Source organism: Pinus tabuliformis, chromosome 8, assembly GCF_031772625.1.
Source record: "Pinus tabuliformis cultivar Carrire ecotype Pingquan chromosome 8, CPIR1, whole genome shotgun sequence".
NCBI classification, from domain to species: Eukaryota; Viridiplantae; Streptophyta; class Pinopsida; order Pinales; family Pinaceae; genus Pinus; species Pinus tabuliformis.
In genome coordinates this window covers 99,853,172-99,925,260 of record NC_142294.1, presented here as the reverse complement: position 1 = coordinate 99,925,260, position 72,089 = coordinate 99,853,172, and the positions used below count along the sequence as shown (strand labels likewise).

General features: G+C 37.9%; 1 protein-coding gene and 1 pseudogene across 1 annotated transcript; both read left to right on the top strand.

The window, feature by feature from the left end:
• Positions 1-33,955: 33,955 nt before the first annotated feature.
• Positions 33,956-61,488, top strand: LOC149234317 (uncharacterized). Its single transcript, XM_089368228.1, is given in 4 exon segments — positions 33,956-34,085; positions 34,143-34,455; positions 58,769-59,702; positions 61,345-61,488. Coding segments are annotated over 4 exon segments (1,521 nt in total).
• A 195-nt stretch (positions 61,489-61,683) lies between these two features.
• LOC149234316 (uncharacterized) lies at positions 61,684-65,166 on the top strand (annotated as a pseudogene).
• The last annotated feature ends 6,923 nt before the right edge of the window (positions 65,167-72,089 follow it).

Sequence of the window (72,089 nt, the reverse complement as noted above, 5' to 3'; positions counted from 1 at the left end):
AAATGAGTCATTTCAAATTTTCCTATGGGAAATATACCTTATGGTATGAATTTATTTCACTTTACTTTTCTAGTGTCCTTGAAAGAATAAATTTAGTATGTGATTTGTATTTGCATAATTACCTGACTCCCATGAGTTCAAATTGGAACCCAAACCATTACATTGGGGTTATCGATTTGAGAGCATTCCAATCATTGTTGGAGAATGAATTGAAAAGATCTCATGAGATGGAATTATACAAAGCAAAGGAATTTACTACACTTATGTGAGTTAGAGCATAACCAACTCCATCAAATAAATTCTTAAAGAACATGGAAGAAAAATATATGATATGAAAATTAAAAGAGTTATACTGAGATTACATAATGAGATAATTGAAGATTTTACAAGCTTCAAGAACAATTATGAAATGACAGCCTTGAATGCATGTTACCAAATATGAGATGAATTAGATGACACCTTGAAAGCAAAAGAACCCCATTCACTTACGAATCTTCATGTAGCATTGTGGTAAAAACACAACCCCCCATTATTCACGTAATTCTCATTACGAGGACATTTTAATTGAATGGTTGGTCATATTACTATTTGATTTTGAGAGTTTGGATTACTTATATGAGTTCGATCTGTTCTTATCTTCCTATCATAACTCGATTGATCTCATTTGGACATTTGGTTTGTAAATGGTGCTTAATTGTCGATTGGATATTTTTCACTACCTTGGCCTAATGATATGTATATAACGTCTTTTACCTTTTTGTTTTATAGGTTTTATTTCTTTATTTTTACTTTTAATTGTAAAATATTTATTTAATTCATTACATAGCACTCGAGACCAAGACCAAGTATTATATTACACAGTAGCTTTTAGATTATGAATTGGCTTATTGATAAAAGAGGAGAAAGACCTATTGAAAAGAATGCATTTATCAAATCTAATATCAGAGCTTTGATATCAAAGGGATTCATTTGAAATCCTCGATATTCAAAGTCTAATCCATAAAGTGGCCTGTTTCAATAATCAAATGAATATATTAAGTGGCCATATAACTTTCGGAACTATATAATAAAGTGACTGTCTGAGGACCCACATTCCACATCATTGTTTTTGCTCCCGCATATTAGAGGTAGTGCATATTGGAGATTTTCTTTTGAGACACATTTAAAAACTCTGATAACACCATTCTCTGATACTCCGATATGATGTTTCCCATTGATATGCCGATACAAAATATCCATCGGATCTCTGATACAACACTCTCTTCGATCTCCAATTTCCAATAGTGATATAACCTCCTGCTCTGATCTCCGATAATCTCTCCATCACCGATATTCCAATTTGCCACCCTCCAACTTTTGATATTTGACAGGCTCCGATATCCGGACCCGATATGCGTATTAACGATGGTCTAATCGGAACATCACATCTGCCCCTTACATCAGAACTTTTTATATGGTAACAGTCATAAAACCTCCGATATCTTAAATCTTCCGATACACACCTCCGCCTGCCACCTGTTAGCTTTACGAAACCAACATAGTTATTTAAACAAACTAATTCAAATCTTGGTTCCACACACATATCATAATTTTTGTTAATGATCACACTATGTAAATCTCCGATAAAGCTAAACTTCTGATTGTCAATATATTTCTGGATCCGATGGGCATATAAACCACATATTAATATTTATATCACATCCATTATATATTGGAATTTCTACGGTGTAGCCATTGTTAAAACCTCTGATGTCCATCTCCCGATATCAGTTAATGCTTGCCACTTGTCACTTCTAGGGACCGTTGTCATATTAATTGAAAAAGTTGCTTGATTTTTCTGTTGGTTTTGGGCATAACTAGAGTTTGTTTACAAAGTTTGTTTTACACCAACACTAATTTTGTTTTCTGTTATAACAAAGATTTCCGATTAAGGCTAGTATTGAAACAGATCCAGTCTATCACCAATGAAATTCCTCCAGATGGTAAAGGGATATTGTAATAGAAGAAATATGTTGAATCGATTGTTCCTCGCATGTAATTTCACCTATTGGTTCGAAACAAGCAGGAGACAAGCGAGATCATTCTTATATGTGCAAAACCAAACCGAGCAATCTGTTCCACTGTGCTCATCTGCATTTTGGCCAGAATTTCAATTAGAGCCATCTATGCTATAATTAACTCCGTTGTTGAGAGATTTGGGAAATTGTTATTATTTCTAAATCATGTGTACATACTCATCACGGGGTTGAGTTATGAGGGGATTCGAATCATGGAAAAATGTCTTCTCTACTCTACAATCCAGGATTCTAAAATCACTACTGTAATAGGGATTTAGGGTTGTAGAGGAGAGGAGAGTTTAATCTCAAATCTGAGGAATAGAGAGATTTATCTTTTACATGTCCGAATTGTGTATGCTGAGAAGAGATTGCACAATTACAACTCTTGTTTCATTAGCAGAGTTTATGAGTTGTAGAGGAATTTGGAGATCAGAGCAAGGGATTTGGACTTAATAAATTGGTATTCAAGATACTATTATTTTAATGCTAATTTCATTTTATTATAGCAGAGACTTTTGATTTTCAGTCATATTTGTGCACTATTGTCTATGTGAGTGATTTATTGCAATTATTTGTTGTTTATCTCTTCTCTTATGTGTTGAACTTTGATTTCTGAGTAACTACTTACTCAGATATCAACCTTTTAATTCTGTCTTAACAAACAGTAATATTATGTGAACTATTTCCTTGTATTATTGTTTAATCATTCGAGTTGTTGGATTACTAATCATCATCATTTTTGTGAACTACTTCCTAAATGTTGTTGATTAATAATTCTAGTTAAAGGATCTCTGAACAAGATATGTTTGGTAATCATAATATCAACTAATTGAACTACTTCGTTAACTTGATATTCACTATAAGCCAGACATATTTAAATCTCAATTCAATTAGTTATCTTGCTCTCAGTTGGGTTAGATCTACATCTTCCTAATCGAGATAGCTTTAGGTTTTCTATCCTTTTGCTTGTATTATAGTGTTAGTTTATATTTAGATTAATTAATACATTCCTAGAAGTCCTCTTATCAAAGAGGCAAACTTTAGTTGTGGCTTGGCTAAGCCCCAGATCAACTTAAGGATCACTTTCTTGCCTGATCAACAAGAGGGTTGATCTGATGTCTCTTCTCTATTTGTAGATGAAAGTCATACTTTAAGCCAATGGAGATAGAAAGAAGGTAATTGGACCTAGTTTAACCAGTCAGAACTACCATTTCAACGGAAAATGAGCTGCTCTAAGTTCCAATCTGGGTGGTCTCCCTTATAATGTTGTAGGCAAAGATTTTCCAACCTTCAACATTTTTGGCACTAGGAGGGCCAATGAATTGTTTTCTTTGAATATATTTTTTAATTTAATATGGCCCCATGTAAAATACTTCCTCGGAGTTTCTTTATTGGAACTCATCCAAAAACCATTGTAGTAAAGGCAGTCAAGATCCTGTCTTAGGTAAAATAGAATGGTAAGACATCTGATTTTAATCATCTCCTTTAATTTATCTTAAATTGCAATAATTTCAATATTGACAAAGATATTATTTGTAGAATTTTACTCTAACTTTGACAGGAAAAGCCAAAGGCTGGTGCTTGTCACTTCCAGTTGCCTCTGTACATAGTTGGCATGAATTTTCGAAGATTTTCCTTTACGCATTTAAAGAATATGATTGCGAAAAGGTGTGCGATCAGTTAGAATAATTGCGTAGGATGAAAGATGAGATATTGAATATGTTTTATGTTAGATTTAAATTAATTTTAATGCAATTTCAATCCAAAGATTTTCCTCCTCAATTCCAATTGATTTGATGGTTTAGGCATTTAGTGTCTCTTAAATTCTGTGATAACTATAAAAAACTAGAAAGTATATCTTTTATTGATAGTGACACACTTGCTCAAAATGACAATTTCGATTCTTTGAAAATTGAAATTACAAATGATAATGCCAGAAATGCTCCAAATTTACATAACACTAGTCAAGTATAGTTTCAACAAAATGCACAATCTTTTAACTGCAATCTGCAACAACTAAATAAAAAACAATTAAATCAACCAGAGAATGTTGGCAACACATAGTCTACTGCTGAAATTAATTCACAATCTACTAATAATAAATTGTAAATGATAGAGCAACTCAACAACAATTTGCAAATCGATCAAATACATGAAGAATCTAAATTGTCTATTTTGGAAAATCAGAAATAATCTATGCATAGAGAAACATTAAGGTATATATCTTCAACTTCTTATTTATCTTTCTACCTTGGTATCTTTAACAATATTAGTTTAATTCATAATCAATCAACGGTTCCGTTGAATATAGATTTAATATTAGAAAAAAAGGATCTAATTGTAATAATGAATTATTAATTTCTGATATTGGTAGAAAAAATATAATCGATGATTTAATCAATAATCCTAAAGATTCTCTTAATTCGGTATAAAATCACTTGCCTGGTTCTAATTTATTTAATTCAGAGGAAAATAACACTTATGAAGTTACTTATGATGATGACTTGGAAAATGAAAATGCTCAACCTCTTTTCTCTTCGGAAATGATTTTTTCTGATTCCTTAGGTGAATCTATTTTTGAAGATAAAGAGAATTTTAATCAAGGATTTATTCTGGTTCATTCTAATTTTCAAATATTCAATCATCCTATTAATTTTGGTATTCAAGAACTTATCCCAATTTTTTATTTCTATGATGATGAAATGCCATTTTTGGATCATAAGCTTGAGATCTTCCCATTCCCGCAAAAGAAAACAAACAATGAGTTTAATTTTATAATTTCTATTGATTCTTGTAGAAAATAAATATTCGCAAATGAATCCTAACCATGTTGTACCATTACTTGTAACATTAATGTAAACTTGAATCCACTCCATTTTGAGTTCCCTCGGTTTGAATTTATTTTTCTTTTGAATCTCATTTTTGAATTTCTGAGCACATTGTATTGGTATTTTGAACATTCAAACGCTAGACACTCATCAGGTGCATTAATAAGCATATATGAGAATAAATTCAAGAGTTTCAGGCAAGGACATCGACTACTTTTTATTTTGAAATTTTATTTGTTCATGCTTGACCAATTTATTTTTGATTTTCAAATAAGTTCATCATAAATTCTGGCACCTAAGAGTGCACCATTTTATTCTGATAAGCAATGTAACACTTATATAAACCTTTTAAATTTTCATCCATTCTTTATTGATCCATTTGAAAAATATCTGGAAGTTCAAGTGCTAAGGAATATTTCTGACTTTGCTAGTATTTGACAAACTTCAATAATTAAAAATGTATCATTCAAGCTTGTCATGATGTTTCCTCTTCCTTAGAAATTCTTTTAATCATTCACTAAAATATAGGCTATTTTTTATGATATTGTAAACATTTGGTTGGAAGAATTTCAAGGTAAGAATTTTGTAAATAAATTTATTTCGCTAAATTTGTTAATTGTGCATAATAGGTTGGAATTTTCTTTTTATAATTTAGTTTCATTTTCACTCCAGTTGTTTGACCTATACATAGATGCAGGAATTAAAATGATAAAATGGTTACATTGGAAGTATGACTATACTTAGCCACATTTCCTTCCATTCAGTTAGCAATATGAATAGATTAATTTAGATTAGATTCCTTTTATATTTGTATTTATTTTATTATTTCAGATTTTTAATAAGAAAGTAATGAATTTGAGTTTTTCTTGGCATCCCCTTTCATGTTCTGGCAAAGTGGCTTAGAACATATCAAAGTTCTTATATAGTCATCATAAACACTTGTGAATCACTTGATTGTCTTGTTTTTGCAAAACTTCGTCACATTGACAAAAAATATTTTTAATCATACATGAATAAATTTTAAGGAATCAATATGGCTTCAAAATCTTTGATTCATGATTATTTCTAAAAAGCTCATTATCACCACTTTTCCCTTCAATGTAAGTTTGAAGTGGATGCAATTTGAAAGTTAATTACTTAGAATTTTAGACTAAATAAGTAGTTGATTTTGAACATATTAGAAAATTGAGAAATCCATGGGAGAACTTCAAGATTCATGAGGTAAACTTACAATCAAAATTATTCCAGGTATATATTAACAAGTTCATCTTCATCTGTTGTTTGATTTTCATTTTTTCATAAGTTTATTTCTTATTTTTGTTTTGTTTCATTTTGCAGGTCTTCATTGGCTTGATTTTGGAGACTTGAGGTTTTTGGGAGAAGTAGTAATGATCCTCATTAAATCAGTTAAACTGGGAAGTTTCAGAACCTTTAATCTATTTTCTTAAAGCATTTCTTTTATTATAAAATGGTTAAGATGATTTTATGCAGGAATTTTCTTTGGAATAAGAAAATTTGTAGCAGACAAAGACTTCTCATTAGCTTATTATCTCTCAACATTGTTATTCACCCTTTACATTTTGAGACCTTCATTTCTTATAACTGTGCAAGATAAAATTTATTAAGATCTCAACATAGAATGAATTTTCACATGCTTATCTTGTTTTACTCTTATGTTGAGACTTTTGTATAATTAGTCTTGTTGGGTTGGTTTTTTAATTTAATTTGGGCTTGTCTTTTAGCTTCTCCTTTCCTCATTTTTGACATGATTGGAGTTTTTGTTTTCTTCTTTCATTTTAGTCTAGATTTCTTTTATTTTTTCCATTTCTTATGGTTTGATTTTGGTGACTCTGCCATGATTCATGTGGAAGGTATTTTCTTCACCCAACAATGGTTGGCATACATGAGAAATCTTTACTCTGTCTATTTCAGTGAATTTCATTTATGATTAAATGTATATATTTATGGAACCATAAATCCCTCTAGCTTTAAATATTTTTTTTATGGAGGAACACACATCCTTTCTAAGTAATAGGGTTTACCTTTTCAAGGAAAGAACTGACCTGAGTTTAACTCAGTGGATCCCTCCAATGCCTCCCCTTTATAAAAGCTTCTGATTAATAGTCACGGGAAAATAATTTGGCGTCAACATTATGAAAGTATTGTATCCATTAACATAAGTCTCTATTACCATCCCATCTCTTTCACTCAGATACATCATAAAATAAATCTTGCAAATGCACTTATCAAAAGGGTGATAAAAAAGAGGAAGCATAGTAAATACAAGTAAACCTGTCAGGGCTATGGACGCTCGCTAACAAAAGGGGCTAGGTTTGTATGGCATAAAAGACAACTTCGTCGGGGTACTGTTTAGGCTCGCTGGTAGTGAAGCGATGCCAAAGACCATTCATAACAATGGATATAGGCATTATAAAAAGAACTCCTATCTCTACCTTCTTCTATTTCTCACAAGAGGTAATTTTAAAACAAAAGTTTCCCAAATTTTGGATCCATGACTTTTACTCAAGTCTTCTTTTGAGTACTTATCTTTTCAACTCAAATTTATTAATATATTTATGTGGGACCCATGGAAATGTTTTACTGTTAGACGGTTTTGTGAAATCCATTATTTTTAACCTTAAAGTAAATTAAAGTTCATTATCTTTAACCAGAGATAACTGTTCCTTCCCAGTGTGTCACCATTGTTGTGGTAAAAACAAAACCCCCCCATTATTCACTTAATTCTCATTACGGGAACCCTTTAATTGAATGATTGGTCATATTACTATTTGATTTTGAGAGTTTGGATTGCTTATATGAGTTTGATATGTTCTTATCTTCCTATCATAATTTGATTGATCTCATTTGGACATTTGGTTTATAAATGGCGCCAAATTGTCTATTGGATAATTTTCACTGCCTTGGTCTAATGATATGTATATGATGTATTTTACCTTTTTGTTTTATAGGTTTTATTTCTTTATTTTTACTTGTATTTGTAAAATATTTATTTAATTCATTACATATCCCTCGAGACCAAGACCAAGTATTATATTCCAAAGTGGCTTTTATATTATGAATTGGCTTATTGATAAAAGCAGAGAAAGACCTATTGAAAAGAATGCATTTATCAAATATAATATCAGAGCTTTGATATCAGAGGAATTCATTGGAAACCCTTGATATTCAATCCATAAACTGGCCCTTTTCAATAATCAAATGTATATATTAAGTGGCAATATAACTTCTGGAACTATATAATAAATTGACTGTCTGAGGACCCACATTCCACATCATTTTTCCGCTCCTACATATTGGAGGTAATGCATATTAGAGATTTCCTTTCGAGACACATTTAAAAAAATCTGTTAACACCGTTTTTCGATACTCCGATATGGTGTTTCTCGCCGATATGCCGATACAATATAACCCTCCGATCTCTGATACAACACTCTCTCCGATCTTTGACCTCTGATAGCGATATAACCTTCCACTCTGATCTTCGATAATCTCTCTATCGCTGATATTATAATTTGCCACCCTCTGACTTCCGATATCTGCTAGGCTCTAATATTCGGACCCGATATGTGTATTAACGATGGTCTAATCAGAAAATCACATCTGCCCCTTACATTAGAACTTTTTATATGGTAACAATCATAAAATCTCCGGTATCTTAAATCTTTCGATATACACCTCCTCCTGCCACCTGTTAGCTTTATGGACCTGATGTAGTTTTTTTTTTGCATGTGGTTCACGAGCACCCTGGTCAGTGAGTGATCGCTACGTCCACGGAAAAATCTGGGCGATAGCTAGGCTAAATCACCCCTCGGCCTACTGCAAGACCTGATCCCAAGGGCTTCGGGTGGATTCGACCCTGTGACCTCCCGATGGCGAGGCACGGTTTTTGACCAACTGAGCTAACCCTTGGAGCTTATGGACCTGATGTAGTTATTTAAACCAATTAATTAAATCCTGGTTCTGCACACATCGTAATTTTTTTTAATGATTGCATTATGTAAATCTCCGATAAAGCTAAACTTCTGATTGTCAATATATTTTTGGATCTGATGGACATATAAACCACATCTTAATATTTATATTGCGTCCATTATATATTGGAATTTATATGGTGTAGCCATTGTTAAAACCTCCGATGTCTATCTCCTGATATCGGTTAATTCTTTCCACTTGTAACTTCTAGGGACCGCTGTCACATTAATTGAAAATTCTGCTTGATTTTTCTATTGGTTTTGGACATAATTAGAGTTTGTTTACAAAGTTAGTTTTACGTCATTGCTAATTATGTTTTATGTTATAACAAAGATTTCCAATTAAGAGCACTATTGAAACAAATCCAGTCTATCACCAATGAAATTCCTCCAGATGGTAAAGGGATATTGTAATTGAAGAAATCTGTTGAATTGGTTGTTCCTCGCATGCAATTTAACCCACCGGTTCGAAACAAGTGGGAGACAAGTAGGATCATCCTTATCTACACAAACCAAACTGAGAAATCCATTCCACTGTGCTCATCTACATTTTGGCTAGAATTCCAATTAAATCCATCTATGTTATAATTAACTCTGCTGTTAAGAGGTTTGAGGAATTTTTTATTATTTCTAAATCATGTGTAAATACTCATCACAGGGCTGAGTTATGAGGGGATTCGAATCATGGAAAAAGGCCTTCTCTACTATGCAATTCAGGATTCTAAAAGCACTACTTTTATGAAACCAGCTCACAGAATAGAAGAAGAGATAGATCAATGGCTTCAAAATAAGCCTCTTCAAGGGGGAAACCTCCTTTACATTACACAAAAGAACAATTCTTGGATGATACAAATGACAAGGCCTCCTTTCTATATATAGGAGTCTAAGGGGTCCCAATATAATCAAAACCTACATAACAATAATATTGTAGGGGAATAACAATAACAATAGTGGGCTTCTATGGGGCACAATAATAACAACATTGAGACTACATGGGCACAACAATACAATAAGGGGGTTGCACTAATAACAATAAGGGGTTACACTAGTAGTATAGAGACCTAAAATGCCACTCTCCTCCAAAAAAGTGTTGTCCTAAATGCTTGATTAGTCATGGATGATTCTGTATAAAATTATCATCCTCCCATGTTGAGTCTTCAACATGTAAGTTCTTCCACTTGATGAGATACTCTGAAATTGATCGATTTCATAATTGTTGGGTTCTTGATTCCATGACGACTTCAGGTTCCAATATGATTTTTCCTTCCTTGTCAAGTTCTGGTAATATTGTTTGCACTGGGATCTTGTCACCTATAACCTTCCTTAAGCATGAAATATGGAGAACTGGGTGCAGTTGGGAAGATGTAAGAAGCTCCAATTTGTATGCCATAGTACTAATCTTTTGCAACACCTTGTAAGGACCATAGTACTTTGGTGATAATTTTTTATCCTTCTTAGCTTGCTTGATGGACATTTGTTTGTATGGTTGTAGTTGTAAAAATACCCAGTCGCCTACATCAAAATTTCTTTTGCTGTGATGTTGATATGCCTATTGTTTCCTTCAATTTTGCACCAAAAGTGAGGTTATCCTTTGAGAGTTGGAGAAATTGTTGTCAATGCTCTAATACCAAATGTTATGAAACCAACTCACAAAATAGAAGAAGAGATAGATCAACGACTTCAAAATAAGCTTACTTAAGGGGGCAACCTCCTTTACTTTACACAAATGAACAATTCTTGGATGATACAAATGACAAGACCTCCTTTCTTTATATAGGAGTCTAAGGGGTCCCAATATAATCAAAGCCTACATAACACTAATATTGTAGGGGCACAACAATAACAATAGTGGACTTCTATGAGGCACAATAATAACAACATGGGGAATACATGGGCACAACAATATAATAAGGGGGTTTCACTAAAAATAATTAGGGGCTACACTAGTAGTATATGGACCTAACTATTGTAATAAGGATTTAGGACTGTAGAGGAGAGGAGATCTTAATCTCATATCTAAGGAATATAGAGATTTATCTTTTACATATTTGAACTGTGTATGTTGATAAGAGCTTGCACTATTGCAACTCTTGTTTCATTAGCATAGTTTATGAGGTTTAGAGGACTTTGGAGATCAGAGCAAGGGATTTGGAATTAATAAATTGGTATTCAAGATACTATTATTTTAATACTAATTTCATTTTATAATAGTAGAGACTTGTGATTTTCAGTCATATTTGTGCACTAGTGTCTATGTGAGTGATTTATTGCAATTATCTGCTGTTATCTCTACTCTTATGTGATGAACTTTGATTTATGAGTAACTACTTACTCAGAGATCATCCTTTTAATTCTATCTTAATAAACAATAATATTATGTGAACTATTTCCTTGTATTATTGTTTAATCATTCAAGTTGTTGGATTACTAATCATCATCATTTTTGTGAACTACTTCCTAAATGTTGTTGATTAATAATTTTGGTTAAAGGATCTTTGAACAAGATATGTTTGGTAATCATAATATCAACTAATTGAACTACTTCGTTAACTTGATATTCACTATAAGACAGACATATTTAAATCTCAATTCAATTAGTTATCTTGCTCTCGGTTGGGTTAGATCTACATCTTCCTAATCGAGATAGCTTTAGGTTTTCTATCCTTTTTCTTGTATTCTAGTGTTAGTTTATATTTAGATTAATTAATACATTCTTAGAAGTCCTCTTATCAAAGAGGCAAACTTTAGTTGTGGCTTGGTTGAGCCCTAGATTAGCTTAAGGATCACTTTCTTGCACGATTAATAAGAGGGCTTATCTGATGTCTCTTCTTTATTGGTAGATGAAAGTCATACTTGAAGTCAATGGAGATAGTGAGAAGGTAACTAGAACTAGTTTAACCAGTTAGAACCACCATTTCAATGGAAAATGAGCTGCTCTAAGTTCCAGACTGGGTAGTCTCCCTTATAATGTTGTAGGCAAAGATGTTTGAGCCTTTAACATGTAGCAATATGCAAAATCAAGCTATATGTGTAGACATTGAGAACCAACAAACTAGAATGGATTGTTTTAAAATTTAAATATCCTTTAACACTGCACCCCGTTCCAGATTATAGAGGAATTTTTGTGGTCAACAAGGAAAGTGAAAGATGAAAATGAGAATTAATTGAAATATTGGTAGGATTTTATTCATCGGAAACCAACACATAAATAGTTCCATATAACTTTCAGGTTAATGTATGAAGAACAACGTACTAAGGTTATCTCTTCTGTTCTTATTTTAATTAGTTGCACAAGAGATGTGCAAAGGATTAAGTTGGGAAGTAATGATGATGAATGAATTTGTCACTCATAATCACCTCGTTTACCATCATTTTTCTTATAAAAATCACTTGTTTTGTCCATTTTCATCCATTCCTACCTCATTATTCATCATAATTATAGTGTTTGGATTTGATGGTAATGAAAAATTCTTTTTATAATAAGAACAATTTTCTATGCTCTAGTGAATGTTGGTTGGTTATGACATGACACCTTTTAAGGTTTCACTTGTGAGAAAAACGACTATAGGATTTTTCATTAGCAATCATGAAACTAAATAGACCTCAACTGAACACATCTCTAGGACGTAACCCACAATGAGTTATTTTCTCTAAAACATTACAGTCCATACCATTTGTACAACCATACTACGAAGATTATATGCAGCAGGGGATATTTTCAAGAACGAAAACCATTAATGATGATTTCTTTGTCAACAACAATGGCTTTTCTTGTTGTAATTATTCACTTTTCATTTTTGTCATTTACTTTTTAATTGCCAACTCAAACTTCCTATTTTGTCTTAACCCACTTGAGACCATTATCAACCCCACAAGGCTTGAAATCAAGCTGAAATAAGGGAATCAAATGAAAGTAGTTAAATCAATTTCTATTTTTGGATATGTTTTGTGATACCTAACTGCGATAATTGAAAGTGGTTGCCTCTTTTATTCTTGGTAAGAACCATTGGAAAGTGCCTAGCAATTGTTTCAGTTTTTATATAAAAAACTTTGAGAACCAAAATTAGGGTGTTCAATGTTTTTGGATTATGTTGTTATTTTTTGTTAATATAAATCACTTGTTAACATGTAAACCACCACCAATAGACTGTAAAACAAGGGCCACTCTATAATCTTGGCGACTATTTTTTCTTACTGGTATGCATTTATACATTTTCTTGTCCTTTAATTTTTACTGCACATATTTTCTAGTGCACATTGTTGCTCAGTGTATATTTGGATATATTTCATCTATTTTTTTAGCATACAAATTAATTCTATGTAAATATCTTTGTCTCATAACATTTTTTATTTTTAGCATAATACTATGTTTTCTCTTTTTTTCCAAGGAAAAAGGTGCAATTTTCATTAATATATTAAGAAAATTACATGTTGTATCTTTAGCATGTATGAGATGTAGTCACTTGAGAACAGAACAATCATTGTTCAATTACATATTTACAGATAACATCATAATTGCATAGAGTAAATAACAGTAATAACATAATCCAACAATGTCAAAAAAACTGAGTGAAAACAAAAAGAAAAAAACCATGGAATGGTCGAGAGGATCATTCCGAGAATTTCCCATCCATCTTAATGAATGGACGATGGAAATACTGAAAAAAGGCACCATCTCTGAATTCCTGTATTATCCATTGTTGCTTGTTCAATTGCACGGCCTCTTTGGAAAGACGATCAATGATCTCATTCCTTTCCCTGTATATGTGAGAGCATACAATAAAATCAAAATGTGATTTTAGAGTGATGACATCATCTAGTGAATCCATGAGTGTGTGCAAGTGACAATGATATACATCGTTGATCCAATTTATAACAAGTTGTGAATCCCCAAAGATCTGAATCCTGTGACAATTTTGTTCTAGTGCAAAAAGGAGAAGGTGTCTTAAACTGTTTAGCTCAGCAAAATTATTTGTTCCCCTTCCTAACCCCACTTTGATTCTGAAAGATAGGTGCTCATTGATGTGGAGGACATCGCCCCCCACCCACAACCCACAGCCTGGGCCGAGCCATCAAAATAACCCCAAGGGGAGATTTTATCAATAATTTCGGGAGTGATGACCCGAGGAGGTTGACTGACGGGATCGTCTGGTATCAGGTTGAAGATGGCAACAGAATTGTTACAGGTGACTGACCAGTTGATCTGAGCATTTTGGAAGATAAGGCGTTCCTGTTTAACCAAATGCCCCAACTAACTATCAGGGGAAGATTCCTGGCTTTTTGGGAGGGTGCCTCAGACCACCAACGAAGCCATGCTTCCTCAATATTTTGTCCATCCCATTTGATCTTCATGTTGAGGGTAGTAGTAATTGCAGACCAAAAATGTGTTGTAATAGGACAATGGAGGAAGAGATGGTCCATATCCTCTGCGTCGGATTTGCATAAGCAACATCTGGAGGGACCGTGGAAAGCCCGCTTGATGAGGTTAATTTCTGTTGGAGCTTTGTTCGAGAGGATACACCACATGAACAACCTTGACTTCTGGGGGGATTTTAGTTTCCAAAGGTGGCGCCACCACCAACAGTTTATTCCAAAATCCTGGGCATTCATAAGAGCCACATATCCATCTTTTGGGGATTACTGCCCGTGAGGGGCAGTGGCCCAGATGATCTCATCCTCCTTCTTTATTATCCTAATATTGGATTCCTCCAGAGCCCTAATGAAGTGATGCTAGACTCTGCGCCATTTATCTGGGATACCCAAAACCTTGTAATTTAGCCATCGCTAAGGAGCCCATTGGCTATTTCCAACCTCGGCAATTTGGGCAATCTGAGAGATACCGGTCCCAGAAAGAAAATGTCTCAGAGTTCTCAGGAGTATGTGAGCATTACCGCATTCGGTCCAAGCATCAATGCCTAATCTCACCTGCTCACCATTACCAATTTTCCATGCTAATCCATCCTTGATTATACTTAAAGATTGGGAGATGGCCTTCCAGATGATGGATGCTCTAGGTAAAGGTTGACTGGGTCTGCGAATCCATTCCATTATTGATAGGGGATGGATGTACTTAAAGTAGACTACCTCTTTCCATAGGCTTTCAGATTTGATTATTTTCCAGCCCATCTTTGCCGCTAGTGCCTTTGCAAAGATCTAGAGATCTTTTATTCCCCATCCACCCTGTTTTTTTGGCTTTCCAATCCTGTCCCAGTGGACCCAGGCAAAAGTCCTCCCCACATTTTGACCCCTCCATAGGAATCTACAACAAATCTGTTGAATCATGTTGAGAATGCCTTTAGGGATCCATGCAAGAGTCATCCAGTAAACCGGAATGGCCTCGAGCACCGATTTTATCAGAGTGAGCCTGCCTGCTCTAGAGAGCCAACATTGCTGCTAGATGTTTATTCTGCTTTCAATTTTTGCAATAAGCCAGGCCCAGTCGGCGATGCGATACCCATTTGGCTTCAGCCTGAACCCTAGGTATTTTAGGCCATAGTCTAGCTCTTGTCTGACAAAGGCGAAATGTTGAGACACATACCTTTCCTCATTTTGAAGACAAGACACAAAAATGATGGTGGATTTGTCATAGTTTGGCACCATACCTGTAGCTTTACAAAAGAGAGATAGAATGTTCTTGAAACAATAGGAATCACAGAAAGAACCATTTAAAAAAATAAGAACATCGTCTACAAACAAAAGATGAGAGAGAGATGTCATGTTCGATATCCGGACTCCCCCCAGAGCTCCCACCGCACGAGTGTTTTTTATCAGTCTGCTTAAGCCTTCCATGATCAACAGAAAAAGTAGGGGGGATAGAGGGCATCCCTGTCTCAGCCCCCATTCAACATGAAAAAACCAGAAGTCGCCCCATTGATGAGAATACTATAGGAAGCAGAAGAGAAACAACACATGATCCAGGATATGAAGGAGTGGGGGAAACCAATATGAGTGAGAATGAGCTGCAGGTAGGACCAACTAGCCCGATCAAAGGCTTTGGAAAGATCTATCTTAAGGATAATGGACTTTTTATTTTGTTTCTTGATCGAGTGGAGGCCTTCCTGGGTGGTCCCAATGGCTTCATGGATCTGACGGTGACTGAGGAAAGAAAACTGCTCCTTGGATATCATCTTGGATAAGATTGGTTTAACACGAATGGCAATGGTTTTGGATATAATTTTGTAGATGTAATTGTAGAGGGAAATTGGTTGATAATCGTCAAAGGTGAGGGGTTTGTCATCTTTAGGGATGAGGGCCAGGAAGGTCGAGTTAAAACTATCATGCATTTTACCTGTAATTCTGCATTACTCAATAGCCAATAGTAGATCCAGCCCAATTAGCTCTATGAAGGTGTTGTAGAATTCCATAGGCCACTCGTCAGGCCTCAAGCTTTTGTCCTTGTTGAAACATTTCAGCATTGCTTCCAATTCCCCCAGCGAAACAGGCTCGATTATGGCCTCCACCTCTTTCGGCTCAACAAATCTAGGGAGTACCTCAACAATGCGGAGAATCTCAGGGAGGGTGGCACCCCTAGGAGCCTTGTAAATATGTGAAAAATGATGCATTCCCATATCAGCTAGTTGATTGAAAGTGCTAGCCTCCCTACCTGAATGATCTTGCAACTCCCAAATAGTATTGATAGACTTTCTCCCTCGAGCATATTGTTGAAAGAACTTGGATTTTTCATCACCCGCTTTTATCCAAATCGCTCTGCTCTTTAAGCACCATGTCTCCTCTTTCTGTCTCAAAAGTCTGATCTTCTCTGTTTCTAGTTTGATTAGTTGTTCCTTTGATTCAGTAGATGCATAACTAGAAAGCCCTGTGGCTTCCAAATGTTTGAGGTCCCCTTCAATCCTTCGAAGATCGGCCTCATCCTTTTGCTGTTTGTTCCTTGCCCAACTGATGGTTTTTTATTTTAAACAGGCCAAGTTATTTGCAATTACTTTGGCCGGGGAGGAAAGGCCATCCAGGCTACAGTGAGTCCAAGTGTCTCTGACAGTTTTGTGGAATTCAGCTTCAGAGAGCCAGGTCGAGTTGAACTTGAAAGGCATCTGGGGTTTATGATTGTCATCCTGCATCTCCAAGAAGATCGAGGAATGATCAGATAGTCCACCTGATCCCACCCACTGGCGAATGTAGATCAATCTGGTTAATAATGGGGCCTTAATAAGAAAATGATCCAGCTGCCTGGCTAAATCATCTTCCCCAGTTATTCTATTCCTCCAGGGTGGCATAATCTTTTCCATTTCATTGTTTAGGAGGTCATGGGAATCCATCAAGACTTCAAAAAAGGTCGTTAGGGGGTCGGTCTGGGCCCTGTTTCCCTAGGATTCCGCAAGCCCTAAAGAGAAGTTTAGGTCCCCACCAATAATCAAATTTTCTGATTGCATGAAGTTAGCATCCAAGAGTCTTTCCCAGAATGTCTCCCTGTTATGGCAGGGCCCATAAATGTTGATGAGCTTGAGGGGGAGATTGAAATTAGAAGAGATGATGTCTGCACCCAGGTAACCCTCACCACCCCAAATGTTTTCCAGTCTTATCGATATTTTTTTAAAACCCAGGGCACAACCACTTGAACGCCCTTGAACATCCAAGAAATGAAAGACCCAATCCGAAAGAAATTTCATGAGCACTTTGTTTACCAGGCTCCCTTCCCCTAGGGTTTCTTGCAGAAAAATGACATCTAATCTCTCCAAGTTGCATAACCTCTTTAGCACCAGTTTTTTCTTCGGGCTAGCCAAACCCTTGCAGTTGAAGGAGAGGCACTTCATGGGGTAACCTTTGTAGGGTTTCCCTTTGCTCTAAGGACCCAGTCAATGGGGGTTTGAATGCTCGAAGCCACCTCGATGCCAACCCTCTTGATGGCTTTAGATAAATGGGATTGTCTGCCCCTTGGGGCCTTCAAGGGTATGGAAGGGAGGGGATCCTCATCTAGGTCGAAAGAAGAGGTCTGAGTGATAGGTAAGGATCGAAAGTTGTAGCGGTGAGAACCACTAGAGTTCAGGCTACCTCTAGGAGCCAAAGGAGGTGGGATTGGAATAATGGAGGGCTTTGAATTGAGGGGCGGGGGAGGAGATGATATCACAGGAAAAATTGGGGAACACAACTTTATAACCCCAAAAACCGAACTAGATAATAACATATATGCAGATGTAATACCAAATAACATAAATTCATTTGAAAACAAAAAAGGGGGAGGATGAGTACCCGAGAAAGTGGATTCTCTAGCCCAAGATTTGGTGAAAGGTGGTGCTTAGGTCTCGGAGTCTGGTCGTGAAGGTGACATCCCTTAATCATCTCGACTTGGCATTGAAACACCAGGAAGGTATGCTTGTGAAGGAAAATCCACCTCCGATGTTTGGGTGCTTGTCGAAACCAGTGACCTTGGAGGATCTGGTTGTTTTCCAGAAAGCAGGGGGCAGTCTTTATATAAATATCCCAACTTGTGACACTGCCTGCAGCAAAAGGGGATGCCTTCATAGTCGAGAATCTGCCACTTGGTGGTCTCACCCATTTGTAATTGATAGCTCTCCACCAGTCCTTCCCTGGTGTCTAAGTGCACCAGAATTCTTGCAATGGCCATGCAACCAGTGTCCTGGTAAGCCCTGTCATGATCCAGATACACCCCCATGTTGTCTCCAATGCACCGAAAGATGTCCTCCACCTAGAATTGGAGTGGAAGGCCAGGGAGGCGAACCCATATCAGACTTGCTCCCATGTTTTCCTTCTTAGGATCAAATAGCGGTGGCCAACGTTTTAAAAGGACTGGTGTCATTTTGATGTGCCAATACTGCCTTAGGACCCAATCCACCGGTTCTAGCTGCTAAAAGATGAGCGCAAACCACCCCCTTGACAATGTGATGATTGTCGGTAGTTGCACCATTAGGTTCCCCCAAACCTTCGTAGTCCATTTCCTAAGGCAAGCTAGGGTGTAATTCCTGCCATGGACCGTGCCCACCAACACTGTGCTCTCCATTAGAGTAGCTTGAGCCATGCTTATCCTAGCCCTGAACACAAGGAGCCAACCACGTTCCCTGACTTTTGAAAGATTTGATTTTTTTCCTCCCCCAGTTCTTTTTTGCAAGTTTGTGGGTGCTCCCTCTACCTGAGGGTTTTCGTCTGAGTCCGAGGACCTATTTTCTTCAGGCCTCGTTTCTTGTTTAGAGATACCATCGAAGAAACCTGAGGAATGAGCTATGGCAAAGACCAGGTGTGAAAGGCCTTCAGGAGCAGTTCTAAGAGAGCTGTAGTGAGGAGGCAAAGTGCCCCACACTTCCAGAGCCATTCCATAAAACCCTGCCGTCGATATGCTCGTGCAGGCTTGAAGAATATCTGTACTCGGCTGAGCATGTGACCAGGACTGGAGCTCCGATGGTGATGGGATGGAAAGGAAAGGAGAGTCGGAGCCCTCACCCAGACATAATAACACATCCGATACTGCTGCGGCCAGTTGCGAGTAGCCCAAACCCTGGAGGGAAACCTCCATATCTTCCATTAAAGTCAAGAGTTCAGCCACCTACACAGCCGATGGAAGGGTATGTTTCTGGTTCCTTCCCCACTCTTGACATGTGTTTTCCTTCTACCCAGATATCTGTTGGGGCCAAGGTGTTGGAGGAGTAGTCAAGCTGCTCCTCATCCATTCATAAACCCAACGCCATTGAAGAGTAGGAAGTTGTTCCAAGAAAACTGGGCAAAGCTCCCGGCAGACGCTTTCCCCTATTGAAAAAATTTCAAGGCTCTTGGAGACTGGCTGTTGATAACCCTTTTTTCACCACAGCATCAAAAAACCCTTAATCGTCGCGAAAATCTCAAACAGCAAGACCCCAGAAAAAACCGTGGCCGTTCACGACCTTTGACAGTGAAACCAAGTAAGACTTTAAGGAGGAGATTAATGGTTAAAAAAGTCTTACCAAACTAAAGGCAAGGAATTGCCGCATCCCAGATTCGTGAGAAGGAGGAAAAAACAAAAGGAGTCTTAAGGAGAAGGGACATATACTCTCTGCTGTAGTGTGCTTTGGGCTAACATTGGAGAAACCGCTGTGGCTACCTCTGACTGTGGCTCGTGATCTGCAGGAACCTGCAAAACCTAGTGTTGACAAGGTTAATCCTCTCTATGGACTGAGGTGATCCCTCTAGCCCAATGAGTGGGTCTAGCAACTAAAGGGACAATCAACTAGACATCTTCCTATATTATGATTGAAAAATAGAACAAGAGAGAAGGCCTACCTTGCTCTGATGCTAATCCGATTTCCTTTGTTGAGATCCTCAAACTTCTTGTATCATGAACTCGTTCCTACTTCTTTCACTGGTTATGTACCTACACAAGTATCCAAGAGACAACAAAACATACCGAGACAAATAGTGAATCCAATAATAATCTATTTAGCTGATCAAGGAATGCCAAACAAATACATACAAGAACATATATATTAGGAAGATGAACTAACAGTTGTATTATTATTTAAATAATAAAGGCGAAGCTTGCAACCATAGCCCTGATGTTGAAAGGATGTCCTTGAGTGGTAATCCAAGTCCAAGCCAAGAAACTCTCCAACAATCCTCCAAGTCTAATGAATAACCTCTAAGCACAAGCTCAGCATAGGGGCACAAATGGACATAAATCAACCATTTGGGAATGGTAGAGGGAAAATTTATAGGCTGGGAGAGGGAGTTAGACCTCCTATAAAGATAGATTTAGGCCCACATCTTAAGTATGTAGCTCATAGGAATGAGACCAAGAGGTCAAATTAGGAGGATTCGACCTCATCTGTGCGAAACCAACTCCAGCTCGCCGCTCTGGAAGCTTCTAGATCACACAACTTCTCATCCTCTTTGGGAAAAATTCCTTTTTGAGAGCATCGCGGGTATGAGAGAGAACATAGTGATGCCATTGCTGGCTTAATAAGGTGCAACATGTGATCATCGCGGTTTTGAGCTTCATAAGGGCGATGATTCTCATTTTAGGGTTTCATGAGCTATTTCTTCAAGGAAAGCTCTAGATATTTTCTAGGCAAAGTTAAAGGAGGGATTTGAGTTGTACACATTGATGAGTATATTGTATAATGATCATGTTTTGGGAACTTCAGGGTATGTCACAAGGGAGTGTAGGAGGTGTGACAAAATACTGTGTAACAAATTCCCCCTAAAGCATGAAGGTAGAACGAGGAGTGATGGCTGAAATGCTTTACGAGCTTTTCGCAAGGACGAAGACACACACTGTCAAGAGATCCACAAATAAAGGATGCATATACATATACATATTTGAGATTAAGATATGAATCCACGACATGGACGTAGCCATCCAAATGATGAAGACTATATAAAAAGATCCATGGTATGGGCGCAACCATCCAGATAACAAGGATCAGTGTAAATATTAAGTCTCACGGTATGGTCACTGTTAGGGTCCTATAATTTTTATAATATTGCTTGATTATAGCTGATGATTATTATTTTTGGATATTGTAAATAATATTCCATATTGTAAATTATTTTCAAGAAAGGTAAAAACCTTAAGAAAAATAAAAAAATATGCTTGCAAGACGAAATGCAACATTAGAGGATAATTAAGCATGTTTAGATTAAATTAATCACATCATTTTAATGTGATTAAATAAAACTGTAATAAAGGCCTTGGTACTATAGTTTGATTTTATTATAAGGTTGAAAAATGACAAAAAGGGATTTTTTCACATGGGGTTAAACAATTGCAACTTTCCCGCATCCACGTCATTCATCTGTCTCATGATCAGTTGAAACTATGCTTTTTCCTATATGCCACATTGAATTCAAACATTGTTTCCAAACCAATGAAGACGAATTTTTAGAAACTGAAATAGGTTTTTTCTGCCAACATCCTCATGTACAAAAACCTCTCTCAGTTTTCTAACAGCTATTATGGTTTGGGATATACAGATGAAGCTTTGCAGACATATTTTCCCAAATTTTCCTGTTTAGTCATACTTTTGCAGAACATATTGTGGCCAATAAGAGATGACTCTTGAGAAAATGGAGGAGGTTTGTGTTCCTAATATGCCAAAGTACAATAAACTACTTCATATTTTACACAAATATTACAGAATGAGAGATACATTTACATCTTTACAACCTATTTTTTAGACTGTGCAAAGTCCTGTTTCAGCCACCGTTTTGCAGAGAATATTGGGAATAGCTGGAGTTGAATTTTTGGAATCTGAGAGAGGTTTATCTCAAAAAATTATTTATCTATAATAACCTCTCTCACGTTTTATAGGTCTGGCTTGGATTGAGATATAAAAAGGGATGACTGGACCCTATTTTGCAGGATTTCGGGAGGAAAATGTTCAAAGACAGTTAGCCACCTCATCAACTAAGAGTTGCAATCAAATTCGAATTTCTCTTCTTTGTCAACATAAATCCATAATGATAGTTCCAAGTAGATACATTAGTTTTGAATTTCCCACATTTCATTTCTATTTGTGTAAAACAATTTAGGATATTTGTAAAAAGATCTTGAGATTTTTATCAAGATATTTTAGTTTAGAATTTGTATAAATACTTCATAATTTGAAGTAATAGGGGTTGGGATTTGTAATGAGAAAGACTACCATTCATTGTAAAGTTGTTCACTGAGTTCAAGTGACCTTTTGTAGTAACACAAGACAAGTTGTTTCAAGATTCATGTGTCATATCTATTGGTGAAGTGCATCTACTGTTCTTTGTTTATTTTCTCTATCTATCATGCTTATGTATTCTCTATTTTGAATTAATCAACAAAAGCTGTGATAAATAGGATTCGTTAACTAGAGCACCCTATTTTGGCTATTCTTAATTCGACATGTTTTCCTCTGATATCAAGTTAAATAATTCTTAATTTCTCTTTAGCTTCAATTGAATCTATTTCCATTCTTCTACTTCATTTCATTTAAATATAAAAGATCTAATAGTATGCCTAGCTTGCCCTATTTCACTTAAGCTTGATACTTCTGCAAATTGATCACCCCAAGATCTTTTGACTCCATTGCCCAATGGCCTTCCCTTTGCTGTTCCAACTAAACCAATTCAAAAACCAAACTCTGAGCCCAATAACTAGCCTGAAATTCCCAATAAAAAAAGCTAAATCTCATAGAGAGATCCCTCTCTGAGTTTAGGAAGGCTAGATCCTAAACTTGAAAGTGGTTTTGATATTGCCTCTGTGGTTTTTTCTTCAGCCTTGAAATTATGGAACGCTAACATAGTGGAAAACATACTGGGGACGACATTTTATCTTTGTCAGAAAAGTGTATCAAGTTCCATATCTAATTGTTGATGGTGAAAAGTGATTAGGCACAAGAAGGCTAAATTATTCACCTAGCGACTCCAAGTTTCAAGAATACGAAGCTCAAGGCTTGCAGGCGAATCCCTTATCAAAGAATCCATAATTTTAAAGCATTTATGGTGACCCCATTACATTGTTGATTGTTTTAAATATGAGTTCAAGAATACAACACATGTATGCTCTTATGGATAGATCAAGAATTCCAGGTTTTCCAAATCCCATCATGCCCAACAGTGATTGGTTAACGTATCTTCCATTGTTTAAAGATAAAAAAGGAGATGATGATGATGTACATCTATTGAGGTTTCATATGCACATCCATAAGCTTAAAATCAAATTTCATGAATATTGTCTTATGAAAAATTTTATGGCAACTTTGGAGGAAAAGGCTAGCTCTTGGTATGAAAATTTGCCTGCTGTTAGTATATGTTTGTTAAAGCATTTTCATATTATTTTTTGTGAGAAATACAGAGGGGATTATCCATATTTGTTGCTGATTCAAAACTGCTATGATCATTTTGAAAGTTTTATTCAATATCTAGAAGATTACTATGATGATGATCAGTTCACAAATGATGAAATACTATAGGCTTTAGATAGAAATCCTTTTCAACATTATGAACAAAAAGTAGAAGTCTTGCTTGAATTGTCTTCCCCTCAGGAAGAAACCAAGGATGTATGTTGTCTATATGTTCATGAAGATTCCCCACAGGAAATAATTCTTGTAGCATTACTACAAACTAATCAGCCAAAGGTAAATGAAGAAATTCAACAGCCTAAACCTGATCAAGAAGAGGATAACAGTGAAAATCAGTAGGATATTTCAGATACCATGGATGAACACATTAACACTGTGGTTGTGTGAAATTCAGAAGATCAAATTAAAGAAAAAATTCCTTGTACTAATCAACAAGTAAAGGTAATTGAGCATATTGTTGAACATTCACTTGTTGATTTACAACAGTCTTGTGATCCGAAAGAAGAACCAGCAGAGCTTAATCCTCTTGATCCACAAGAACATTTTCAACAAGTAGTGTTTTCTTCAGTGATTAAAGACCAATCAGATTTACATGATGAAGATCTTATGTTGCATGTTTTCCATGATCCTTTGGTCAGTTTATTGCATTCATTGGTGAAGGGAGAATTTTCCAGATTCATCAATGCAACTATTGGATCCAGTGGAAAAGTTGAGTTGCCATTTTCTGAATTTATTTTTCCACCTAAAGAAGTAGAATGAAAACTTCAGTTAAGTATCCATTTTCTTGAATGGTTGCACTGGATGTTTGTTATCACTTGATATGGTAGTCATTTTATCAAATTAAAGTAGGTAGCAGAGTGAAAATAAGCTCAATACCTTGAGCATTTGTGTTTTTCAAAGCATTCTTTCCAATTTCAGTTTCAGATTGCAGTACGACTTTTAGTTCAGTGTATATTTCAGATTTCAGTGTGAAGAATGGTTTTGATTTCAGTTTGAGAGTTCAATAGCATAGATTTTATGGCAAAACAGGTTGTAGGTTTTGGGATCAGCCCAATGGATCAGGCTACTAGTCTACGGTGTTCTTGACACTTCACTAGGAAGTGCCATCCCTAGCTGGAGCCACTATTAGGGTCCTATAATTTTTATAGGATTGCTTGATTATAGTTGATGATTATTATATTTTGGATATTGTAAATAATATTCCATATTGTAAATTATTTCCAAAAAAGGTCAAAACCTTAAGAAAAATAAAAAATATGCTTGCAAGATGAAATGCAACATTAGAGGATAATTAAGTATGTTTAGATTAAATTAATCACATCATTTAAATGTGATTAAATAAAACTGTAATAAAGGCCTTGGTACTATAGTTTGATTTTATTATAAGGTTGAAAAATGAAAAAAATGGATTTTGTCACATGGGGTTAAACAATTGCAGCTTTCCCACATCCACGTCATTCATCTGTCTCATGATCAGTTGAAACTATGATTTTTCCTATACGCCACATTGACTTCAAACATTGTTTCCAAACCAATGAGGATGAATTTTCTGAAACTGAAAGAGGTTTTTCTGCCAGCATCCTCATGTACAAAAGCATCTCTCAATTTTCTAACATCTATTATGGTTTGGGATGTACAGATGAAGCTTTGCAGACATATTTTCTCGAAGTTTCTTGTTTAGTCATACTTTTGTAGAACATATTATGGCCAATAAGAGATGAATCTTGAGAACATGGAGGGGGTTTGTGTTCCTAATATGCCAAAGTACAATAACCTACTTCATATTTTACACAACTATTACATATTGAGAGATACATTTACATATTTACAACCTATTTTTCAGACTGTGCAAAGTCTTGTTTCAGTCATCGTTTTGTAGAGAATATTGGGAACAAAGGGAGATGAATTCTGGGAAACTGAGAGAGTTCTATCTCAAGACCATAATTAGCTACAATAACCTCTCTCACTTTTTACAAATCTATCTCGGAATGAGATATACAAAGGGATGCCTGGACCCTAGTTTGTAGGATTTTGGGAGGAAAATGTTCAAAGAGAGTTAGCCACCTCATCAACTAAGAGTTGCAATCAAATTCGAATTTCTCTTCTTTTTCAACATAAATACATAATGACAGTTCCAAGTAGATACATTAGTTTTGAATATCCTACATTTCATTTCTATTTGTGTAAAAGAGTTTAGGATATTTGTAAAAAGATCTTGAGATTTTTATCAAGATATTTTAGTGTATAATTTGTATAAATACTTCATAATTTGAAGTAATAGGGGTTGGGATTTGATATGAGAAAGACTACCATTCATCGTAAAGCTGTCCACTAAGTTCAAGTGACCTTTTCCAGTAATACAAGACAGGTTGTTTCAGGATTCATGTTTCATATCTATTGGTGAAGTGCATCTACTCTTCTTTGTTTATTTTCTCTGTCTATCATGCTTATGTATTCTCTATTCTGAATTAATCAACAAAAGTTGTGATAAATAGGATTCATTACCTAGAGCGCCCTATTTTGGCTGTTGTTAATTCTACATGTTTTCCTCTGATATCAAGTTAAAGAATTCTTAATTGCTCTTTAGCTTCAATTGAATCTATTTCCCTTCTTCTACTTCATTTCATTTAAATCTAAAAGATCCAATAGTATGCCTAGCTTGCCCTGTTTCACTTAAGCTTGATACTTCTACAAATTGATCACCCCAAGCTCTTCTAACTCCATTTCCCAATGGCCTTCCCTTTTCTATTCCAACCAAACCAATTCAAAAACCAAACTTTGAGCCCAATAACTAGCCTGAAATTCCTAGTAAAAAAAGCTAAATCTCACAGAGACATCCCTCTCTCAGTTTAGGAGGGCTAGATCCTAAACTTGAAAGCGGTTTTGATGTTGCCTCCATGGTTTTTTCTTCAGCCTTGAAATTACAGAACGCTAACATAGTGGTGAACATACTGGGGACAACATTTTATCTTCCTTAGAAAAGTGTATCAAGTTCCAGATCTGATTGTTGATGGTGAATAATGATCAGGCACAATAAGGCTGAATTATTCACCTAGTGACTCCATGTTTCAAGAATCCGGAGCTCAAAGTTTGCACTGCAACTCCCTTACCAAAGAATCCAGAATTGGAAAGCACTTATGCTGACCCCATTCCGTTGTTGATTGTTTTAAAAATGAGTTCAAGAATACAACGCAAGTATGCTCCTATGGACAGATAAAGAATTCCAGGTTTTCCAAATCCCATGCCCAATAGTGATTGGTTAACGTATCTTCAATTGTTTAAAGATAAAAAAGGAGATGATGCTACTGTACATTTATTGAGGTTTCATATGCACATCCATAAGCTTAAAAAAGAAATTCATGAAGATTTTCTTATGGAAATTTTTTATGGCAACTTTGGAGGAAAAGGCTAGATCTTGGTATGAAAATCTGCCTGCTACTAGTATATGTTCGTTAAAGAATTTTCATACTATTTTTTGTGAGAAATACAGAGGGGATTATCCATCTTTGTTGCTGATTCAAAACTGCTGTGATCATTTTGAAATTTTTATTCAATATCTAGAAGATTACTATAATTATGATCAGTTCACAAATGACGAAATACTAGAGGCTTGAGATGGAAATCCTTTTCAACATTATGAACAAAAAGTAGAATTCTTGTTTGAATTGTCTTCCCCTCAGGAAGAAACCGAGGATGTATGTTGTCTATATGTTCATGAAGATTACCCATAGGAAATAATTCATGCACACCACAAAAAACTGATCAGCCGGAGGTAAAGAAAGAAATTCAGCAGCTTGAACCTGATCAAGAAGAGGACAATAGTGAAACTCAGCAGGATATTTCAGATACCATGGATGAACACATTAACACTGTGGTTGTCTCAAATGCAGAATATCAAATTAAAGAAAAAATTCCTTGTACTAATCAACAAGTAAAGGTAATTGAGCATATTGTTGAACATTCATTTGTTGATTTACAACAGTCTTGTGATCTGAAAGAAGAACCAACAGAGCTTAATCCTCTTGATCCACAAGAACATTTTCAACAAGTAGTGTTTTCTTCAGTGATTAAAGACCAATCAGATTTACATGATGAAGATCTTATGTTGCATGTTTTCCATGATCCTTTGGTCATTTTATTGCATTCATTGGTGAAGGGAGAATTTTCCAGATTCATCAATGCAGCTATTAGATCCAGTGGAAAAGTTGAGTTGCCATTTTCTGAATTTATTTTTCCACCTAAAGAAGTAGAATGCAAACTTCAGTTAAGTATCCATTTTCTTGAATGGTTGCACTGGATGTTTGTTATCACTTGATATGGCAGTCATTTTATCAGATTAAAGTAGGTAGAAGAGTGAAAATAAGCTCAGTACCTTGAGCATTTGTGTTTTTCAAAGCATTCTTTCCAGTTTCAGTTTCAGATTGCAGTACGACTTTCAGTTCAATGTATATTTCAGATTTCAATGTGAAGAATGGTTTTGATTTCAGTTTGAGAGTTTTTCAGTAGCAGATATTTTATGGCAAAACAGGTTGCAGGTTTTGGGATCAACCCAATGGATCAGGCTACTAGTCTATGGTGTTCTTGACACTTCACTAGGAAGTGTCATCCCTAGCTGGAGCCATTGTTAGGGTCCTATAATTTTTATAGGATTTCTTGATTATAGATGATGATTATTATATTTTGGATATTGTAAATAATTTTCCATATTGTAAATTATTTTCGAAAAAGGTCAAAACCTTTAGAAAAATAAAAAAATATTCTTGCAAAACAAAATGCAACATTAGAAGATAATTATGTTTAGATTAAATTAATCACATCATTTAAATGTGATTAAATAAAACTGTAATAAAGGCCTTGGTACTATAGTTTGATTTTATTATAAGGTTTAAAAATGACAAAAATGGATTTTGTCACATGGTTTTAAACAGTTGCAGCTTTCTCGCATCCACGTCATTCATCTGTCTCATGATCAGTTGAAACTATGCTTTTTCCTATATGCCACATTGACTTCAAATATTGTTTCCAAACCAATGAGGATGAATTTTCAGAAACGGAAAGTGGTTTTGTCTGCGAACATCCTCATGTACAAAAACCTCCCTTAGTTTTCTAACAGCTATTATGGTTTGGGATATACAGATGAAGCTTTGCAGACATATTTTCCCAAATTTTCCTATTTAGTCATACGTTTGTAGAACATATTGTGGTCAGTAAGAGATGACTCTTGAGAAAATGGAGGAGGTTTGTGTTCCTAATATACCAATGGACAATAACCTACTTCACATTTTACACAAATATTACATAATGAGAGATACATTTACATATTTACAGCCTATTTTTCAAATTGTGCAAAGTCTTGTTTCAGTCACTTTTGTGCAGAGAATATTGGGAACAACTGGAGTTGAATTTTGGGAAATGAGAGAGGTTTATCTCAAGAACATATTTATCTACTCTCACTTTTTATAGAGCTATCTTGGATTGAGATATACAAAGGGATGACCCTATTTTGCAGGATTTTAGGAGGAAAATGTTCAGGACAGTTAGCCACCTCATCAACTAAGAGTTGCAATAAAATTCGAATTCTCTTCTTTGTCAACAGAAATCCATAATGATAGTTCCAAGTAGATACATTAGTTTTGAATTTACTACATTTCATTTCTATTTGTGTAAAATAATTTAGGATATTTGTAAAAAGATCTCGAGATTTTTATCAAGATATTTTAGTTTAGAGTTTGTATAAATACTTCATAATTTGAAGTAATAGGGATTGGGATTTGTAATGAGAAAGACTACCATTCATTGTAAAGTTGTTCACTGAGTTCAAGTGAGATTTTGCAGTAATACAAGACAAGTTGTTTCAGGATTCATGTGTCATATCTATTGGTGAAGTGCATCTACTGTTCTTTGTTTATTTTCTCTATTTACGATGCTTATGTATTCTTTATTCTGAATTAATCAACAAAAGTTGTGACAAATAGGATTTGTTACCTAGAGCGTCCTATTTTGGCTATTGTTAATTCTACATGTTTTCCTCTGATATCAAGTTAAAGAATTCTTAATTTCTCTTTAGCTTCAACTGAATCTATTTCCCTTCTTCTACTTCATTTCTTTTAAATCTAAAAGATCCAATAGTATGCCTAGCTTGCCCTATTTCACTTAAGCTTGATACTTTTGTAAATTGATCACCCCAAGTTCTTCTGACTCCATTGCCCAATGGCCTTCCCTTTGCTATTCCAACCAAACTGATTCAAAAACCAAACTCTGAGCCCAATAATTAGCCTAAAATTCCCTGTAAAAAAAGCTAAATCTCACAGAGAGATCCCTCTCTGAGTTTAGGAGGGCTAGATACTAAACTCGAAAGCGGTTTTGATGTTGCCTTCGTGGTTTTTTCTTCAACCTTAAAATTATGAAACGCTAACAGTCACAACCCTTCGTATAGTAGAAACATGTGTACCATCATGAATAACATAAAACTCCATGCAACTTGACCCATAACAGACATGACTCAGGGTTTTGCGGTCCATCCTAACCTGTTCAAGGCATGAATCCAAGCATGCGAATAAACGTGTTGAAGTCGAACATGCTAGAAAACCACCTGATTACCGGCTAATGATGTGGACCATTAACAGGTACGAGAGAAACCACCAATAATGACAATGGCCCTCAAGGTACAACAGTACAATCCATGAATGTGATAATGAAGTTGAGGCCGAACACTCGTGGAATCACCCGATCGAAAGCCAATAATGAAGACCTATCATCAGATGCAAAGAACTAACCATTAAGGCATGCCAGCTCTAAGGTACTGAAAAGGAGTTCCTAAGTCAAATTCCTAGATAGTGAGCTAAAGTTGACAGGAAGTGACCCGTCGAAGGAGGGCAATGATGAATCCCACATCATCGACACAAAACAAGGAATAAAGTGGAATGATATTCAAGAATTTTGCAATGACTCAAACAATGTATAGCTAAATAACTGCAGATTGGACTTCTCTTGAACATATTGGTGACACGACTCTGGAGTGTGGCAGCATGTGACTAGACACGGGACTAAAGGTCATAATGATAGTGTGGAAGAGTAAAATGAGAGGCAAGATGGATCACCCAAACCTAGGAGGACAAGTGACTAAGTGAGGATTTCCCAAACCCAACACGAGAGAAGAAGAGTGTCATGTTCAAGAGTGACATGCTCCCTATACAAAGGATGTCTCATCTTCATTTTCCCTCGCTATTTCTAACAAGTACCCCAGTTATTTTTATCACAAGATTGAAGGGGATAGCATATGCTTGTTATGTAAGTTAATTCTTCGAATGAATTCATCCTAGTAAGTTTTACAAGCCCTAGGAAGGAGAAGCTTGATCCCGTCATGGTGACGAGCCTTTCATCGTAAAATTTTAACGAGCCCGACATAAGAATAACTCGGTATCTTTTTCATGTTTAGAGAGTTTAAAAAAGAAACGAAAAATAAAAATCCATCATGTCCCTTTTTGTAATTTGTCCCTTGAACCCAAAAAGGTAGAAAACAATATCCGAGGGAAACTCTTGACCACGTCGACCAAAGTGTACCTTTTTCATAAACAGTCAGGCTCAGCCCAAAAAAGGGGTAAATATATACTAAGGTGATGTCAATTCATCTACTTTCACAAGTTCGAAATGACAAGTACTCAACAATATTTTCAATTTTCAAGAGTCAGAAAAGAGCTGAAAGATGACTCAAGGAGGGTTCCTTTTTTGTGTATTTAAGGAGTCCGAAAAAGAGATAAAATAAAACTCCTATATGGATGTTCTCAACAATTCCTGGTTTAACGGAAATGTCAATAGGCATCGTAGAAGTGATGTTTCCCATATTACCCTTTTTCTAAATTTCATGTACCCGAATATGTGTTTGAAACGAAGGCATAAAAGGATGAGAAACAGACGCTTCAGGACATGAAGGCATCTCATCGAGGCGAGGGAGACAGGAAGAATGATGATGTAGACCATTCCATGGAATTTCCCCTAGAGACATGACCTACATGATACTCTCGTCAGTGGGGAATGTCTCGTTCAAGGGATCTGGAGAATCCCATGAACCAAGCCAAGGGGATGGCACATAAGTGTCCAGGTTCATACTGAAGAGAGTATGACTTTCTGAAGTGGCCATCGAAGCTAAAACAATTTCTTGATAATTTATCTCCAAATGACTTAAAGGCTTAGCATCGCCAACAGAGTCAATTTGATATTCGGAAGGGATAATCCAAGGATCTGTGGAACCCGAGATCATATTGATTAAATGAACATTTGGAGGTGGGAGAGTAAAAGTACCCATTAAAGAAGAGTCTCTGAAGAGGCCTGCGCCCATGTTCTCATAACGAATCTTAGTATTTCCCACATAAGGAACGTTATTGTTGGAAAAACTAGACGAGAAGAAAGATAGTTTATCAACCGTGACTATTTTTCCTTCATGAGGAAAATGAAGTACGTGGAAAAAGAAGACACCACACAAAACATGGGGTGAGTCCAACTTCGCCCGAGAAGAAGGTTGTAGTTGAGATTGGCATCTACAACTTCTACTTCGAATTCAACAGTCTTTCCTTCTAATGTAATCGGCAAGCTCGTGAGAATATCGTATGGTCGCGAACCTCTACCATCAAAGGCTTCCAAGGTGTTCGAAGATTGGTTAAGAGGAGGAGAGCCAATGTCTTTCCAACACAAAACTGACATGATGTAGGTTGAGGCACCTTCATCAATAACCGTTTGATGAATTGTCTTTCCTTTAATAAGGACCTGGATCAGAAATGTGATCTGATGAGGAAGATGAGGTACATGATTCTCTAGTTTGAAAGTAATTAGACTCGAATCAAAAGGATAGATAGCACCTATAACAGACAACAATGACTTCTGCTGCATTGGACAGGATTGAAGAACCTCCAAGGTAGACATCGCCAAAGATGCCTGAGCTAAATCCTCAACAATATTGTAATGTTGCGCAGCTCTGGGATTCATATTGAAAGAGGACTTCCGAGGAACACCTTTAGAGGGTGGTTGGATGATAGACTCATTGCTAGGGCACTCAATATGGAGAGGACCAAAAGAGGACGAAGTAGAAGTAGAAGGAGCATCATGGGCTTCTTTCTCCGTGGTCTATTTAGATGTAGCTTGGTAGTCCTTGGTTCGAGTAGCGGTCGAGATAGGTTACGAACCTTGCATCATGAACACTTAGGAACCTGAGGAAGCAAAAGACTGAGGCTGGTCTACCAATTGGGTCTGCTGTGACGAAAAGGGTTATTTTAAGACAGTCAGATTCCCTTTTAGAAAGTGACTAACTTTAGATCATCGGGGACAATCTTTAGTGTAATGATCCTCCTCACGGATGAGGCAAGGATATTTCAGCTTTCTACGAGAAGCATCGTTAGTAGAAGATTTAGGAGGGTCCTGTTTTGGGGCATTGGATTTGGCATTACCTTTGCCTTTCTTTTTACCTTTAGAGGATTTATATGCTGTGGTAGACTTGACAGCATGAACCTCAGAGGTTTTACCAGGACTAGATGAATTCTTAGAGGGATTATTGGAACTAGTGTTCGAGATTGTTTTCTGCTTCGAAGAAGCTTTCGCAGGAGTCTAAGACACGGAAGAAATCACACCTTCAATAGGTGGTGTATCCAGAGACTTCGATGTTGTGAGATCCAATAATGGTCTCAGAGCATCAGGTAACATCTCATATAATGTTCTAGATTGCAAATAGACTAGGTCTAAATACTGAGCACAGGAAATATCTTGCTCTTCGATAACACATCCACCCATGGCTATGTCCTTAGAAATTTTGCTGACGAATGATTTTGTGAACCATTCTGTCAACAACTCATTAGCAATATCAAACTTGATGAGGCGACGCCAACATCTCCATTCATGGATATGATCAGAGATGTGGGTTGCGGTGTCTTGCTTTAGTGACATAAGAAAATGGGTGCCAGTTTCATAGTGAACTGGCAGCTAGAAATGAGTGAGAAAAGCCATAGCGAGAGAGTTGAAGTCACCATAGGTACCTTGAGGCAATTCGATGTACCACTTGGCAGAAACACATGTGAGAGTCCTTTGGAAAATTTGAAGACAGATAGAATCATTGATGTACGAATTGGAGGAGCACGAGAGGTGATATGTCATCACATGGGCTTGTGGATCCTCCTTTGCTTTTCCCTCAAATTTGGGGAAATCGCTCGAAATCTTCGATGGAACTGGAGGCCAGTACAACGAATGAAGAATGGGATCATTTCTGAGCCTTGAAACATTGGGAAACTCCAATGTAGCCAAGAAATGCAATTGCGTGTTAAATGGCATATAGGGCCTTTGAGGAGACCCAAACTGCAGAGTCCATTCTTGTTGGTGAGGATTTTGCCCCCATAGTGGCAGATTTTTTCCATATGGAATATGATGTTGCCCATAAGGAGGATTTTATCCTGGGTAGGTTTGATACTACCCTTCCATAGGCCGCTGATGAGAATTGTACGTGGCATACAGGTTATAAGGCTACTGAACCTGCTAACCCTGGACGTAAGGATTTTGCACCTATTGTTGTAGGGGTTGACCTTGACCTTGCAAAGGCTGAGCTTGCGAGGACAAAGGTTAGGAGGACTACTGAACAAACTGTGTATGTGGCTGCAAATGTTGCTGTGACTGTTGCAAAGGTTGCCCTTGCGATTGTAGTAGTTGTCCTTGCTACTGCAATGCTTGCCCTTGCTATTGCAAAGATTGCCCTTGCTGATGTGAAGGTTCCCCTTGATGCTGTGAAGGCTGTCCTTATTGCTGTAAGGATATCTGGACAGTTTCTGGGGTGATACTCTGAGGGCATTGATAGTTCTCGAATTGGATCTGGCCATATCTACCAGTGATAGTGGATTGGCCAAGATGAACATAAGGCCCAACTTGAGGAATGTAAGGCATATTTACCATAGCTTGTAAACCATATGGGACATAAGCCAGTTGGAATGGAACTTGAGCCATATCTGGCTGTTGGTATTGGATGTTACCTGACCCAGATGGATCAACAAGGTTAGGAATAGCACCGTAAAAGTGTTGACTCAGTCCAACCATGTGAGTTTGTAATCCACTCGGACTGGTTTCGCTAGACATCATGGGGATATCTAGATCTTTCCCCCCAGGCAGTGGCATAGTTTGTCCACTCGTTGGAGGGATAAAAGAACTTATTGAGGCTGTCGGTTGAACAGGAAGAGAAGTGACTGCAGTTTGCATAATCGCTCGAGAGATCGTGTTCTAAACGAATGGACTTGATGTAGACATAGCGTCGGAAGACCAAATGGGGTTTTGATACAGTGACGAGGCACTAGGAGTGCCTGAAACCAATTGAGCTAGAGAGGTATAACCATGCAGCAATATGGGCTCACTAAATTCAAGATAAGAGAGAGACAAAACTCTTCTCATAAAAGGGAAGCCTTATGGAGGGAACTCATATCCCTGCTCATCATCTACGTGAGGAGTGTGGGTGGCGGAAACTTCCGAATGACCCAAAGAGGAGATTTGGATATCGCCTTATGACTCCATAGATGGAAAGAACTGGCGACGAGGAACCGAAGATGTATGAGGAGATAACTCCAAAGGAACACCAGGCCGATCGTACAAACTATACGGACACTGTGGATATATCACAATAGGATCAAACAATGGGCTCAATGGATAAACAACTAGTCTTTGTGGATTTTCTGGATACTGCGGACTCTCGATTGTCCAGATAGGATTATCAGAGGAATCTGGATCAGATTCTCGTGGTGACCAGGAACCTAATGGAGGTGGGCGATAAGACAAATGTTGGATATTGAGAACAATTCCAAGTTCAACACCTTGATCCTCAAGCGACTGAGGAAGTTCCAGATGAACTCCTTAGTGGGACCCTTCAATATCATACAACGAAGGGGAACTATGAGATGGAATCAATGGTTCAACCGCGATGGCTTCCCCTCAACAACAAAAAAGGAAAGGAAACAATTGATAAGGCTTTAACAGTCTTGAAATTAATAGGGAATTACTCAATTTGGTCTAAGAAGTAACTTCTTGGGATGACATTCTTACCATGGGAAATTGTATTTTAGAAACAAAAGCACTGCCTTCTCATCTTTTAAGAGTTGAGAAAAGGGCGAAAAGGTGACTCTAGCCACTTTCAATAGTTTTGCGAGCATGAAAGGACAAGTTTCTCAATGATCTCTTCAAATTTAAAGAGTCAGAAAAGATCAAATGACTACTCAGGTGAATCTAGGTAAAAGGAGTACCAAGTAACCGTGAACTGCAATATACACCTCAGCCAATAAATTTACCAAGGACTTGATGTATGTGCAGGAAATCTACCCGAGTGTTGTGTTCAGTGTATCGTGTTTACAGGGCGGCATACTCGGCTTCCTATGGATAAAGGGTTGCAACCTAGAGGGGTATCCCTTTATATACGTGATGGTACGGGGAGCACAAGTTCATGCTAGTGCTGTCTAATGCCGAAGCTAACGACAATTGCTAAGTTTTAAAGACGTTGGAACACGTCTCTAACCTAGACCACTAGATATGATTGTTAATGTTTCAAATTCTCCTTAGGTTAATTGATATATTTTAAAGTTAATCTTGTAATTATGTCTCAATTTCAAGGCCTTAATGATGTTTCTTCTTCCTAAAATGCAAACGAGATGATGAAATGAAATATTTCAATTTGATGAAGGCTAGCTATGTAGGGAAGAAAATCACTCAAATCATGCATCAAACCAAATGCAATATGCATCTATGACCATCTTCAAATGCTAAATGAAAAATATGAAATCTAATCTTTCACATGATAAGAAAATGCAACGCCAAAACAAATCTTAAAGCAAAATTTCCTTAAGATGTAATGATGATTTTTCTCTTTTTCAAAATGCAACAAATGTAATCTAGTGCAAAGGGAAAGAGAATGCAAGAAAACCAAGAAGTATGAAAATCACTTTCACATCAATGATTTGAATGCAATGCAAAATGTTCCGAAAACTAGGAAAAGAATAGCACTTTCACTTTCAGTTCGAAACATAAAAACTTCAAAGCAAACACTTTCTTTTGATCCCAATGAGATGATCGAATTGTAATCTATCATTCGTCAAATGAAGCTTAAGAAACTTTCACTATATCCTCTAATAAAAACAACTTAAGTCAGAAGAACCAAAAGTAATCTGCAAGCACGTTTGAACACACAAAGATTTTTTAACGTAGGCAATCAATCTTTGATCTGAAGACCAACGAGTATACTAAGGTTGACCTAGGAGATCTAAAACCCTAAAAGGCTAATCAAAATTCAAGAACACTCAAGCCAAGTCAAAAAGCAATTGCAAGCAGACACTGAGAGAGTCAATGAGAAACACACTGGTAAATTATAAGGAGAAGACAACTGAAACCAAAACTCAAAGAGGAAACCCTAAATTTCTAATTTTTCCGCAATCATCGCACCTGCCAGTAGTAAAGTAGCTATCATTGCTACTTTAACTAAAAAACCCATGATATCATCGCGACTGTCGAGATCATATCTGCGATGGTCGAGGAAAAAGAAAAGAAATCTGAAATTTTCAAAAATAACTCAAGTTAGCAATCTTCAAACATCTACTAGGCAATGACACTAATGCAAGCAAGTAGTGGAGTCTAAAAATCAATGGTTGACCAAACTCGTCAAAATACAAGGTGAAGGAAAGGAAGGAAAGGGTCATAGGCTCCCTAGTGGAGTCACCATTTTGTTGACAATGTTAATCCTCTTTGCGGACATAGATGATCCCTCTAGCCCAATGAGTGGGTCTAGCAACTGAAGCGGAAATAAACTCGACATATTCCTAGATTATGATTGAAAAATAGAACAAGAGAGAAGGCCTACCTTGCTCTGATGCTAATCTGATTTCCCTTGTTGAGATCCTCGAACTTCTTGTGTCACAGACTCATTCCTACTTCTTTCAGTGCTTATGTACTTGCACAAGTATCCAAGAGACAACAAAGCATACCAAGACTAATAGCGAATCCAATAATAATCTATTTAGTTGATAAATGAATGCCAAACAAATACAGACATGAACATATATATTGGGAAGATGAACTAGCAGTTGTATTGTTACCGGGAATAGTGTCTATGCAGAACTACTAATCCCACTAAGGCTGGTAGCTACCTTAGAAACAAACAAACTAAAACTACTTTCGTTTTCCTTTATGAAAGATAGATGAGAGAAGAATAAAGGAGACCAACCTCTGTCTTGCGCTTGGTTCCTTGCTCAATTCCTCTCTCTTCTGATAGTGCTTTGCTACTTGTTTTCGTACCCAGCTTCACAGAATACTTGTAGAATCAAAGCAGCATAACACTATACAAGAACATGGATCTATTATCATAAGCAATATAGGATCAGATGTATATTAACCACACAAATGCATAAAACATCAATCACACAAGTGTATGGAGAAAAACTTGAATAGTTTTATTGATAATCAAGAAAGAGCCAAGAGAATTACAACCAATTGTTCTGACCCAGCATCATCCTCTCAGCAAGTAATCCCTTCTTCACCTCATGAAAAGCTTAGATCACCCAACACTATGATGTTGTCTCAAGAAACCAACAACAATTCCTTACAAGATGCAAAATTCCAGCCTCTGGATCTCTGGGATGAGGGATCCATATATAGATGTCTGTAAGGGAGGTGAGTCAGCTTGAGATTTGATTAGTGTCTTCCCTCTGATAGTTCTTGATTCCACTTGGAGATTGATGATCTCTTACTCATCCCTGTTCGAATTTAGAGAGGCAAGTGTCACAGGAGAAGTGTCTGGAAGATTCCATGCTTCTCCACCTTGCGAATTGACCCTACCATTTGTCCCTTCTCGCCCATTGCACCCCATAGAAGGGCTTTTAGAAATGCAACACACCTACTGTGTCTATTCAGGTGGGATGCAACGCACTTTGCCTATGGAGCAGGTGAAATGGTCTATCTTTGACCAGTTCTGAGTAGTTTTTCATGGAGAACTTCTGGGAGACGCTGTAATCAGTTGACCTTGTTCCTTTAGGGGTTGGAACAACACCTATAAGGACTTAGGAGCCCTTGGTTTATGGACATTTATGCTTGGGGTTGCAGTGCCCAAAAATGTCTATAACAGTTTCCCCCTAAAGCATGAGGTCGTTAATCTTTTGATGTCGGGTGAAATGCTTTATCATGAGGATCCGAAGTTCTTTCAAGCTGGAAGGAGACCTGTAATAAGATACAATACAATACATTATCTTCATTTTATTTTCATGATCTAGCTGAGGCGGGCATTCCCATGCTCAGCTTTATAAATTCATTTTCATGTACATAGGACAGACAATTGTCTGAGTGTAGACTGATGATTCTGGTAGAGCCATCATCCCTTAGATTGGATGATTATCTGTGCAGCAATGATGTACATTTGATGTCTTTATTTTCCTGAATATATATTGCAGCCCGGATGGATGAAACTAGATTCGGGGTCTTCAATCTCGTTCGATCTTCACTCAAAGTACAAGTCGATCCATGTGAGAGATGTTCTGGAGTCGAACATGGAAAGACATCGCTTGATTACCAACCAATGATGTAAGTTGTTAACAGGCGTGAGAGGAATCATCGATAATGATAATGATCCTCAAGGTACTGCAGTACAATTCACGTGGTGTGAATAAGGGACTTGGCATCGAACACCATGTAAAATATTTCGGTCGAAGGCCATTGATGTAAACCTGTCGCCGGAAGTGAGAAACTTGCCATTGAGGCATGCAAGCTTCAAAGTATTGAAAGGGTTGTTCCTAGATCGACTTCTTGGATAATGAGCTGATGTCGACAAGAAGCGATCTATCATAGGAGGGCCTTAATGAGTCCCACATCAATGACACGGAACGGAGCAAATGATTTTAATGGAGGTGAAAACGATCTGGTGATATATGGTTCAGGGTGACGGTCATGAAAGAATGGAGCTAAAATGTATTGTAGTGGGTGAGACACAGGTGAATTCTCTGAGCGACTTCTCTTGAACATATCGGTGACACTGACATGATGGATTGGTAGCATTAACCCCAAATGTGGATGGTGTGATGGAGCCATGGTGATATGACCAGTGAATGGAACAACCCAACCCGACTAGGATGCGGAGTGAAAGTGTCATGTTCAAGAGCGACTTGCTACCAACAAAGTTTCTTCAAGTTTTCTTACCAATTTTTCCCAGTCATTGCTGACCAGTACCTCTTTATTTTTGTCAAGCTTGAGGAGGATAACATATGCTTGTTCTATAATTTTCCCTTCGGGAAAACCCATCACTATGTTTTAACGAGCCTAGCGATAGTGAAACTCGTTCTTGTTTGTTATGGACAAGTTTGTCGCTATTAGGTTTTAACGAGTTTAACGACAAAGATAACTCGGTCCTTTTCATTTTTAGAGAGTCTGAAAAGGAACATAAAGGAAACTCCAAAAATCCTTTTTCGTCATCTAATCCCTTAAGTCCGAAAAAGTATAAAATAATACAGAAGGGATGAATTTTCGGTATTTTTAACGAGCCGAACAAGACAAGCGTTCAATCTTTTTGTGTAATAATCCCTCAGGTCCAAAAAGATTAAAATCTAAAGGAGGGATAGCACTTCCGGTCGCTTTAACGAGTTGGAGAGGCCAATAGCTCGGCAATATTTTCATATTTTACGAGTCAATTGAAAAGAGCTTAAAGGAGACTCGTTTTTTGAGGAACGAGTGATAGATTTGGGTAGCAGTTGATTCCAGGTAAGGTTTGGATTTTTCCAATCACGACAGTGTCACAAGGATGGCTAACAAGATCACTCTTCGCAGCTGTTCCTCAAAAAGGGGTAAACAATCAATTGGAGGTGAATGATCGGCCAATACAGAGTGGAGGTGATGATGAGAACATGACCAAGGCTTTAAAGGTTGAAGTACTACATTCACGATAGTTATTTACTGGAAATTGGTTCATTTTTTATTTTAAAATGAGCTTAAACACTGGGGGAAACACTTGCTCATTGCTTATGTTTATTTTTTAACGAGCATGAAGTCCACGTTAAAACTGCTCGATATAATGGTCATTTCTTGACTTTACCATTAATGACTTTGTTCCTTCAAAGGTTGCGCTGCATGCTCAATTGCTTCATCAAACTAGTTAGAAATGAATAATACATGTTTGGAAAATGAGTTAAGACAGTAATGTTTTACTTGAATTACGTAAAAAGTAATTTAAAAGTATTTTTACCCCTCATTTTACCATTTCATTTGAACTTTGGCTTGTTGGAGCTTTGGAGGTGCTTTCCCCCTTTGATTTTTACCAGCTGATTCCGGGAGATTTTGTGGACGATTTTTGGCACCGTCTGGACCAGGTATGAGCTAAACCTGAGCTCTTTCATTTCATCCTTTCCATTTTCATTCTGAGCCTGATTTCTGGTTTTTCTGAGCCCCTGGGGTTTGAAAAACTCACCCTGGTTCCATCGCACCCTTTCTATATTGAAAGGTGCGTTGCATGTTCGTCTATCCACTGGACAGTTAGCATGCAACGCACCCAGAACATTGCTGGAGGTGCGATGGGCAGAAGGAGGGAAATTTGTGCACAGTTTTCAATGGAATTTTTTGCCTGTTTCTTACCAAATTAGGATCTAACTCCTCTCTTGTTTGTTTTCAGAGATTTATTGGAGCAAAATGACTATTACATGGCGGGAACATGAGCATGAAGAAGAGGACATGCTTGCTTTACATGATCCGGTTACAGTAAACGCACTGCGGAACTGTGGCCTGCTGAAGTTTTTCTACATCTCTAGCATGAGGCAACAAATCAACTTACTGCAGTATTTGCTCGATGCTTGGGATCCAACCAGCCAAGTGTTCCAGATTAGGGTCAAATCCATCCCCTTGACTGTTGTGGACATCTATTTTTTTGACCGGCTTATTGAGGCGGGGTGCCCTTGTCTCTTTATCAGGTTCGGCCCGTGGAGGCGAATCTGTGAGAGATTATGTTCGTAGGTATTGCAGAGAGGGATCTCAGCTGAGTAAAGACGGAAATATCATCATCCGAGATGTCACTGACAGGTCTTTGAGGACCATTCTGTTCACTTTTGGTAGGATGGCTGGTGGTGCGTCTCTCCATGTGGCCAACCGGTCTTATATGCAGTACGCCTTAGAATGTCTCGAACCGGAGGTGTTCAACTGGTGTGATGCAGTACTCCTTGTGATGAAAGAACAGTTGACCAAGGTGAAAAACGGGAGATTGAAGAACTTTGGATATGGTTCTATTTTGACCGCCTTTGCCTTGGAAAGATCCCACTGATGCAGCCGCAGTATATTTCACTTGGTTTACGTCCATCGACTGAACCACGGATGCAGAGATGGGTTGACCATATGTCCAAACATGTTGGTCAGTCTTAGATTTCCTTTTCTGATACCTTCTTCGGGTGGTTCAATCGTCAGGAGATGGTTTTTTCCGAGTATCCATATGCTGGTATGGACTTCCGGGATGACCCGGATTTGGTACTGTCGGTTGGCGAGCAGTGGGGTGCCATTGGTAAATTCTTTGACCATTTTTCTGTTTATTGTTTCTCTTTATAATGTCCTTGTGCTTTATTCTATCAAGACTAATCAGAACTCATGTGCTCATGCAGATATTGGTCCCGTCCGACCAGTAGTACACCTGAGAGTGTCGGCCGCCGCTCCAGCAGGAGAGGCTGTGGGAAGGGCTATCCTTCGTGACCTTGATGTGGCCGAGACTCTTTCAGCATTACAGGATCAGGTCGAGGGCCTCACTCTCGGTATTCCAGATGTGAGGACTGATGAGCTGCCTTTGAGGTTGCAGCGACATACCACTGGCATGCCAAGTCGATGGACTAGGCTTTTACGCATGATTGCACAGGCGGTGACTTGTTATCACCAACATCATTAGACTAGGGTGCCCCCTAGCGTTTTGAGTTTTGGGTCATTTGACCAATTTTGTCTTGGTTACAGAACATTATGTGTAAACCATAAATAGTTATGTATATATTTTTGATTTTCGGATTTTTATTTTGGTTAAGTTACATAATCCGAATGCAAATATTGATGAAATGCTTCTTTTCATAAATGTCGCAAATGTCTATCCAACACATAATTTGCTAATGAGTCAGTTAATGTGTTTAAGCTTCTGGAAATATGCTGATATTGAATAAAATCAAATTGCCTTTCCAAAATCTTGACCCTTAGGAACATGCGATAGATAGCTGGATTTCGGATGGAGTAGATACCATTGAGTTGTAGTATGACGAGCTGTGAGTCTAGCTTGACGACAAGTCGGCGTATGCCATGTGTGATGGCATCAGAGAGAATTTCTATCAACGCGCTATATTCAGCGATGTTATTCTTTGATCGACCAATACATACCCCTCTGAAACTTACTAACTCGCTGCTTGGATCAAAAATGGCCCAGGCCACAGAAGATAGGTTCTGTGAACTACGACTTGTTCCGTCAGCATAATAGGTTCGACATCTGCGACAAATGTAAAAAGTGGATTTACTTGACCAAAACGATTACCCTTAGCGAAAACAAAAATGTAACAAAAGCATATAGGTTACCATACTGATTATGCATAGTAACGCTTAAGGTACAACCTGTTATGGGGTTGCGCCAGTGGAACTCCGTTGTAATCCATTAACTCGTAGGCTCCTTTTGCTAATACACGTTTAACAATATAGGGGCCCATCCATAAAGACTTGAATTTACCTGCTCCCAATTTATCGGATTCTTGGTCGTAAAGTAAGACCAGGTCACCTTCTGAGAAGACACGGGGTTCGACATTCTTGTCGAACTATGCCTTGACTCGTTTCTTATGGGCTTCGTTAGCCAAAGCGGCGTCATGACGGGTTTCATCCAATTGGATTAGTTCCAAGAAACGAGACTCCTCTTCTGAAGTTCCGGGGAGAAGGTCGATTGCGAGTTTGAGGGATGAGATTTCACACTGAACTGGTAAGATTGCTTCTAGGCCATAAACCAGTTGGAAGGGTGTAAACCCGGTTGCATTCCTTACCGATGTCCGGTAGGCCCACAAGGCTGAGTACAGGATCAGGTGCCAACTCCTTTTGTTGACTCCAATCATCCATTGCAGCATGCGCTTCAGGACTTTTTTGATTGCTTCAACTTGTCTGTTGGCTTGCGGGTAGTATGGAGTAGAGCTGTCGTGAGACAACCCTAATTTGGCGGCTAATTCGGCCATCATGTGATTGTGAAAATGCGATCCATGATCTGTGACTATAGCTTGTGGAACGCCGAAACTGGCGACTACATGATTAAAAAAGAAAAGGGCAGCTGTTTCACCAGTGTTATCTAATGTAGGCATCGCCTTGGCCCATTTGGTAAAATAGTCCACTGCGACTATGATATACCCATGCCCCCCGGTCGAGGTGGGGTTACACGTCATGAAATCGATGCCCCATTTGGCGAATGGCCCAACAACAACTATTGGTTGTAGAGGTGCGGGTGGTCTTCTGGTTTTGCTATAAAAAATTTGACAGGCATGGCAACTTCTGACTGCGGTTATGCAATATTTGAACATTGTTGGCCAGAAGTATCCTACTCATAAAATTTTTTGCACTGTAGCGTAACCGGATTGATGCCCCCCACACGTGCCTGAATGGCAATCATTCAGGACTTTTTCGGCTTCCTCATGGGTGAGGCACCTCCTTAGAACTATATCGACACCACGACGGTAAAGCGTGTCACCGATGATCATGTAGTCTTTTGATTGGTATCGAATACGTTTTTGTTCGGAGCGGGAGGTATTAGGCCTATATTTTTGGGTTTGGAGATAGATGATTATATCTCCATACCACGGATTGCTTGAAGATATCAGAAACAAAGATTCATCCACGATTTTTTCTTCGGATGTTTCATCGTTGGATGACGATGGGAGATCGCATAATAATTCTGCAAAAACCAAGGCTTTCTTTGACTTGGATTTTACAAATTCCATATAAAACTCTTGTAGAATTGCTATCCATTTTGAATATTTGCTCCCCAGCAACTGTCGCGACAATATATAAGTCATGGGGTTGCAATCTGACAGAATGGTAGTTTTTCGAAAGAGGACATAGTGTCGAAATCTTTGTATCGCTTGAACAACTGCGAGCGCTAGCTTTTCAACATAAGAATATTTGCTTTGTGCATCATTTAAGTTCCTACTTAAATAATATATAGGATGTTCAATTCCATTGTCTTCTTGAACTAAAACCATTGCGATGGTTGTATCCGCTGCAGCCAGATACAAGTTAAAGTCTTTTTGATAATCAGGAGTGTACATTAATGATGCTTTCATTAGGGATTCCTTTAAAGCATCAAAGGAAGCTTGCGCGACCTAATCCCAAACGAAGGGCACTTCCTTTTTCAATAGACGTGTGTAACCTTTAGCAAGTTCTGCATAATTTGGAATGAACCTCCTCAGAAATTTTGCTTTCCCTTGGAGTTTCTGAATCTGAAGAAAATTCGAAGGTGGAGGAAAATTTATGATTGCCTGAACCTTGCATGGGTCGAGACGAATCCCATCCTTTGAGACTACAAAGCCAAGTAAGCAACCAGAACTGACATAGAACACACATTTGTGTGGATTGAGTTGTATCTTGTAGTGTCGGCAATGTAGAAATATCGCTCTTAAATGTTGCGGATGATCAGTTCGCTTTCACGAATGAGCCAGAAGGTCGTCGAGATATGGTTGAACGATGTTTTTGATGTCATGGAAGGCATAATTCATTGCCCTCTGAAACGTTGCCCCTATGTTCTTTAAACCAAAGGGTAATTTTCGGTATGCGAATGTGCCCCACGGACAAATGAATGCAGTCTTTGACTGGTTCTGTGGGCGGATATTTATTTGATTATACCCAGAGAATCCATCCATGAATGAAAAGATTTCGCATCTGGCGCATTCATCAATTATCTGGTCAATAAAGGGTGTAGGGTAGTTGTCTTTTGGACAAGCTTGATTTACATCCCTATAATCGACGCACACTCTAATCGTTCCTTGTTTTTTCATAACAGGAACAATGTTCGATACCCAATTGGTTAGAGGAACCGGGTAAATGAAACCAGCATGGAGAAGCTTTTCAACTTCTGCCTTGATGGCAGCGGCTTTCTTGGGGTGCACCTGCCGTAGCCGTTGTTGTACTGGTTTGACATTTGGATACATCTTAATTTCGTGTTCAACTATACTCGAGTCAATGCCTGGCATTTCATCATATGACCAAGCAAAGACATCTCTGAATTCGCGAAAAAGAGCGTTATATATTTCCAGTTCTAAAGGGGAACAACATTTGCCAACATAAATATTCTCTACAACATCTGTTTTGGTCAAGATATTTATGGTGATAGTCTCCTCAATGTTGGACAAGTTTCGCTCGGAATCCACCGTGTTTATAGTATTTGATAGGAAATCAAAAACTGACGGATGATGAAAGTCATCAGGAGTATCTTCTTTACAAGTCGGAAGATGGGAACGATGGTGGTAATCTTCCCATGGTGCCCCTTCAATTACCATTGATTGAACAATTCCTTTGTCGGTGTAATGTACTTGCGACCAAGGATCTGAAGCGGTGCCATATTCCTTAGACCTATCTATCCAAACGCTTGATGAGCATTGATTTGGGTTTGCCTCCCATGCTAGAAACATTGATTGCTCCATGATCCATGATCCATGTTAATATCGTTTTCTGAGATCTTATTAATAGAATAAAGGGGAAGCTTACAACCATAGCCTTGATGTTGAAAGGCTCTCCTTGAGTGGTAATCCAAGTCCAAGCCGAGAAAATCTCCAACACTCCTTCTCCAAGTCTAATGAATAACCTCTAAGCACAAGCTCAGTATAGGGGCATAAATGGACATAGATCAACCATTTTGGAATGGTAGAGGGAAAATTTTATAGGCTGGGAGAGGGACTTAGACCTCCTCCAAAGATAGGATTAGGCCCACATCTTAAGGAGGTATCTCATAGGGATGATACCAAGAGGTCAAATTAGGAGGATTCGACCTCATCTATGCAAAACCACCTCCAGCTTGCCGCTCTAGAAGCTTCTAGATCACGAAACTTCTCATCCTCTTTGGGAAAACATCCTTTTTGAGACCATTGTGGGTATGAGAGAGAACAGAGCGATGCCATCGCTGGCTTAATAAGGTGCAACAGGCGATCATCGTGGTTTTTAGCATCATAAGGGTTTTGATTCTCATTTTTGGGTTTCATGAGCTATTTCTTCAGGGAAAGCTCTAGATATTTTAAAGGAAGGATCTGAGCTGTACAGATTGATGAGTATATTGTATAATGATCATGTTTCGGTCACTTCAGGGTATGTCATAGGGAAGTGCAAGAGGTGTGACAAAATACTGTGTAGCACCTAGACCGACCATCGAAACCCCATAGCGCCATCACTAACGCCTCGAAAATCTACTATGTTTTCTCTTATTTAGATATATTTCATCTATTTTTGTAGCGTAAAAATTCTATGTAAATAAATATATATATATATATATATATATATATATATATATATATATATATATATTTATTTTCAACAAAGTACTATGTTTTCTGTTACATTCATTTTACTTTTGGATAATTGTAGTTTATTTTTGTAGCAACATTTTTAGATTTATTCCTTTTTAGTAAAATATATTAATTGGTTTTGTTAGTAGTTAATCTTTTTTCAAGTTACGTTTTTGATGTTTTAATTAGCATTGTTGTAACTTAATTTTGTTGGCTTTATTTTCCTGTTTAAAATATGAATTGATATACACTTTTAACTAAATAATTTGTACAATTTTTCATGTAATTAATTGTGATTACTATAAATAATTGTAATTAGTTCTCTCACTTAAATATAAGGAAATGCATAAAGCTCAAAATACAAATATATTTTGGTGAGCTTTTTATAAGTGATACGACCCTCGATTGATATTAAAGTAATCCATACAAGAAAATTATGGGAGCCCGTCAATACTCATAATACTTTATAATTGGAAAATGTCCTAATCATTAACTAACCATAGTAAGAAATAATTCATCCAAATTCAATTAAACTAAATCTTTTATTAAACTAAAAAACTGTAAGTTTTATTACACATAACAATTATATAAATAATTAAAAGAATTTTCTAATCATAAATGTGTCAACATCCTCATTTACCAAGAAACTCAACATTCTTCCTTATGAAAAACCCCGAAGGCATTTAATCTTTGCAAATTAATAAACTTGAACTTATGAATTTTAAAAATTTGTACTGGATTTTGAACAAATTTGACTTGCAAAATTGCTCAGAAAAGAGTTGTTTGTTTATTAGTTAGACCATGCTTTATTTATGTTTTCCTCAACACTTATGTAGGAGTAAAATTGTAAGTGCGTTGACTTACTTGTGGTTACTACCCACTAAAAGTTATGTAAGTCTATGTGCCTTAACAAAAAATTAATTTATTCTATTCACATCTCAATTGTAAAATTTTGAATGTGTTGACTTACCAGTGGTCACTACCCACTAATATTTATGTAAGTCTATGTGCCTTAACAAACAATTAATTTATTCCATTCACATCTCAATTTATTAGTTTCTTCCAAAGCAAGACTATAGGATTTCATTTTCTATTAACCACTATTAATTTAGTTAGCATAGACCAATATAGATTATAATGTTTTATGCAATATTTTCCATAACATAATTTTTAACTTGAGTAACAGGGACTAAGCTGCCCTATAACACTTGTTTAAACAATAGATTCATTATATATGTTAATTAGTAAGAATACACACACATGTGACAACTAAACTAGGTTTACAAACCAAATGAAAACAAAATATATAGGAGATTCAAAACATGTTTTTCAGGATTTTCTTTTTCAAAATTTAATTTAATTTATAATATTAATTATTATAATATTTAAATATGATATTTTGATATGTGGATACAATATTATTTTATCATAATTTTATTTATATATAATAACAATTAAATTAAATTAAATTAATATTTATATTTATGAAATAAATTTATTGTGCTAATAGGATCCTCATAGTTTAATATTGAGAAGATGTTGATGTTGAATAATTAGATTGAAAATTTAATTAATAAAAGAAAAAAAGCCTAATACTTCCATATATATAACTAATGCTATGCATATCACATTAAAAAAAATAAATTATTATTATTATTTTAAATATGTCAAAGAAAAACGCGAGTGCATAAATATATAATGAGATATATTATCAAGGTATCTCTCTCTCTCTCTCTCTCTCTCTCTCTCTCTCTCTCTCTCTCTCTCTATATATATATATATATATATATATATATATATATATATAATTTTCTTTATATAACTTTCCAAAAACCCTATGGTCAGACTTACGTCATCTGCTGTGGAACCCCTGATTTGTGCACCTGAGCACATCAAGTACTGCGACCTACTTTGGTGAAGTCAGGATGGGTGGTTATAATGCCCAATCCAACCTCTAACTCACCTCCTCCCTCGGATATACAGGCCTTCAAACAACTAGCATAAAATGGCCCAAGATATCAGAAGGCCAAGCCTTATAGATTTGTCAAAAAACTGGATGAAATCCTGAAGGTTTAGGTATTGTGACCCCTCAAGCCAGATTGAGGGCTCTAAAATTGGCAGAAAGAGGATTAGTGGGCCAATTTATGGGGCTATGACATCCCCACAGATTTGTTAGACATTGGGTTGAGAAAAATTGGAAACCCTTTGTCAAAGGATAGATCTCCTCCTCCTTTCGTGGAAAAGGTTTTTTTACATTCTACCTTGAAAACAAAGAAGACAAGGATCTGATTTTTTGTAGTGAGCCATATTTCATGGGATCCCAAGGACTACGTCTATATTGCTAGAGCCTTGAATTAAATCTTGATTGCAATGTTCCATCTACAGTTCCAATATGGGTTAAACTGCCCTTCTTTCCTCTTCTTTGATGGAATGATGCAACTATATGAACCATCAACAATGCCCTTGGGAAACATATTGATTGTGTTGAGCTTCAATGGGAAACATATCTTGAGGAAGTTGATATAGATAAGGGTTTTCCTACAACCATCAATCTCAATCTTGATAGTTGGTCCCATATCCATGAAGTGGATTATGACCAAATCCCCTTCAAATGTAAGTTTTTCCATGAATATGGCCATTTTGCCAAAGACCGCCCAAAAACACAAGAGGAGCAGTCCAAGCAAGGTGGAATAAGAGAAAAATGGGAAAAAGCAAAATGAAGAAAAGGACTAGTCAGATCCCAGCCTACCATGAATGTGTAACAAGACACAACAAGAGCCAATGAGAAAGGTACCTCTTCACCAAAGAAATTTGGATAAAGTAGTGGTAAAGTAACAAGCAAAATAAGCTAGGGAGGTGAAAGCACAAATCGATTTGAAGCTCTTAACTTAGAAGAAGAATAAGAAGGGGAAATCCCCAATACCCCTTCTTCTCCAAAACACATGTTGCACCAAAAGGTTGAAGATCAAAACCCAAGTGATGTCGCTATGTACTCGGACGAGGAGAAATATTTACACCAGAACCCTCTATTTGAGACTGAAGAGGAACTTATTTCACCTCAAATCACTAAAGTAAGCTTAGCACTTGTCAGGTTAGCAGAATATAAATCAAAGGATGAGAAAGGAAATGAGAAAGATCAGAAAAAATGAAAGGTTGGGAGAAAAAATATGGAGGTTCACAAAAAGAAAAAAGAAAAAAAGAGAAGCAAATGGGCTACCAGTATACCGTGGATCCCAAAATCATAGAAGTTAGAAGTAATAGAGAAGGGAAGAGCTCTGCCCCACTCTAAGGGGCCCCAAAAACTTGAAGTAAATGATGAAAATCTTCTCTTGGAATTGCAGGGTTTAGGGTTGGAAAAAGAGTAGAAGAAGTTAAAGCTATTCTAAAAAAGGAAAAACCCCAAATCTCCCTACTCCAAGAGACGAAAATGGAGGAATCAAAAGTCCCCTAATGACATCATAAAATTTGAAACAAGAGTGCCATTGTGATAGTCATTTCAACGAGAGCCTTTAGTGGCTTATGCATACTATGGAATATAGAACATTTCAAGCTACTTCATCAATCTATTTGAGACTGAAGAGGAATTTATTTCACCTCAAATCACTAAAGTAAGCTTAGCACTTGTCAGGTTAGCAGAATATAAATCAAAGGATGAGAAAGGAAAAGAGAAAGATCAGAAAAAATGAAAGGTTGGGAGAAAAAAATATGGAGGTTCACAAAAAGAAAAAAGAAAAAAAGAGAAGCAAATGGGCTACTAGTATACCATGGATCCCAAAATCATAGAAGTTAGAAGTAATAGAGAAGGGAAGAGCTCTGCCCCACTGTAAGGGGCCCCCAAAACTTGAAGTAAATGATGAAAATCTTCTCTTGGAATTGCAGGGTTTAGGGTTGGAAAAAGAGTAGAAGAAGTTAAAGCTCTTCTAAAAAATGAAAAACCCCAAATCTCCCTACTCCAAGAGATGAAAATGGAGGAATCAAAAGTCCCCTAATGACATCATAAAATTTGAAACAAGAGTGCCATTGCGATATTCATTTCAACGAGAGCCTTTAGTGGCTTATGCATACTATGGAATATAGAACATTTCAAGCTACTTCATCAATCTAATATCATCGATTGGTTGGTAGTACAACTCTACCTTCTCTCTAACAAGGTATGTTCCATAAGTAATATTCATTTTCTAGTTGAATTTAGGGAAAAACAAGATGTTGTACATCTCTGTTATCTTTTGTTATTTCCCCTTATCATCCAAATTGTATTATGGGAGAATACTTCAATACTGCCAATCATCCATGGGAAAAAAATGGGCTACCCCATCAGAGCTCCTTTTCAAGAAAATATGGAAGATCTTCAGAATCTCAAGCTGATGGATATTAAAATGTCACACAATAAATATACTTGGAATACTAGAAGATTTGGGCCTAGTAATATAATTTCTCGTCTGAATAGGTTCCTCATCTAGGACTCCTTCCTCACCTAACATCTCATTGCATGGTTGCACATCCTTCCATGGAGTGGGTTTGACCATATACTACTTACGCTACATCCACATAACACTCTAAAATACTTTCTGACTCATTTAGATTCTATCCTATTTGGAAAGAGCAACAAGGATTTAATCAATTAGTAGAAAACTCACAAAGGAGATGCGTTGATGGTAGCCCCATTGTTAACTGGTAACAAAAAATAAAGAGATTGAAGGGGTATATAAAACAATGGATTAAACAAATAAATCCTAGAAGACAATTGGCTCTCCAAATATTGGAGAAAAGATTAGAAGAAATACAAAAAAAAAATGGAATCAGAGCCAGTAACCACTAAAAATCTACACAAAGAGAAGGAATCCTTTGCTTCATATCACACTCAGCTAAAAGAAGAAGATGAAATGTGGAGGTTGAAATCAAGAAGCATTTGGCTTAAAGCTAGAGATTGTAATACTATTTTTTTCCATAAGCAAGCCAAAAATCGATAATGGAAAAATAACATTCATGAAATAATGGTGCAAGGGGAAAAGATCAAAGACTTCCAACAAATTAAAAGGGAAGTGGTTCATCATTTCAACTCTTTATACAGATAATATGACACACCCTAAGATGAAGTCAAGAGATACATGTTGTAACAAGTTCTTGAATTAATAACAATAGAATGAAGAAGAAATCAAGTAGGCAGTATTTTCCTTTAGTCTGGATAAAGCCTCGAGCCTTGATGGATTTTTAGCCCATTTCAATCAATTTTATTAGGATGTTACCAACAATGACCTTTGTAGAATGGTGAGATATTCTCTAAATTAAAATTAAATTGGGGGGGGGGGGGGTGATTGGGGCACAGTGGGGGTGTTGGTTGGTGCAGGGGGATGGGGGGGGAATCAACTTGTCTTTTATGACACTTTCACTTTGTTGGTAAGATTAAAAGTCTTAATCACTCACAATTTGTGGACGAAACTCTATTTATTGGGGGAGAATCAATTATTATTGCAAAAATATTCAAACATCTTCTATATCTCTTCCAAGTTGCATTTGGGGAACTAACTAACCAGGCTAAATCTCAAACCTCCTCAAGGAATATCTCTCCCTTAAAGCAACACCAAATTGCTGAAATTTTTGGCTTTCATGCTATTGAAAATTGGAAGGAATTCAAATATTTGGGGATCCCCATGTGCCTCAAACCTCATTCAACATAAGCCTGGTCAAGAATTATATCCAAAGTAAAAGGAAATTCAAAGCTCTGAGACCCCTTTAGCTCATTTTTGCTGGTTGTATTGTGCTCATCAAAGCCATCCTATGAACTTACCCACTCTACCAATTCCCAACACTTCTAGCTCCTCAATCCGTTATGAAACAACTAGCAAAAGAAATTAGGAAATTTCTCTAGGAAGGAGGAAGGAATAAAACCAAAAGGTTTCATTTGGTAATATGGGCCATGGTATGGGCACCCAAACTCCATGGCGGACTAGAAATACATGCTCCTATTCTAGCGAATTTGGCGATGGGCACTAAACTGGTCTAGCATTTTATCTCTCAGACTAGTTGCTAGTGGTAAAAGGTCCTAGAAGCCAAATCTATGCCATCAGATAGTGATAGTATTCTTTGACACCTTCAACCCTCCAAAATAGGATCAACCATCTAGAAACTTACCTCCTCGGTGATTGCCTAATACAAAATCATATCTATTGGGTACTGGAAATAATGTTCATATCAATATTTGGTCAAACACTATTAATGGAAATCTGCCCTATTAGCACTAAGTTTATACTTTCAAAAAAGGGTCAAAATGTTTTGAAAACCAGTTAAGAGTTTTATTACAATAAAAGTGGGCATAAGTGTTGAACTAGGTAAAATTTTGGTGTGAAAAGGTGGCATAAGGGTTAAAAACCATGTTAAGAAAGTTGTTTATGTCATGCCAATTTTTTTCTACCCACTTCTTGCAACAATCGGTGATCCGGATTTAAACAGGAACACAACAAATTACAAAGATAACCATAAACACATAGATGCAATGGAAATAATATTTCATTTCTTTAATGTAAAATACTGAAATATGCTTACAAACAGAAATGGAAATAAACTAGCTAGGGTGATGGTAGCTTATCTCTGAGAAGAGATGTGGTGGCTACATGCCTCTGAACTCCGTTACAATGAGGCTCAAGGGCCTTTTTATTATTAAACAATAAGAGCCAACCCTAAACAACCAAAACCCTAACCCAAGGAGATGTAACACCAACAGTTTATGGGTCCCATTGGGGTGAGTTGGACAACCAACTTCCCGGGGTCGCGATTTCATATTGTCTCCATTTGACACACATGATAACCCGTTGGAAAGATCTCTCCGAGGAATACGACGGAAAAGACGATTTTGGACAAGAAATTTTTGGCGGTAGATTTCCAGAAAAACTTCATTTAGGGCCTCAAAACGGCTTCGGAAGTTTAGGACCCGAAAAAATTCTAAAAATAGTAAACTGTGCTACAATTAAGGAAACTGAAAAACTGAAAGAAGCAATGGTGGGGGTCCAAGTGGAATTGGTGGGTGGCCACCAATATCCACCTGGATCATTCCTCCCCCCTTACGAAGCAATGGTCCCCATTGCATTGAGTTCCTCCATGAGATGAGGAAACTTCTGCTTAACTTGGTCCCTGGTGAGCCACTTGCCCTGGTGAAGGAGTTGGCCTGCTTTGACAACTCGATATAGTTGGATATTCTATTGGTGAGTGTGCTTGATCTGTGTGTCCATGATCTAATCAGTTGCATCTTGTTCCATGCAATCTGGATTTAACTCTATGGGTGTGAGTTGTTCTGCAATGTCAGATGTGTCTAGCAATGATGGAAAGTATGGTCGAAGGTGGTCAACATTGAACACTGGGTGCAGGTCAAGGAATGGGGGAATGCTGAGCTCAAATGCATTATCTCCCACAACCTTCGTAATGGTGTAAGGACCATATCAGAGTTGTCTGAGTTTCCAATAGGCTCCGGTAAGGCATTCCTTTTACAAATGCAACCAGACTTTGTCGCCCACCTGAAACTTGTGTGGCACCTGATGTTGATCATGTTGTTGCTTGTACTTGGCATTTGATTTCTCCAGAATGTCATGGACCTGCTGGCGAATATGTTGGATGTGCTCAATGAAGTTTTTTTCCTTATCTGTTTCGGACTGGACATGAGCCGAATCTGCGTGAGTAGTTGCAAATGGCATGGCCACAACAATGGGACATAGTGGTTGGAATCCCAAACCCGCCTGAAAACGGCTATGGCCAGTTGAGCTGTGGAGAGCCTAGTTGTAGCTGTGATGAACATAGGGGAGGCTCTCATCCCATGTGCGTGGATGCTTTGAGTTGTACATGCACAGAATGTGTACAATCATCCTGTTGACAACCTCTGTCTGGCCATCAGTTTGAGGATGGAAGGCTTTGGACTTAGTGAGTTTGGTGTCTAGCATTGACCAGAGACTGGACTAAAATGTACTGAGGAAACTGTTATCCAGATCTGAGATGACAGACTGTGGGATCCCAAAGTGTACCCACACTCGTTCAAAGAAGAGTTTAGTAGTGGCTTCTGTTGTGATATTCTTCTTGCAGGCTGCCATAATGGCCATCTTCGAGAACCAGTCGACGACCACAAAAACATAGTCGTTTCCATGCTTAGTGGAAGGAATGCCTGACATGTAATCCATGGAGATGGATTCCCAAGGTCGACTAGGGGTAGGCAGCGGGGTATAGAGGCCTTGCTTCTTGATGGTCGGTTTGGCAATGGCACAGGTAGTTAATGATTTGATGTACTTCCTGACATCCTGTTGAAGATTCAGCTAATAGAAATACTTCTGCAGTATTGCCACCATTTTCTCGACCCCGAAATGACTAGCAGCCCGATTGTAGTGTGCTTCCCAAATCATCTTGGCACACTCGCTTGAAGGAACACAAAGGTGACCCAGGTGGCATAACAGGGAATCTTGGAGATGAAAATCTGGAACATGCTGACCCTCCAAGAGTGTCTGGTATGTGTGGCCGAATTCTGGGTTGCTTTTGTAGAGAAGTTTCCAATCAGAAGTCTCATGCCCACAAGAGTTGAGCACAGTGGTTAATGCCATGATTGGTGGTCGACTGAGGCAATCTGCAACGTTATTAGTGTTGCCCTTCTTGATATTCATATGGAATTGTTGCAGGTATCTAGACCACTTTTGATGGCGATCACTCTACAATTTCCCTTGGGTCTGTATGAATTGAAGGGGTCGGTGGTCTGTGTGGATGACCATTTCCTTCCCCAAAATGTAATGCTTCCATTGTCAGCAGGCCTGCACAATGGAAAACATCTCTTTATCATAAGTGGGATACTTCTGGACTGTGTCTGAAAGTGTCTCACTGTGATATGTCACTGGATGCCCGTGTTGAGTAAGGACTGCCCCGATAGCATAGTCAGAGGCATCTGTCTCGACCTCAAATGTTTGTTGCAAGTCTGGTAATGCGAGCACTGGTGCCGAGCAGAGGCGATCTTTCAACTCTATGAATGCCTTCTGTTGAGATTCAGAACAAAAGAATTTTGCTTTCGCTCCTCCCTTGGTGACTTGACTCAAGGGCCAAGTGATATGAGAAAATCCCAACACGAGCCTGTGGTAGAAGTTGGCAAGACCTAGAAAGCTGCGAAGCTCTGTTAGAGTAGTTGGAGATGGCCAATCCTGAATGCTTTGGATCTTGGCTGCATCCATATGCACCCCTTGTTCATCAATAATGTATCCCAGATACTAAACCTGGGTCATGCCAAAAGTGCATTTCTCCAAATTGGCACATAACTTGTGTTGCCACAATGTTTGGAGAACCTATCGGATGTGGTGGAGGTGCTCTTCCCAACTCTTGCTGAAGACCAAGATGTCATCCAAGTATACCACTACAAATGAGTTGGTGAATGGCTGCAATATGTCATCCATTAGCCTGATGAAGGTTGCAGGAGCATTCGTTAATCTGAAAGGCATAACCAACCATTCAAAAAGGCCCTCCCTAGCTTTGAAGGTAGTCTTCCACACATCAGAGGGTTCGATTGGTACTTGGTGATATCCTGACTTCAAATTGATCTTGCTGAAATATTTTTCCCCCTTCAGTTGGTCTAGGAGGTCATCAATCAGTGGGATCGGGTATCTATTATGAACAGTGATCTTGTTTAGTGCCCGATAGTCAATACAAAGTCTCCAAGTTCCATCCTTCTTCTGTACCAACACAATCGAGCTCCCACAGGGTGATGAACTTGGATGGATGTGACCTTTCCTCAGCAAATCCTGAATTTGCCTCTTGATTTCATCGTTCTCCAGAACGGAGCACTGATATATTGGTCCATTGGGCAGCGACGCACCTGGGATCAAATCAATGGAGTGCTTGACCTAAAAGTGCAGAGGAACCCTTGCAGGGGAGGTGAAGATTTCCTCGTACTCCTCCACGACCTTGTCCATTTGTAGTTATCAGCGGAGGGGCCCTGTCTGGAGGTCGTGACCATCATCTTCTTCTTTCCTTGACGGTGTATCATCAGGAAAACAAATTTCCTAGTTTTGGAAATGAGCTTATGGCATTTTTTTGCAGTAACCAAAGAGATGGTGGTAGGCAGTGCTACCTCCGGTATCCTGTACAACTTATTTCCCAAAGTAACAATAACAACATGGAGCCTTGATTCATATACAACATGTCGCTTCCACAAGTATGGTTGTCCTAATAATACATCACAAACTTGAAGGGAAGCAATGTCACGCAATACCTCATCTGTGAAGGGTTTGATGTTGTATGGAAGGTGACACTGCTGGCTCACGCGAAGATCTTGTCCTTGGTGAAGCCACCCAATGGTGTACAGTTGTGGATGTGCTGTGGTTTGTAAGCCCAACCGCTTCACGACCTTTGCTGAAATGAGGTTCTTTTGGATCCCGCTATCGACAATGAACTATAGCGGGGAGCCCTTTACCCACATCTGGGAGTGGAAGAGACGCTCCTCCTCCTTTGGATCTGTTAGACTCCGTCTTCTCAAGTCCTCTGTCAGAGTCCAATTCAGACAGGTGGCTATCAAAGTCTCTTTTCAATATGCAGGCTAATGTCAACCAGCCTTCACCAACCACAACTTAGATGTTTGCAGAGCTAATGTTTCAATAACATGTGCAAAGCCAGAAGAAGGTTCATTATTTCAAAGGTTTCAAAGATCAAAAGGATAATTCTTCTCCAAAACCCTGTTTTGGAGAAGAAACTGGCAAATTAGTGGTTTGCAATAAGTATATTTTTAAAAGTCTTCCCTCATGAAGAATGTCAAAGCAGGCCCTGGTCACCTTGCTAGGATTCATCAGCTCCTATCCCTGCAAAAGCACAAACAAAAAGAACATTGATTTCACATCAACACCTGATTATGTTTCAGATCAGCGCTATAGCATAAAAAGGCTGTTAAATTCATTGCTGGAGTTTCTTCTAGAACGACAGAGCGAACAGTTGAAACAAGTGTCAACTTTGGTTTTGATTAAGCACAATGTTGAAGTTGTGGATTGCATGAAACAAACAATAAGAATGGTTTTGACTAAGCACAACGTTGAAGCTGTGGACTGCATGGTAGCTTGAGAAATATGGAATCTTCAAATTTTGATTCTATTTCTAATGACTCAAGCATCTTGCTAAAAAATACGCCATGTCCAACTCTGGAGTCTGTTCCCAGCGAGTCTAACACTCCACCTAATGATCCTTAGCTTAACTTATGAATAATAACAAACTCAACAATGGATTCTCTTTCTAATCGGCTCAAGCTTGAAACGAAGCCCATCTTGGAGATGAGCGATAACTCAAGTTCAAAAATGAATTTTTGGATCGATCAAAGGATGAAGATATAAAAAAAAATTATTGTGACTTGAGCAAGGCATCTAGCACGAAAGGGATTCTGTTTTGGGGTAGAAGGGCAACATCGTGGTTTTCAAAACTGAGAAGCAGAGCTGGAAACGTGCGCTACGCTTTGAAGCTGTGCGCTACGCACCGGGCAGTGCGCTACGCACTGGGTATCAGCGGCCAGTGTAAAAATACACAGGCGCTACGCATAAGGCTGTGCGCTACGCACTGGGAGAGCACGCTACACACTCAGTCCAGCACTCAAATTGTTTTTATTCATGCGCCCAGATCGTGTCTAATCGCCTCCAAGTCTGCAAATTCAGATCCTGATCGGCCTAAAAATGACAAGGTAACGATTCTTGGAGATACTACTGCTGAAGTAAAACGCTTGGAGAAAGATCAAACGTCTCTAACAGAAGAATCTCGTGATCTTGCACAGGAGAAGAATGAACTTAGAGAAGAGAAAGCTACATTGAAGGCAAAAATTGATCAGTTGCAAAGTCAATATGAACAACGTGTACGAGCAATGTTCTCATGGACAGCTATGGATCCGACAATGATGATGGGGGCACCCCCTTTCCCATACTCTGTGCCAGTTCCCCATCCAGGATCAACTACAGTTCCTGATTCACACCCTGCCCCACTACAAGGTCATGCAAAGGCTCCTCTCATGGCACCTCCTTTTGTTCATGTTCCCGTTCCTCCAGGAACTATTACCATGCACCCCTCTTTTCAGACATATCCATTCTTTGGAAATAGGAGAACTAATGGAAGTAATCCATATCTAGCATTTCCACCATATTCTTCTCCAATAAATTCACACACTCACGTTGAAAGACCATCAACACAGTATCCTTCATCTGTACAACCTCTGCCTGGCTACCTTGTACAATTACAGCAACATCCAGGGAATTGACCTTAGAGCACAACTGGTACATCTCAGTCTATTGGTGCAACAATATCAACTCAAACTTCTGGTGAAAATCTTGAATCTCAACAAGAAGGCAAGTCAACGCCAAGTGATATATCAAATGGTCATCGAATAAATAATAGGCCCAGGTCATCTTCAAATCATTCTGGTAGAAGAACTGACCACATGGATGCTAACCATATTGTTTTGCAACTAAAGACTCCAGGTTCAATGCCAGAAACCCCTCATCGTCAATCTAACCACTCCTATTATGCTTCCGAGGAGCAGGAGCAGATGCAGAACTTACAGGAGGTGTGCATGGAGGAGAACAGAGAGCTTTCTTGTACAGTTTTTGACAGAGAGTTTAATGAAAAATACAGCTCTGACCCCTGAGATTCCTGTGGTATGACATTTGACATATGTTTCTTCTCTGTCTCATATGTATCTTGTAATGTTTTTCATTTCATTCCTAACTCATTTCTGTTGAATACTTTTAAGTGAGAAAGGCAGAATTCAATTTATTTGCTCTGTCTTGAGGAAGTATTCATAGTTAATGTTTTCTTCTATTTGACAAGGATCCATCTTCTATGCCCTTGTCGACTTCTCAGCAGTCTTGCCATTCCGTTTATCTCAATTTAATTGTTAAATTTCTTGCCTACCTTGCCTCAAGAGATAATCTGTGTTTTTGATTATATTTCTCTGTTCAAGCTGTTTCTTTGCCCCATGCAGCCCAGAAAACCCCATCATCCATTAAAACCCCTTTTCCTATCAATTTACTAGCCTAAAATCAATATTCCTTATTGGTCATCTCAGCCCCTTTGAAGACTTTTCTGCCGAGATAGACCCGGAGAGAGCCCTCTCCTGTCCTTGTAGGGCTAGCTACGAGGCTGAGGGTGGTTTGATGTGGCCTCGAGTTTTGCCTTCCTCAGCCTGAGGAAAATTCGAACGCTAACATAGTGGCGACCATACTGGGGAAGATGGTTTGCTGTTGACATGACATTCGACGTGTTGATTATCTTGTCCCAGTACATGAAATCAAGTTGCAGATCTGATGCTGATGGTGGACAGCATTCAGACACATATGCAGGCTGAAACATTCACCTGGCGACTCCAACTCGATCTAGACAGTCCAGTGCTCGCTGATCCATTTATGCAATGGTGGGGTATGTGGCAAACCCTACCCTATGTGAAGCTGTAAAAGAGGTTAGAAATTGGTTAGCAGATATTGAAATTAATGATGAAGGATTTTTCATTGCTATGTTTCAATGTTTGAAATCTCCAAAGTTCCCTCTTGAAACTAAAATTGGTTTCTGCGAGTTAGTTGTTGAAAAACTTGAGAAGGAGATTCAATTTTTAGATGAGCAGATCCAGTCATATGATTTCCAAGACCCTAAAAAGTTCTTGGAAATCCTTCCTCCTTCGAAACAAGAAATAACAGAATTGCCTACAGATGTTTACATTGACAGTGTGCAGCTTGAGGTATGTATTGCAGAGTTGGGGCAGCAATCAGAGTCTGGCTTTCGCGATCCAATTTTGATGTACATGGAAATGTTTTTCAGTTTGATTGATGGATCAGGCTATCTTTTACGTGACCAGGCTCATTACGCGCATGAAGGGCTACCAGAAATTACATCTGTGTCCTGGTGGAAGCATTCTCAAGCGGCATCATTTTCAGGTTTACTTGAATGGTTAATCTGGCATTTCAGTATTACCTGATCTAGTGTTTTTACAACAAAGTAGGGTAGATTTTGTACATAAATAAGCAGCTAAAAGGCAACATTTCGTTTTGAGTTTCATTACAGTTTAGTTTGAAGTTTACCGAGTCAGTTTTTTTTTAAACATTTCAATCAAGTTTCAGTCCATAAATGAGTCGGAAGTCTCATGTTGTCTGTCAAAATAATGACTCCATCGCCCAATGGACGGAGGCACTGTCTGCTCTCCCAAATCTCTGCAGGTTCTTGGCACCTCCAAGAAGTGGCAGCTGCCAACCCCATTGGAGCCAATGTTAGACTCCATCTTCTCAAGTCCTCTATCAGAGTCCAATTCAGACAGGTGGCTGTCAAAGTCTCTTTTCAATATGCAGGCTAATGTCAACTAGCCTTCACCAACCACAACTTAGATGTTTGCAGAGCTAATGTTTCAATAACATGTGCAAAGCCAGAAGAAGGTTCATTATTTCAAAGGTTTCAAAGATCAAAAGGATAATTCTTCTCCAAAACCCTGTTTTGGAGAAGAAATTGGCAAATTAGTGGTTTGCAATAAGTATATTTTTAAAAGTCTGCCCTCATGAAGAATGTCAAAGCAGGCCCTGGTCACCTTGCCAGGATTCATTAGCTCCTATCCTTGTAAAAGCACAAACAGAAAGAACATCGATTTCACATCAACACCTGATTCTGTTTCAGATCAGCGCTATAGCATAAAAAGGTTGTTAAATTCATTGCTGGAGTTTCTTCCAGAACGCAGAGCAAACAGTTGAAACAAGTGTCAACTTTGGTTTTGATTAAGCACAATGTTGAAGCTGTGGATTGCATGAAACAAACAATAAGAAGGGTTTTGACTAAGCACAACGTTGAAGCTGTGGACTGCATGGTAGCTTGAGAAATATGGAATCTTCAAATTTTGATTCTATTTCTAATGACTCAAGCATCTTGCTAAAAAATACGCCATGTCCAACTCTGGAGTCTGTTCCCAGCGAGTCTAACACTCCACCTAATGATCCTTAGCTTAACTTATGAATAATAACAAATTCAACAATGGATTCTCTTTCTAATCGGCTCAAGCTTGAAATGAAGCCCAGCTTGGAGATGAGCGATAACTCAAGTTCAAAAATGAATTTTTGGATCGATCAAAGGATGAAGATATAAAAAAAAATTATTGTGACTTGAGCAAGGCGTCTAGCACGAAAGGGATTCTGTTTTGGGTTAGAAGGGTGACATCGTGGTTTTCAAAACTGAGAAGCAGAGCTGGAAACGTGTGCTACGCTTTGAAGCTGTGCGCTACGCACCGGGCAGTGCGCTACGCACTGGGTATCAGCGGCTAGTGTAAAAATACACAGGCACTACGCATCAGGCTGTGCGCTACGCACTGGGAGAGCGCACTACGCACTCAGTCCAGCACTCAAATTGTTTTTATTCATGCGCCCAGATCGTGTCTAATCGCCTCCAAGTCTGCAAATTCAGATCCTGATCGGCCTAAAAATGACAAGGCAACGATTCTTGGAGATACCATTCAGATGTTGAAGGAGATGACTGCTGAAGTAAAACGCTTGGAGAAAGATCAAACGTCTCTGACAGAAGAATCTTGTGATCTTGCACAGGAGAAGAATGAACTTAGAGAAGAGAAAGCTACATTGAAGGAAAAAATTGATCAGTTGCAAAGTCAATATGAACAACGTGTACGAGCAATGTTCTCATGGACAACTATGGATTCGACAATGATGATGGGGGCACCCCCTTTCCCATACTCTGTGCCAGTTCCCCATCCAGGATCAACTACAGTTCCTGATTCACACCCTGCCCCACTACAAGGTCATGCACAGGCTCCTCTCATGGCACCTCCTTTTGTTCATGTTCTCGTTCCTCCAGGAACTATTACCATGCACCCCTCTTTTCAGACATATCCATTCTTTGGAAATAGGAGCACTGATGGAAGTAATCCATATCTAGCATTTCCACCATATTCTTCTCCAATAAATTCACACACTCACGTTGAAAGACCATCAGCACAGTATCCTTCATCTGTACAACCTCTGCCTGGCTACCTTGTACAATTACAGCAACATCCAGGGAATTGACCTTAGAGCACAACTGGTACATCTCAATCTATTGGTGCAACAATATCAACTCAAACTTCTGGTGAAAATCTTGAATCTCAACAAGAAGGCAAGTCAACGGCAAGTGATATATCAAATGGTCATCGAATAAATAATAGGCCCAAGTCATCTTCAAATCATTCTGGTAGCAGAACTGACCACATGGATGCTAACCATATTGTTTTGCAACTAAAGACTCCGGGTTCAATGCCAGAAACCGCTCATCGTCAATCTAACCACTCCTATTATGCTTCCAAGGGCAGGAGCAGATGCAGAACTTACAGGAGGTGTGCATGGAGGAGAACAGAGAGCTTTCTTGTACAGTTTTTGACAGAGACTTTAATGAAAAATACAGCTCTGACCCCTGAGATTCTTGTGGTATGACATTTGACATATGTTTCTTCTCTGTCTCATATGTATCTTGTAATGTTTTTCATTTCATTCCTAACTCATTTCTGTTGAATAATTTTAAGTGAGAAAGGCAGAATTCAATTTATTTGCTCTGTCTTGAGGAAGTATTCATAGTTAATGTTTTCTTCTGTTTGACAAGGATCCATCTTCTATGCCCTTGTCGACTTCTCAGCAGTCTTGCCATTCCGTTTATCTCAATTTAATTGTTAAATTTCTTTCCTACCTTGCCTCAGGAGATAATCTGTGTTTTTGATTATATTTCTCTGTTCAAGCTGTTTCTTTGCCCCATGCAGCCCAGAAAACCCCATCATCCATTAAAACCCCTTTTCCTATCAATTTACTAGCCTAAAATCAGTATTCCTTATTGGTAATCTCAGCCCCTTTGAAGACGTTTCTGCCGAGATAGACCCGGAGAGAGCCCTCTCCTGTCCTTGTAGGGCTAGCTACGAGGCTGAGCGTGGTTTGATGTGGCCTCGAGTTTTGCCTTCCTCAGCCTGAGGCAAATTCGAACGCTAACAGGATCTTCGGGTTCCTCCTTCTGGATCTTCATGGTGGCAACGATGGCTTTGGGCTCCACATCAATAATTTGCTTCCCTTTGTCATTCCCCTTATCGGGTTCTGACTCAGATTCAAAACATGCATTTGATTCCAAAACCTTTAGCTTGGCCATCGGTGACTGCTTGGCCCGACACTCACTTGTGTTGTGAGTGGAGCCCTTATGGAACTCACACCACTTTCTCGTGTTCTTTTTTGGCTACGCGACGATGTTCTTTGCTTGCAGCTTTGGTGGGTTTTCTTGGGCCGCTCTGCCTTGGCTTTGTCCTTTGTTCTGCGGTTTGTGGGAACCTTTCCCTTGCTTCAGATTCACAGATCCAAAGTCTCGCTTCTTCTGTTTAAACTTTTGCTCGACCTTGACAGCATATCGGTATGTTGTTTCGAGTGAGGAGATGTTCAAGAATTCTATTTCTTCTTGGATGTACTTGTGCAGGCGACCGCGGTATTTGAGTACCAAATGCTGCTCCAAATCCTTGATACCCAAATTTGTGCGAAGGGTATGGAAAATATTGGTAAACTTCGGCACGTCTTGGTCCCTTCCTTGTCGCAGCGTGGTCCACTTTATGTATTGATCCTCATAGCTTCTGACAGGGTAGTACTGCTCTGTGATGGCATCCTGGAATGAATTCCAAGTGGGTGCGGCTGAAAATAGTCAGCCTGTACTTTCATCCTTCTGCTCGCAGTAGGTTTCCCACCAATCCTTGATGTGGGGGGTTGCTTTGAGAAGAGCGAAAATAATATTTTCCTAACTGGAAAAATCATGAATAGAAAAATAACCCTCTAGAAAATTTAACCATTTATTAACAACATCTGCGTCTATCTGACCCTTGAATATGGGGATTTCAAAATTAACTTGTACCTTAAACGGTGTGGCTTTTCTAGAGTAGCTGTTGGAAGCCGATGCGTCGCCCCTGGGTAGCCGCTGAAGGATCTGGGCAAAGCTCTCCATCACCGCGTTCCTTTGTTGCTCAAGGGCTTCTTCGAGCAAGATTTGGATAGGGTCTCTTGCCCCCTCATCTTTCTTTTCATCCACCATCGGAGGCCGTCGGAATTTGCGAGGTTAGTCTTGCAAAGGTTCGACCAGTTCAAGCCCTAACTCCCTATATCCCGACCTCATTGGGGACATGCAAAGAAAAACAAAGAAAAAAAGCAGACCGCTCTGATACCACTGATTCGGATTTAAATAGGCATGCAACAAATTACAGAGATAACCATAAACATAAATATGCAGTAGAAATAATACTTCATTTCATTAATGTGAAATACTGAAATATGCTTACAAACAAAAATGGAAATAAACCAACTAGGGCGATGGTAGCTTATCTCTGAGAAGAGATGTGGCGTTTACATGCCTCTGAACTCCGTTACAATGAGGCTCAATGGCATTTTTATTATTGAACAATAAGAGCCAACCCTAAACAACAAAAACCCTAACCCGAGGAGATGTAACACCAAGAGTTTATGGGCCCCGTTGGGGTGAGTTGGACAACCAACTACCCGAGGTCGCGACTTGGTCATATTATTTCCGTTTGATGTGCATGATAGCTCGTTGGAAAGATATTTCCGAGGAATATGACAAAAAAAACAATTTTAGACAAAAAATCACTGGTGGTAGATTTCCAAAAAAAAGTCGTTTAGGGCCTCAAAACGGCTCTCGAAGTTTAGGACCCAAAAACTGCTAAAAATAGTAAATTGTGCTACAATTAAGGAAACTGAAAAACTGAAAGAAGCAATGGTGGGGGTCCAAGTGGAATTGGTGGGTGGCCACTAATATCCACCTGGATCAATCAGATGCCAAAAATAGGTGGAGCTACAAAATATTTTCGTAGTGTTCTACAAAATATTCTCCTAGTGCCTACATACCGCACTACAAAATATTTTCGTAGCGCCTGTAGAATTTTGAAAAAACAGAAACTTTTTAAAACTACCACTTGGGTCATTTTAAATGCTTTAAAATTTTTTGGTGAAATTTAACCTATGATATGACTTGATGTGATGTTTTGAGGTGGTTTCAAAGCGCCAAAAGAGGTTTTAAGAGGCGAAGTATTAAAACTGGAACTGTCTGTACATGAACTTTTTCTAGCAAACGCCGGTGACTTGTTGGAAACACATAGTGTAATTGTTAGCATTTTTTTACAGTGTGTGGTAAAGTTTACAATTTTTCTCAGCTAAAGAATGGGAAAGTCAGACCATTAAATATGATATGAACTAGATGGATTATGGTTTGAGGTCTATGATGAAACTTCACATGTAGGATGGGGGTTGTTTTCCAGTAGTTTAATAGTTATAACTTGAGTGGATGTCATGATTTTATTCACTGTTTCGATGGTATCAAATCTTGGATAAGAGATGTGGAGTTTGCAGTTACTCAGGATTCAATAGAAGAAGCCACAAGGTTTCCTACCAAGGGTGAGAAGTGGTTCAAGAAACAAATGATTCAGAATGTGGATCTCACTTTCTTCTTAAAGGAAGAGTATCAAAACCCTAATTGGAGCATGGGAGTCCCTCAGAAGATGCTAAAGCCTGAATAGTCTATTGCCTTAAATATTGTGCAATCATTCTTTACATGTGAAGGCAAATATTCTAAAATCTATCTATACCATATGAGTTGTTTATGGGATTTAGCTCGGTTTGGGAACATGAGTCTGCCTTATTTCTTACATCAAATCATATTTAAAATGGCTACTAAGGCTAGAACCAAAGCAAAGTTATTACCTCATAATATATGCCATCATGGCTTCATTAAAATACTGTACATACATGAAATGAATAAGCAAATAGAGAAACTGAGAAGAAATTAATTGGTGAACCTTGTACCTAGAAGACAAAAAAAAGTTAGGGCTACAAGCAATGCTGAAACCCTAGTTCCAGAAGCAGAGGTAGGAGATCCTAGTCATCAAATCCATGTACAAGAACATGCAGAAAACCCTACGAATAAAGAAAAAACTAGGTTTTATAAGAGAAAAGGAAAAAAATAACAACAACAAATGCAAAAGGAGGAAGAGTTAGGGCATATAGCAACACAAAATAGAAAGGGAAAGTAGCCAAAAATGGAGGCAGAGGATACAAGCCGAGAAACATAGTGTAGGGTTTATTACTTGAGAAAGCCTCACACCAGAGCTCCCAATAAGTTGAGACTAGGCTTCAAAGCAAAATTTAACCCTAAACTAAAAGAGCCAATAGTCATTGATGAAGAGTAAGATACATAATCTTCCAAAGGTAAGAAAAGAGCCAAAAAAGGGGAGGAAAATGGAATCTGGAGAAGCAAAGGAACAAGAAACCCTAATAGTCAGCAAAGAGATACACAAAAGAGGTAAAAGGGTTACAAGATCAAGAGAAAACCAAGACAAGTTGAGTATGCTTGCTCAAGTTTTTGAAGCCATGAAAGAATAAACAAATCTCTTTTTTTTGTGAAGTAGTGCCTTGAGTGAAGAGTAGGGGAAATTATTTTCATTGTAAAAAACCCTAATTTTGACTAATATATCTCATGAAACTTCACTAAAGATTTTTGATAGTCTATTCATCATATTCTAAGGCCTAATGATGATATTATACAATATTTTGTGGATTTAATGCACACATATGATGGTTTTGGTCACATGTTCAATGAAAAGGAGATGCCTTAAGACAAGGGAGACATGTGTAAATTTAGTTGCATGACCTGAGGAGATTTTTTGTAGGTTCAATGTATCTCATGGATAGCTACAAGAAGGATCTACACATGGCCTAGATGGTGAATGACCCTAAAAAGTAGTAAACAATTCCAGATCCTGAAGTCTAGCATGTGACTCATCAATCTATTCCAGAGAATCAACAAAGGTACCATAATAGTTTGCATAGATATTTTTTTCTTGTTTAGATGGCAAGATAAGGCTCGAATAGCTAGAATAGATAGGATAGTAGGATTTATTACATTTTTTAAATTCAATTATGAGGTTTTGTACTTTTTGATAGTTAAATTTCTAGAATTGGTGGATCTTGAAAATTTCATGGACTTTTTCTATATAGTATATCAAAAAGAAGGAAAAAAGGTTGGACTCTGAAACAAAGTAGTCTCTTTTTGCTGTGTGTGATCAAATTGTTTATATATTCATGTGCCAAGAAGACTAGGATATTATGTTCAATGATACAGAGATTCTTGTGGTGGTATACTCAATCAATTTTCTTTTGTGATAGATTTCTTTCTATGTGTTTCCATTTATTTGTTATCTTCTTATGTTTAAATGAGAATATGTGACATAAGTCATTAATTTAATGCTCTAGTTCATATGGTTTAGACATCTGCACTCTTTCTCCTAAAATTTGAGGATTCATGTTTCATGCCATGTTATAGTGGATTGTTATCTCCTACTACCATTTAGATGATATTTGATATGTCTACAGTTTTCCATCTACCATGCCTATTTCCATCTTGATTTATACAATCAATATCTTGGTAACTGCATCTAAAATCCTAATTTGTTGACCCCATTTCCCAATGGATTAATTGCTTTATGTCAATAAAGCCCTATTTCAGCACAAACCTACTGAAGATCTAGCCATTGTTTGAAGACACAACCAGTTTCTAAGCTTAGTGATTAGGTTGTCAGAGAGAGCCCTCTTTGGATTGAAGGAGTTGGCCTTCAATCTGCAAGATTGGTTTGAAAAGTTTATCTTAGGGATTTTTTTGTAACAAACAAGAAAACTTGTTGAGAGATAACATGCCCCTAAAAGAAGTTCGAGAAATATGGCCTATTAAGAATTCTCTCATGACCCAAGGAAGAACTTCGTTGACAGATATCTCCTAATGAGATACAAATGGACACTATATTGGATGCAATTTGGACATAATCCCAAACATACTTACTCACTGTGTGAATATCCTTTACGACCATTTGATTGGTTCCTCCCCTTGGAAGAAACAAGTGGAGAATTAGATGGGTTAGAAAAAGTCTCAATATGTTGTGAAAGGTGGTTATGAAGCTTTATTGTATGCTGGTTTTCTTCCTCCTAAATATTCAATTTGGAAAACAAATTGGTGCAATAATGTGAATCCAAAAATCAATGCATTTTGTTGGACATTAGCCCACAAGAAACCTCTCACTGCTGAAAACCTCCTAAAGCATGGTATCCAATGACCCTCTCGATTTCCCTTATGTAAGCACCATGAAGAAACACTGGATCATCTCTTTTTACCCTTCTCCTTCACTAAAATTGTTTGACTAGAAGCTCTATCTTCTATGTATAATTGTATTAGATGACCCCCTAATATCCCAAGCCTTCTCTCTTCTTGGTCCAAATTATACAATGGAAATTTTTATGATAAACCCCACTTCAAATGGTTATGGGAATCCTTTCTCAAATTTATGTGTTGGAAACTTTGGTTGGCAAGGAATAATGCCACTTTTAAAAATCATCTCCCTAGACCTCAATCAATATTTATGAAAGCGTTCCTTTTGTGTGCTAAATTTGGAAGCTTCAACTCAAATGAAACTGACTAGAAACTGGTTCAAAGAGAACATGAGTGGTTGGAAAAGCTGGAAGGATTTTCCCGTAAAAGGGTGCCCACATTGTGTAAAACCAATCGTACCGATCATAGTTGGCTCCTTAGATTTCCTAATCAAGATCTTGGAAATTGGAAGAAGAAAAGAGCAAGTTGGCTCCATTTTGATGGTGCTTCAAAGAAAAACCCAAGGGTGGCAGGAGGGGAGGGGGATTTTTACAACCTTGATGGAAAATTGAACACAAGGTATGCCTGGGCTTTGGGGTCCATGAAAAACAACCGAGCTGAATTGCATGACCTCCTATAGGGCCTCATCATTGCAAAATACTCGTGAGTATCCAATATAGTCATCCTTGTAGACTCCCTTCTAGCTATTGACTATCTATACAAAGGCATATTGCCTAGAAAAATATGTCTAGAAATTATAATGAGAATAATTATATCATTGTATGAAGCATTCCCCCAAAAATCATGCTTCCACATCTTTCGGAAGCAAAATAGTGAGGAAAATAAATGTGTTAAAAGAGCTTGTCAACTCCAAGTCATGGAACTCGAAATAAATGGAACCCTTGGATGGTGCAATCTACCATAGCTTAAAATATCAACTCATGGTTCTCAAATTCAATTTGATTTAGTCCCCTTAGAATAGTCTTGACATAAGGCAAAATCATCCAACTTTAAGTAAAATCAATAACATACAAACCACACAAGTGGATGGGATCATGCAAAGGCTCATTGCTCCTCATGACGTCAGTCACACCATCCCAAACTGCATTCACATAGTCCAAAATTTGCCTATTCTATACCAAGCTCCATCCTCCCCTCCTCGCATGATAAAATATCACTACAACAAATCCCCATGATTAAATTCCTCTTTAGCTCCCTTTTTTTCTTCCACTAACTTTCTTAGTGTATTTTTCTCCACCCTTTTGAAAAAATCAGGGTTATTTATTGGGATGGCGCTAATTTTGGTTTTTTTTTTTCACTGATCACTTAAAGTTGGCGTTAAATTTGAAAAAAAATAGAATTGAATTTAGCGCCAACTATTACGCCCATTTTAACCTTTTCCTTAGCTCCTGATGTAGTTTCATGTATACCCTTCTGTGTGACATCCTATTTTTCTCTTGGCTATGGCATTATTTTTAGCGTCCATTTTAGCTTCCTTTGTAGCTTCATTTTTAGCTTCCTCTGTAATGTCCTATTTTGCTCCTCATTATGGCATTGGATATGACTTTTTCTGTTACACATGTTGAGGACGGTTTTTGTAATTATATTAGGGGGGAGGAGTGTATGATATGTAGCGTACGATACACTATGACTGTATCCAAATTCAGTAATTACCATCAGGCAGATGCACAATACATTTATCCTAAATTAGTAATTACCCATTGACACCATTACTCTTGCTGTTATTTCGCAATATTTCCCAATACCATACCTTTCTGTTGACTAGCTTGTGTGTTGTGTAGTGTACCAGCACTTGCTAGGAAGGAAGGACCCTCCTTCTTTGCAAGGATCACTGGTTAGGAAGATATTGTATCTATTTGATTTATTTCCTCAGTTATAATTCTTGTGTGACTGTTGTTACTGTTATTATTAGTCTTGTTCATGCTTTAATGATTCTATAATTCTAACCTCTATATCGTGTAACAAGATATGTCCTGGACCGGTCCCTTTGTTAGTGTGAACGTTATTTAATTCTTGTTATAGTTTGATGGTGTGTTCATTTCATTTGAATGTGTGTTTCAACATTTGTAGAGAGAATGGTTTCCAGGAGTTCTCTTCTTTTTTGAATAAGAGTGACAAAGTGGTTTAATTTTGCATTGTGTGTTTATTTATTGAGAGTGTGAACAAGGTTTGAGAGTGTAATAACTAGTGTTGAGTTGTTGAAGGTTTGATTACAACGATTGAGTTGGACATTCATTAATACTAGTCATCATTGTCCCTTGGACATATCTTCTGTAATAGCCTTGCAATAACAAAACCTACTAAAAATTGGCAATTAAGGTGAAGAGTTGGAACTATTGCTCTAAATTAAAAGGACAATTGTTCTACCCAACAATAAGCTGAAGAAAAACCTATACACAACTTTGACATAATGCTAGTTGAAGCAAAACTTGGATTGTTGTATGAAATTTGAAGAACAATTATTTAAAGGTCAAAGTAAACATATAATCATTCAAAAGTGTGTAACATAATTAAATCAACAGTCTACAATTTGAATCAATCAAATTGGTCAATAAATGAAGCCAGGGCATGCATTGTAGTGAAGTGGTGCAATTTTGGTCTACTTCACAAAAATGAATGCCTAACCTTCATTTCAAGGCCAAATTGAATGATTAAACTTGGAGAGTATTTTTTTACTCATAGGTGACATTAATACAATTAAATATTTTTAATTTTTTACTGTTCCATCGGTATGGTGGGCAACATTCCACCG